The sequence below is a fragment of the Ammospiza nelsoni genome, chromosome 1, assembly GCF_027579445.1.
Source record: "Ammospiza nelsoni isolate bAmmNel1 chromosome 1, bAmmNel1.pri, whole genome shotgun sequence".
Classification (NCBI taxonomy): domain Eukaryota; kingdom Metazoa; phylum Chordata; class Aves; order Passeriformes; family Passerellidae; genus Ammospiza; species Ammospiza nelsoni.
Window position 1 is genome coordinate 138,127,238 of NC_080633.1, and position 72,089 is coordinate 138,199,326.

A 72,089-nucleotide genomic window follows, 5' to 3' on the forward strand; every position below is an offset into this window, starting at 1 on the left:
TCAACTTTTTCACCAGCCAGCATGAAATAGACCTGCCTCAAGACACCTGAGCAGACCTGAGCAGGTAGCCAGCTTTCCAACAGTCCCTTCTTTTAGCTGATTTAGTAAGGCAACATTTACATGCAAGCAGAAGCTCAGACAGCCTTAATTCTCACACCTGCATGTGCTTGGCCCTGCAGCCTAATTACTGCAGCTGGACCTGAGCTTGCTCCACCCATGCTCTGTGCTGATGGATGTAACTTGTCCCAGGAAGCCAAATGTTCGGCCTGCCCCAGGAGTTGTGCTGTAAGTTAAAATGTATGTCAAGCCCTGCTTACTGCCAGAGCCCAGGCAGCCTGTGCATCTGCCTTGTGTGTAGTGCTTGGAGCCTGTGGAGAGCAGGAAACATTAGTGGGAGTGCCACCACTGATGGGGCTGTGCAGCGTCTCAATGGAGCTGGCAAGGGCCCTGCTGCTCCTGCCGAATTCACAACCATAATATCAGTTCAGTTTAATGGTGTAACAGCCCTCCAGTCAGGATCATGCCTTCATACAAACCTGGCTGGTTGTTCTGCTGTTTCCTTTGGTTGGTTGCTTTTTTCAAACATATTTTCTGAGGAGCAAAGAGGAAGAACTCCCCTGTCTGCTTTGTTGGGATTCTCCAGTCCAGCCCTTAACAAGCATCACTGGGCAGGTCCAAGTGATTGAAAAGCACTTTGTGGTCTGAGCCAAAAAGTCATTATGGTCATCTTGAAACTTTACTAAAATCTTGTCACGCTTCTGTAGAGGATAATAGCCAAATTTTGTCCAAGGTTACATTGAATCAAACTGGCTGAAGATCCTGAACAAATGATTGTACTGCTGGAATTTAGGGTTTACTCTTTGGCCACTGTAAGCCTGCTCCTCACATAGGAGTTTTCCATTGAGTTCAGTGGAAGTTGGATCATATTAATACGTTTTCACAGAATTAATAAAAAGCAATCAAGATCTTGCAGTCTCCATTTGATGCATTTTCAGGCAAAACTGTCAGTGTAAATCAACCGAGAGGTTTACAAAAGGGAGAGCCATTGGAAATGTCCCATCCTGTGACACTATTTGTAGTGGCCATTTCTCACAGTATTTTCAATACTGATAATTTACTGTACAGAATTAGACTTCACTGCACAATTTCAAAACTTAGTTGTTCAGACATTGTATGAAGGGAAAGTTGGCACAAAGACTACAAGTTCAGATTGTCCAGATTTTATTTTAGTTTGTTGTTGTTGTTATGTTGTTTTTGTTTGTTTGTTTTAAGAAAACTGGTATTACTAATTTTTAAAGCAGAAAAGCCTAGAAATTTTATATAGAGTTCCATGTACCTTGTCTTTCACAGACTGTGGACCAGGTTTATTTTTAAATATGGAAGCTGATTTTTGTTAATCTTTTTGCTAGTTCCAGTGTTACCAGTTCATACCAATTTTTGGTGATTCTGATACCTCTTCCAAGGGTGTTTCCTATAATTTGGGGCTTTCCTGAGAGGTGCTGAGTGCAGCCAGTTTTGATTTGTTAACACATTGATATACTGATATTGTTCTGGCTTAAAACTAAAGAGAAAAAAGCACAAGGAGAGCTCTCTTTCTCAGCAAATGACAAAACTGTTTTTTACCTCACTCCAGCAGCAGCTGCTTCAGGTGTACACTTGCTGCTCTCAGGTCAGGGACATCACAATTTTGCAAGGAGAAGGTTGGTCCCTGGATTGGATAGGAGGACACATGATCTTTTGTGGCTTTGGCTGGAGATGGTTACTTACAGCAGGTCAGACTTTTGTAACCTTTCTGTGAGCAGTGGAAGGCTCTGAGGTCCCTCACATCACACTTCTGGAGTGCACACAAGTCAGGAGCACTCCTTCTTACCTGTTTGGGTGAATGAAGGATTTCCTCCTTGTATGCTTCACAGGAAAATGTCTGACATTGACTCCAGCTCATTAATAAAGAAGGTTGGGCCAGGAACATTGGTTACCTTTCTCACATCTCTGGGAAAGACAAAGTCAAATTTTACTCCAGTTTAAATCTCTTTACAACGACATGAGAAAATTTCCTGTTATTTGGATGCTGTACCTCGCAACAGTCATTTACTTCTCCTGTTCAAAGTCCCATAAAAAAAACAATGCTTGTGAATAAAATTCCCATAATAATATTGTGCAGCTAGGATAATACACAGTCAACTGGTGTTATTTTACATCTAAGGAGATAGAACAATATGTAGCTATTCTCACTTTTTCTGGAACTTTTCTCACTGAGAGAACTTTAGAAAAATCCATCTAATTTATAGGACTCCTTGGGCCTGAGGACCACACATTAAGCTGCAATATTTAACATATCATAGCAGCAGCACAATACCATATAAAAATAACACAATAAATGATTAATAGACTAACTCTCTCAAACTCATTCCCTCTGATTATTTCTTTACAATTAAAACAAGTTGCTAGGTTTTTTTTTCAAAAGAATAAGAGATTTCTCTCTGAAGTTACCCGCTGCTGGTATTTGTTTAAGTTTAGAAGAGCCTGAGCTCCTTTGGCTGTCTTCTTAGTGCTGTATTGTGCAGTACAGACTCCCCTTCTGGTTTCCAGACATACCTTCCTTGCTCACTGCTGGTTCCCACTGCCCCAGATGCAGGAAGCATGGACTGTGTATGCTGGGCTCTGGCAATGCCCTCGGGATGGTAGATGGCTGCTGTGACTTTCTAGCAGCATAAATGGGGCAGCCTTGGGGCAGCCTGCCCCAGGCTCTTGGACTGACATAATACCAAAGAGTTGGGAAGCTGCTTCAACTTAAAAAAGAGAGATGCACCTCAGCTTTCCAAAGGTTCAAGATAGCAAGATGTACTCTGGGTAATTCAAACATATTTATATTTTAGTGTTTTCTCACAGGATGTGTCATTGCCATTAGCTCTGAGTAGGGAAGATACATAGGTGACAACACTATGTATCTTTACCCTGGGCAAATTAACTGAAGTACTAAAAGACATGTACTTATCCCAGGGACTTTCATGGCAACAGCAGATGGATTACACTCTGGGACAGAGCATATTGCTTTATGGGAGGTACTGTTGCATGAGGGGTTTGTGAGTGCTCAGGGACAGCCCTGTCATTGTGTAATTTTTTCTGCCAGTTTGTCTCTTTAGTGTTCAGAACTGGATGTGACTGAGACATCCCAGTTGCCATTGCTTCTAGGTTCATGGAAATAGCATGGAACAGCTCAGAGCACATCTGACCTCCCAGGCCTGGGTGCAGCTGCCACTCTCTGCTGGCATGTGTGTTGCAGTGGGGACCTGCAAGGCACAGTCCCTCTCCTAGAAGGGGACACATCTGCTGAGAAAGGAAGGAAATGTGCTGTGCTCCAGCAGGTCTGCTGGTCTGGATAACTGGGATTGCAACAGAAAGTGGGGAAAACATCTGCCCTGCAATGAAGACACATGGATTATGATACACGGATGAAAAACTTCGTAATGATGAAAGCAACTTCTCTGGAAACACACAGCACTGCCGCTGCCACAAGCATGGGAGCAGATGCATTATCCCACAAGCTGGGGTGGCTCTGCTATGGAAATACTGACTCCATGGACTGTTGCTACTTTGTGGAAACCATATGAGGTCAGGAAGTCCAACAGCAGTCCAAGTCTTTGCATTCTGGGGAGAGATGGGTTTCTGAAAACCATGGCAGAAATACTGAAGAAGCTTGGGATAACCAATTTCCTAGAGTATGTGTAGGTATGGGAAACTGTCAGGACACATGCTCCAATTTTCCCCCTTGAAAAATCACTTAGAACATCAACTGTATAACAGAGGCACTGACAGACCACAAGCTGAGGAGCAACAACATGATTCACAGAGGGAGGTACTCAGAATCACACATTTGATAAAGTTTTTTAAGATGGTGTTATCAGGCTCTTTGCACCATATATGTAGGAAAGGAGTCTACTTTTAAATAAATCATTCTGTGACATTACTGAATAAGAAAAAAATCTAACATTAGAAATGAAAAAAACCCAAAACTTTTATCTGCCTTTTCCCCCACTACTCTCCACAAACTGGTTCTGAGCACAATATGAATTTTCTGCTTGAGCCCATCCCAGGTAAGGTGTCTGTCTTGCCTTTTTTAATCCCAGAAAGGTGCTTTCTCCTCTGTAGGAGGAGAGGTCCTGAAGGAGAGGTCCTCTGTAGAGGATGGTCTCAGACAGGAGGGATTTTTTGTGATGAGGACACATGACTGATGGATTTACTCATTCCCCTAAATCTTGCCAGTGTTACTCTGATAGAAATACCTGGACCTGGTTTCACCTTGCCTCACTCTTCTGAAGTTAACACTTCCTCCTGGTTCGGGTAGGGATTTATTCCTGTAGGCCCAGGCAGTGGGATTCACCCTGTCCCTAACCACTGAGGGTGTAAAAATGGTGCTTTTTGCTGATTCTGGGCAGGAACAAGGGTTTAATGCATTGTCTCTTTGGGGCAAGCTAAATATCCCTGTTCACATATGGAACCTGTCAGGAAAAGAATTTTTTCCAACATAAAATATTTTTTTTTAAACCTACAGGGGAAGTGGAACCAGTGATCAATTTAATCTCAGTGAACAGACTTTGAAATCAGGGCTACAGAGCCAGCTCACAGCACTGGGGGAATAGGCATTTGCTGAGCAAGTGTTGTAGGGAAGAGGGAGCAGAAGTGGCTCACGGTGCCCCAGTGCTGATGACCACAGGTACATGCAGCCTTTGATATCTTCTCCTACAACACACTTATGTGTGAACAGCACAAGCATACAAGAGGTCTGTGTCTGTAGCAGTAGGATTCACCCAATCCCTAATCCTGAAGGTGTAAGGACTGGCATTTCTCATTTCTTCCAGGCAGGAATGAGGGGTTAGTGAGTGTTTCTGGTTTTTTTCAAACTTTGTAAGCTAGAAGTATGTCATCATGTACAAAGCCTGGAAGAAAAATGAAACCTGTTGATGTGAGCTTGCCCTTGTTGCTGCTCTGTGCAGACTGAAGCTCCCTGGTGAATCTCTCTGAGCTAAAGAAAAAGCAGGTGATGATGGCAGCAGTGTGCCAAGCCTGAAATAACACACCCAAACTCAGCAGGGCTTTACCAGCACTGGCTGGTTCCGCACTAACGTGGTCACGCAGCTTTGCTGGCTCCAAATACCAGCAGAGCAGGCTTGTGTCTGCCCATAGTGCACTCTGTCAACAAGACTTTCTAGTGCACATCAAGCTTCAGATAAAATCTTGAAGGTGTTGGATGTCTTCCTAGGTTGTGCTGAATATCCTCTGCTCCCATTCACCTTGGTGGGAACTGAGCAGCATCTCAGCACCACTCACTCCCTGTGTTGCACCATGGAGGTTTGGGATGTTGACATGTGATATTTCTGTACACAATGAATAACACATTGTTCAGCTGCACAATAAGGTGTGGATGGGTTTGATTTCCTGGGCAGAATCAGCTCTGTTTCTGAGCTGGCCTGCACAGATTCTGTCAGTGGGGTAGAGAGATCACAGAATCACAGAATATGCTGAGTTATGTACTAGTGTGGATGCTTGTCAGCTCCCTGAGCTTTAAGCATGATACTGCAGGACTGTGGTCTCATCACAGCCACCAAACTTGGAGAGAAACATAATTCCTGTCTGAAATAGCCCCCTTCTTTCTCTACTATGATGCTGAACACAAGTAGATGTTTATTTTAATACAAAGTGAAAATGAAACACTGCAGTAGTCTAAATCTGCTTAGATTAATGCAGAATGACACAAGTGTTGCTGACTCTTCACTAGAAGGGTGTTGTGAGGACTCTTGTCAATGTTAATAAATTCCGAGAGGTTTTGTCATTTAGCTTGTGATAAGGAAACATTTCTCTCTATTAGCTATGCAGCATGAATAGACAAACTTGACAAGCTTTCATTGCCATTGTCTACAAAGGTACTGAAAACTTACAACATATGGGCACATACACACAAGCACACACCCAGACACACATGAACACATGCACACACCCAGACACACATGAACACATACACACACAAAACTCACAGCCAAATGAACAGACACAGATTATTCTGCCTGTTATGCTGTAGCTGTTGTATCTTGGCCTCCTTTTTCAGCAGGTGGAAAAACTGTAACTTATTGTTTTTCAAAGTTTAAAAAGCCTCAAGCAGTAATAGCACTTGCTATAGGTATCACCAGTCATTATCCCTGAGCATACAATTCTAGTTATTTCTAGATAAATACACAGGAAAAGGATCTACTCTCTGTATTAGTCTTATATTCTTGAACAGGCACAGGTACATAGTAGGGAAACCAGTGTGGCCTAGGAAACCAAGATTCAGGTGCCTACCTCTCCCCCTGGGACACAGATTATGTGCTCTATCTCAGATATGCCACCTCACAGCTCTTCCTTTTCCCATCTCAGCTGTCTCCTATATTTACAATCAACAGTGCAAGAGGCCATCCAGTAAATCTTTGCATGTGTCTTTTACAGACACATCAGTCAGACTGCAGATCTCAGCTCTCAAAGGTGGTGTTTATCCAGCCACCATCAGTTTCTCCAGGCCAGATGATGCCAAGGGAGAGAACTGGTTTTCACAACACAACACAGCTGCAGCTCCAGCCTCCAGGAAGAGCATGTTATAGACCTTGCTGCAGATGCTTTAAGCAAGTTAAGAGCCTTTGCCTCTCTCTTTACCTTTCAGGGAGAGTAGACCTATCCAAGATTTAAGCTGCCCACTGGAAGTGCCTTTCTCAGGTCTTATCTAAAGGAGTGTGGTAAGGCGCTGCCTGTGAACATCACATGCAACTGCCTGTCCCAGATGGCTAATATCACCCTAAATTTCCTAAACAGAGTTCCACTTAAATTTTTACCTCAGGCTCAGTGGCAGAATGCTTTAAAGTCTAAATCAAAACTCCATTGATAAGATTAAAACTAGAGTCTGCACCAAGCTTTTGGATAGCTGAGGAATAGAAAGCAATTACTTTTATGCTGCCTCACTGGAAAATGTCATCATTTATAGTGACACTACAGTGTTTTGCAATGAAGAAAGACGTGACATAAATCTGTTTCTAATTTTAGCTTGAATGAAGCAATTATTTTAAATAATTTGTGGTCAAGGTTGCTTGCTACTGCACTTTTATTCAAACTCATTTGAAGTAATGCTTTCTTAACCTCACTAAATAAAATTGGGAAAGCCAGAAAGCAATAGATCTTCATTAGGGTTGTATGTATAGGCATCAGCCAAATCATTATCATTAGCAAATCCATCAGGCATATCTAACCTTAGTCCAGCATTTAGATCTAATACGATCATTAACTGCTCCATTTACAGCGTTATTGAAGTTCTCTGTACCATCTTTTCTTGGCCCATTCTTTTGTCAATGAATTATATATTACTAGCTCAAGACTGAAGACTGTGCTCATGCCACTTGGATTTCTGAAAAGTCATATGCCAATCCTTATTAAAGGATGTTCCAGGTATCTACATTTTTATTTTAGACAATAGCCTCCTTTAGGGGAGAATTAATAATCTTTGTGATTGAATCAGAGAAACAGTGCTAAGCAAGCCTGAGCACACTCAGAAACTTGATAGATATGAACAATGAGAATCAAGAGAAAAAAGAATGGAACAGAAGAACTGGTATTTATTAAAGAAAGTAAACCTGTCCTCCAAATTCACTCAATGGAAGGAAAATATACCACTTCTAGAAACAGACCAGTCTGGCCAAGTCAGTAATTCTTTAGCAACTCCAAAAGTGGAAAAGAAACATACAAAAAGTGAAATCCATGTCAGGAAACTAAAAATGAGTATGAAAGAATCACACAAGTGCTGAGAGAAAATAAGAAAGGCCAATGCAAAAAAATAAGCTATAGAGATATAAAGGATAAAATGAAAACACTGTATAACCTCCTTGGCAGTAAGAGGAGGACCAGAGAAAGCATTGGCCAGCTAATAAATGGGACAGGAAAGCTAATAATAAAGCATGCCAGGAAGGCCAAATTGTTTAATGCCTTTTATTGCTTCAGTCTTCATTAAAAACCCTGACTGTAATCAGATGGCTGACACAGTTAACACCAGCCACAAAAGGGTAAGAACTCAGGCAAGAATAGCAAAAGAAATGTTTAGAAACTGCTCAGATAAATTAGATTTTCTCAGATCATTCAGGCCTGTAATTCACCCTAGGTTACTCAGGGAACTGGCTGAACAATCCTGAAGGCCATGGTAACTATCTTTGAGAATTTGGATGATGCTGGGCTAGGAAATGGCTGAAAGAGAGCCTATTATAAAAAAAAAAGGAAAAAAAGAGGACACAGAATCCCAGCTGATCTGACTTTCATTTCCCAGAAAGATCATCAGACAAGGGTTCAAATGATGTGCGAGAGAGTAAAGTGATAAGTAGTTATCAATGTGATTTGTCACGACCAGATCATATCAAACCAGCCTGTTCCTTTGTTTGTTTTTCCTATGACTGGGTAACAAGACGTGGATAGGCAAGAATTCAGTAAGGTTTTTTGCACTGCCTCAAATGGCATTTTCATAAGCACCCAGGGAATTGTGGTCTGAATCATGGGCCTCTAACTTTGCTGGGCTCAATGAACAATAATACTGGAAAACATGTTGCATTGCTTTCCATGTCAGCTTTGGTTTGAAGCTCTGCTGCCCAAAAGTCACGGCCTGGGGACCACTGACTCTTGACAAAGCTGCTGCAAAACAGCCACCGTGTTTATTGGTGAATGACAGCCAAGGATCTGCTGTCAGCATTCCAGTATTGTGATGAGTGGATTTAGCAGGTAAGGTTCTCTAAGGGGCTGTCTCAGGTCCAGGTCCACTGTTATCATTACAGTAACTTGAATGATGCACTAAAGAGCACATATTTTAAATCTGGGTTTGACTCTGAGCACTGACAAATGGCAAGCATCTTGAAGGAAAGGCCAGAGGAATTGAAGAAATACTCTAAAAGAACCAGGAAAGCCTTGAATATAAACTGGCATCTCGATAGGGCTAAATGCCTCCCCAAATACTTAATGGTAAATGAGAGGAGAGGTAGCAAAGATCTGGGAATTGTAGTGGATCATAAGCTCAGCATGAGTCAGTAATGGCATCCTGTTGTGAAAGAAGCAAATATTATTCTGGGATATATAAACAGCAGAATTGTACAAAAGACATATGAGGTAATCCTTCCATTGGTAAAGTCTCCAGTAGGGAGCCAATTCCAGTTTTGGGTACCAGACTTCAAGAAAAATTGTAGAAAGTCTAGGGGAGAGAAATGAGCCTGGTCAGAGGTCTAGAAAACATGCTCTGCAGGGGCAGGTGTCAAGAAATATGCTTGCTTAATTTATGCACAGAAGACTGGTGAGACTTGTGCCTGCCAGGCTTCAAATAAATAAAATTCTACTTCAATGAGATGGTAATAAACCTTTGTGTCTCTATTCATTGTGGTTAATATAATAAGTTATATGTTTAACAAAGATTTAAGTTGACTTTTTGAGAAGTCTTTTTTCTGGAATAGATTCTTTCAGAAACAGTAGCATCCCTCTGATGAGGGCCATTAAGACCAGACTTATGAACTATCTGCCAGGAATGCTGCAGGTAGAGCTAGTCTTGCCTTAGACATATTGATGAATTATTCCTATTTTCTTTGTTTCTATGATAATGGATTGGTTTTTAAAAAATTCTGGGTCCTGACAGGCACATATTTACCATAAGCAATCTCTGTGCTTGTCACAAATATGAGCTATGAAGATGTTGTGTGTGATATTAAACTTGTTGATGCATAAATCAATGTGTAAGTTAAGCATATGTTTAGCCTTAGTGCATTCACTTCTTTTGGTAAATTTCCACTGTCTTTCATTCAATAAGCCATTGCGAACAAAAGATGGCTGTGGATGCTGGATGTCCCTGTGCTTCTCTGTCCTGAGCCTCAGTCCTGGGTCCTCCTCATCCAGAGGATGGGGTGAGGAAATTGGTGTTAACATTGGTGGGACAATTTCTAATTATCTCTGTGGTTCTGGCTTCACAGATTGGCATCATGATTGGGCTGGGGAGGTGGAGAAGACTGCTCCTGCTCTTCCTTGCTGCACTTCAGAGACAGCAGGCAGCCTTTGCAGAAGCCTGTGTGATCACGAGTGGACACTAGCTAATGTTAGCCACCTAACAGTGGGTGCTGAGCACAGGCAGTGCATCTCACAGAGTGAGCCAGTCCAGCTCTGTCCCTCCTCAGTCTCACTCTCAGGCCACCAACCCTGGTCCCACCAACTGCAGCTGGTGTTGGGTTTCAAGGCTGCAAAGAGGGGGTCAGCACGCTTGAGTGATTCAGCCAAATGGAAGCCCACAGGAACAGGACTGACCTGGCCTGGGGATATGGCTGATCTCACCCATTACCTGCACTGGCATTCTGTCCAATGTGAAGAAAAGAGCAGAAACCTAAAGCCAGATGAAGACAAATGCATTGGGCTGCTTCATTAGGTGGCAGCCTGCAGTTAGATAAGGCTAGAGTGATGTGTGACAAGTGCCCTCATTTTGGCCAGCAGAAAAGACTTTGGTCTTGGCTAAAAAAATGTCAGCTAGGAGCCATAACACCCAGAGCTCTCTTGTTTTGCTCTTTATTCCAGTGAGTGATGCCAATGCTTCGTTGTTTATTTGGATTGTTTTTATCTTATCCAGCGTATTTTGCTCTGGGCAAAGACACAGGCATTAAGTCAACAGAAGGACCCAGGTGTTGCAACACTGAGTGTTGGAGTCTTAACTGTTGGGCACTGGGCCATGTAGTGGAATCCCAAGCCCCATATGAAATACTGGTCTCCCTAAACAAAGCACAGGGTTTAACACAATAATTTATCTCTAAGCATCACATGGGAATGTGTCTTTGCCACTCAACCATTTATTATTTCCCAGCCAGGAAAGTTAGAGAGGAGGAAACAGTGTCTCATGTGACTGGAGAACCTTACACCCACTGAATAACAAGCAGCAAAGGGGGAAGGGGCAGAGGGAAGACGAGCAGTTTGGAAACAGCCTAAAGGCAGAAATTTGACACAGAAACTCTTTGGCATAAATTCCTCAAGAACAGTGAGGCTGATAGAGGAGAAAAGAGGTCCCTAAATGATTTGTGAGCAGAAGGCAGGGTGCTAATGTATTTACATAATTTATTCATAACAGTTTGCTCAGCCAGCTCTACCAAGGACATGGGTACTGGATGCTTTAAATGCTCTCTAGGGGAGGAGTGAATCTGACTTTTTGAGCTGAGTCAATGGCTACTGACGTCTCTGCTGCCCTTTCTGTGTTCCTGTCTGAGCTGTGGATCGAGTGCTGGGTCTGATGCTGCTTGGTCCCATGTACAGATGTTCCACCACCTGTGCAAAGGGAAGCTGAGCACCCACATCCAAACCACTGCTGGATTTCTGTAATTTTTAAAAAAATTTGTACCCACCTTCTGTACTGTGGGGTAGTACCCCAAGCTCTCAGACAGGGCATGCTGTGGGAATCCACCATCAGCAGCTAGCAGTTACGAAACATCGTCAGATGCCTTTGACTGCCTGAGCCTATTCAGAGCAGCACTGTTCTGCACGCTCAGAGAAGAGATAAAACTGCCCTGCACAGCAAGTGAATCCCACATTGTGCTGGGAACAGGAAGGTCCCTCACTGCCCTGCTGCTCCCTCCCACTTCTCTTTTTGCTATGCAAAGTCAGATGAAAATGAATTAGATGCTTGTACTGAGCATTTCAATGGGACAGAAACTCAGCAATATTACCTGTCAGTGGGTCTCTGGGAAGCAAAATGTCCCTGCCAAGTCCTGCTGGATCTTGAGCAATCTGTGCGCAGCGTTGGCATGGCAACCCACAGATACAATTTCCATGCATCATTTGTCTGGGGACTAGCTTCTTTCCAGCCTTCAGCCTGGAGCTCGGCGCTGGCCAAGTGTCTAGTTAATCTGAGTCATTGAATTGCTGGAAGGGATTATAGGGTTAAACTGGGATAGCCTAAATAGGCTGATAAAAGACTATTCACTAAGAGATGCGAGTGCCCAGCATCTCCCAGGTTTTAGCCCTCATGCTCTCGAGTCCTGAGTTGAACTTATCTAAAAGAATAAAGGGTAGGCACTGGAAATTCCCCAGAAAACTTGGAAAGACACCCAGTGTGATCTTAGTCTCTGTGAGAGCTGGAAAGATTTATTTTAGAAAGAGGTTTGGATGGTTAAATATTATTTGGAACTGTGGTTTCATTTTGTATGTACAGTGGTTTTACTCTTAGTTCCTTTCCTGTTCTATAATCTCCTCTGTTTCTTCAGTGTAATTAGCCTGTTGTTTTCAAAAGGCTGCTGATTGTGTGTGAATTGAACTCATTATGCACTGCCTTGCTGTGTGTGTGTGTGTTATGTATGCTGCCTGTGCCTGCCGTCCCTGACCTGCACCAGAAGGAGCTTTGCAGCCTCAGATATTTGCATGTGGCAATGGGCTGAGGAGGAGGAGGAAACTCAGCAGGCTCTTGGCTCAGCAACTTCGAGCCCGAGAGTCTCAGCTGATGGTTCTGGAGATGGAGCCTCCTCTCCTGGAAGGGTAGGAGTCTGTGCTCCCTAAACAGGAGCAGATTTAATCACAGGGGCCTGTCAGGGGGTGTGTTTTGGATACTGTCTGAGGTCCCAGTGCTCAGCAGATGTATCCCAGTGTCTCTTGCAAGATCAACTAAAAGATGAGTCCTTGCAGAGGCCTGATGTTTCTAGGTTCTGCTCCACACCAAGACCTATAAGCACTGGGGAAAACCAGTTTCTGGCTTCTGCCAGCATGGCATAATTGTCCTGGAATAATGGTGCTTGAGAATCTGTATCAGGGCTTTTAGGCTGTGAGTTCTGCTATTGTGGATGCTCTATGGGAACAAGATAGAACTGGGCTTTTAAGAGTTTTTACAACTCCACATGTCTTCAGAAAGGCTGACATGGTTGGTTGCCTCAAAGCCGTAGGTTTTATAGTTGTGGGTTCCCAGACCTGCTTGCTGGCTTCCAGGTGACTTCAAGTCCAGCTTTGATCTTCTGAAACTTTTAGGTAATTTAGTTTCAGCAAATGACTGTTTTTGGCCAAACTTGGTTTTGCTCCCAAACTTTTGTCTAACACTACTCCAGCACTCAAGGAAAATAAAAGCTTCTCATTTGGATTCTCAGTTTGCTTTGAGCTAAGTTCTGAGGAAATTGCCTTATCAAAAGGGAACTTCCTTGTCCTTCCCACTCTGCACTGTGTGTGACTGGCTGCACTCTCACAGCTCCTGCTAGTTCTGACAAGGGTTGCCAAGTCACATATGTCCAACAGCATAAATTCACCAGAATGTACAGAAGATGCCATTCCTTCAAGTATCTTTGTGTACCTTTAAGTTCTTGAAGTGCAAAAGACTAGTAATTATAGATATGTATTGTAAAATACTTTCAAAAAACTCCCTAATTTTCCTCCTGTGAAGTGATCACCAGTGCAGCAATGCACAGAAAATAAACAAGTTTGAATCCAGGTTATGTTCAAGAGCAGGGAAGAAAGCAATGAAAACTGCTTCCCCTTTGCCTTCTCTTATACAGACGCTTACAGAAATTCCATTTAATTGGTCTCTGCCCAGGGTAATGTGAATTTTGTCCTTAAAGAATAAGTAGTCATTCATTTGGTGGAGAAAGTCAAAGTCAATGTTAATGAGATCACTCCCCCCATGCAGGGAGGTGCTGTAGCTGAAATGAATGTTATCAAATATAAATACCATTTATGGATGCCAGGCTCCCATTCTGGGTTGGCCTGACAACTTTGAAAGCGATGCTTGTTTTAGTGGCAAAGCAATCAGCCAAAGTGACAATTTCTTCTTGAAGACAGCTTGACAATCTAGCAACTTCTATTGCAGTGTTACTACCAAAATGCACAGTATGAATCATCACAGTCACTTTCTATTTTCAAAAGTGATAGTGATAAAGTATATCACTATGTAAATACAGGGGATAAATTCTTCTCAGTCCATCAGTAGCAAGAGGAGGATGGTGATGGACAGCCACAAAGGGAATATGTTTGTATCATAATTGTGCCTTTTTTCTTTTATGGAGCTCATTCATAACGCCTACAGAAATTATCAACATGGCAAAGGAAAGCGATGTGCACAGCAACTGCCATTCTTTCTACCATGTTGCCATATTAACCTTCAGTTTGATAATTAAGTAATTAGTTTCTATAAATCTGAATCACTCATCTTAGAAGGGAAAGGCTCTCATTGCTGGACTTGCAGTGTAATCTGTGGGCTCAGGACTGAATTATGCTTGATGTGCAATTAAAAGCCATTTTTGGAAGCAAATGTTTTTATATGAGTAGGAAAAAGCACTCAAATGTTTAGGTTTACATTGACATTTCTGCTAATAAATTGCGCATTTAATCTCAGACTCTCAGTGTTTAAGAATTTGCTCAGTAGAGGTGGAGCTGATAAGAACTCTGCAGCAGGTTGGATCAGACCTCTCTGTGACACCAGACACTCACTCCTGCCCTGCCTGACAGCATTCACACACTCACCACAGTGCTGGACTCTCCCTTCTGGCCTGGGATCTGTGCAGGCGCAGCGAGCTGGCTGGATCTGCTGACCGGGTTCTTAGGTGGGATGTGCCAAGGAAGAGGAGAAGAAATATGGCATTGCAATGAAAACCAGCTAAATCTTGCAGGGTCCTTGTGGGAAAGCGCCATCTTCAGCAGAGTCAAAGGCAGGGCCACTCCCTCAGCTCATGAGCGCACGCATGTGAGGACATGCCATGACTGCACATGAGAAGCGTTTCCATCATGTGAGCTCTTGTTCATTCCCAGTCTCATGGTCCAATATGAATCATCCAGAAAGCTCAGAGGCTTGGGAGGTGGCATAATCAAGCCTTTGGGGAAGTCTGGCCCAGCCAAAAGAGCATCAGAGGGGGACTTGGAGTGAGTGGCTACACACATTTTCCATTCTTTGCCATAATCATCTGCAGGGTGATTCAGCTCTCTGAATGTAATGCCCTTTGAAAGACTCCATGATATCCAAGCTATGCATGTGAAGCTGTCATGTCTGAGTCCCACAGCTTTTTTCTGGAGATCCAGTGTCTACCTCAGAGTATCTCAAATGCTGGGATTTGACACCTATGTATATTATCTGAATTACATCCTCAAATTAATCAAGTCCTATTTTTTTTTCAGGAATGTAGGAATTGCTCCCTACAGTAACAAGATGACTGGAGGTCTGTGGAATCCTCTGACTTCTCCTCCTCAGGGAAATCCCCAGGGTCTTGCCTTGGAAGAATATATCATAGAGTTTTCCCCACCTAGGCTGATAGAAAGGACTCTGCCCGTGGTGCTCTGCAGCACTACTGCCAATCTCCACTAGACTGCCTCCCCCATTGGCCAGTTGCCGCTGCCCACCCCAATTATTCGTCCCTCACCCCCCCACAGGTTGCTTTGCCTGCCCGTGTGCCCATGCATACGACATGGTTTTTGTCTTTTGTTTCTGGTCCCTTTGGCATGCTGGATGCAATAAATCCTTGCTGGAATATACCATGCAAGGACCCTTCCTGTCTTTCCTCTGCTGAGCTATCTGTGGTGTGTGTGTGTGCATGGACTGGAAGTGGCTGTTCCTGGGGCCTTACTCTGAGAGGCTTCTGAAGGAGATGTCTCAAAGAAGGTTGCAGCATTTCTGCCACCCTGCCACACTGCAACAGAGGTCTTAGTGGTTTAGCAACTGGAATATCTTCATAGCATTGGACACTGGCAAGTGGAGGGATGTAGGGCACACCAGTACCCATAATAGCCTCACAAATCCAGCCATTCCACTTCTGAGAGCACAGCTAGTTTAGCTATTTCTCCAGGCCCCTGCCTTGTCCTGCCAGTGCTTAGGCAAGTGTGCTATGTGGTGACACTGGCACTGTCTGGCTGTGCAGGGGAAAGCACAGAGCACAGCTCGTGGAGCAGCATCAGGCCAGCTGGTCTGGGGCCCTAAGGCCCCAGGTGTGAGCTAATGAAGTCTGCAGGAAGCTGGGAAGTTTAAGTTGTGCCCAGCACCTGGATAGAATGCTTGGACTATGGCTGGACTGATTAATTAGTCAGCCTGATCAGTTGTACCATGTAGGCTTACATTTGGAATGTCTGCTCATTCCTGCATCCTCCTGGCTTCCCAAAGTTCTCACAACTGTAGACTTCTAAGGAGCAGGCACAGGGCTCCATCTGGCTTGACAATGAGACTTAGACACAGAAGTCAGTCAGATCAGCAAAAACAACATGGCAAGCACTGTTACATATGTTTTGAAAGTGCTGTGGCTACAAAGTCATAGAGAAGTGTCATGACCACAGTTGTTCTCCTGCCACTGTGCTGCCTTAGTGACAATGTTACAGCATAACCTAATGCCTAGGGAAATGTCCAATGGCTCTGGAAAGCCTGTTCTCTAGATACTAAGCCTGTAGAGAAATTGCCCTTTTAACCTGTCCTAGCCACAAATCACACCACCTTGTTTGTTTGGCTGTGTGGAACCTCCTGGTCTGTCTGAGCTTTGTTTGCTGGTACAAATGAAGTATAAAAGTAATTCTGTTCTTCAGAGGTACAAAACAAGGATGTGAAAGGCCCTGAGATACTGAGAAATGGGAGTACTGAAGTTTTAAATTGAAACACTGGCCGAATGCATGAGTCACATTCAAAAGCTCACATCAGGACTTGAGATCATTTTCAGAAATTATTGTGTTGTATTCTCCCAATGGGAGTTACATTTCGTGGGACAGTGCCATTGTACTTGTCTTTCAGACAGGAAGGTAAAAGATCTGGTTTACTCTCATGGTTTAACTTCACCTGGAAACTGAGCACCATGGAGCCATTCAGTCACTCCTCCCTGGTGGGACAGGGGAGAGAGTTGGAAGGGTAAAAGTGAGAAAACTTGTGTGTTGAGATAAAGACAGTTTAGTAGATAAAGCAAGAGCTGTGCACACAAGCAATGCAAAACAGGAATTCATTCCGCTCTTCCCATGGGCAGGCAGGGGTTCAGCAACCCTCAGTAAGGCAGGGCACTGTCTCATGTAAGAGTGACTCGAGAAGACAAACACCATCACTCTGACTCTGTGTGCTGAGTGGGATGCCACATGTCAGGGAACATCCCTTGGGGCAGCTGGGATTGGCTGTCCTGCCTGTTCCCCCTCCCAAGTGCTGTGCGCCCCCAGCCTCCTCACTGGTGGGGAGGCAGCAAAGGCTTTGGCTCTATGTGAGCACTGCTCAGCAATAATGAAAATATCTCTGTATTATCAGCATTATTTCCAGCACCAATCCAAAGCATAGCCTCATACCTGCTATTGTGAAGAAAATTAATTTTATCCCAACCAAAACCAGCACATTTACTAATGAACCTTCTGAAGGCAATCCTCTCTATGAGGAAGACTATGGAAATCTGGCCAGAAGAAGTCTCTCAGAACTGGGCATGCCAGGGCTCCTGTCCTCAGAGAGTGTTGATGATATTCTGCATAAAGTCACAAACCTTCATGAGATGCAGATCATCTCCCAGTGGGACTGGAGGAGTTGAAGTCTTCTTAAGGAAGAAAATATTTAGAGTCAAATGAACATAAATCTCAGGCCTGAAATTATTCAGATTATAACCTGTGGAAGCTCAAAGGCAGGGACTATTATCAAAGGAAAGAACAAGGGATGAAAGATGGGATCTCTCTTGTGATGCAGCAAGCAAATACTTGCTCTATCTTGTTAGCAATGACGTTCAGAAACTTAGCTAATAATAGCCCAGCCTTGATACCAGAGAAATCAATCCCCATGTACTGAGCAATCAACAGATCTGATTTGGGTACGTGATGTTCAGAATTGCAAGGAGATGTGGTATGAGAAAAATTAAATGTAAAATGTGACAAACTGTTGGATATATCTTTTCCTATTCTCACACCCTGGTAAAGGAATGGCAACACTAAGCATCTATTTCAGTCACTTGAGTAGTCTCATGTACACTTATTTAAAAGGATACTTGATCAGTGCAAAAACCTTGAGTCAGAGAGCTGATGGTTGTCATAATATGATGTTATGTTGCTTAACACAGATGATGACAAGTGTTTTTTCTAAACTATCTGGCTTATACCTACATATGAGTAATCACTTGTGGAAATGTCAGGGAGGATAGAGGAATGTGGTAAGGAAAAGAAGTTAATTATCAATCACATTCAAAAGTCTGAGCCAAAACAAGTGAACAAACAAACTAACTAAAAACTCACAAGTGAGCTTTGAATATGAGCTGAGACAAGAACCCATCTGATAATGCTATTCAAGTGGTTTCTTCTGTACAGAGAGCTGAACTTCTCTGCAATGATCAGGACAGTTGAGAAAATACAAGAAGACAAAGACTAGCCCCTTCACAAACCCTCAGGGGCACATTGGTAAAATTTTAGGGGTCTATTTCTGAAAGGCTATGTCTGGCACTGAAGGACTGAAGCACCAGGATTGCCTTGATTCTGACTTTATAGCTCCCCAGATGGTAAGAACTGCTCTATTCTTGACAGAGCTGAGCAGCTTGGCACTGTGCTTGCATTAATCATGCTCATTGTGATCATTAAGCAGTGACTTGATGAAGTAGACAGAGATCAGAGTGGTGACCAGCACTGGTCCCCTGCTCTCCATCAACACCACACAGCTCTGTCCAGCTTGCTGCTACCTCTCCTCTCTCACCCCCAAATTTCTACCTGACAGTCTTGACCCCCACATAACCTCTATGCTAGTGCGTACTGCAAGCATACATAAATCAGCAGGCAAGAGGCTGAACATGCCTGGCTATGGCATAGGACTCTGTCTCCTGTTCTTGCATGCTGCAAATAGATAAGAGTGGGTTGGCTGCCTGTGTTTAGCATGATGCCCTGGTCTCTGCTGGTGAGCTAGAATCAGACCCCCATAGATTCTTTGCTCCTTAGAGATGTTTATCTCAGTTGCAGTTGTGCACCTGAATTAGAGGGAAAAGTGACATTTTGTATAGCAACTTGTGTTGGGATTGACTGACAAGGTCTGGGAGCAGGGGGGTTCAGGGCTGCTGTGGTTTAACCCCAGCCAGCAGCCAAGCCCCAGGCAGCTGCTCACTCAGCCCCCACCAGCAGGAGTGGGGAGAGAATCAGAAGGGTAAAAGCCAGAACACACGTGAGTTGAGATAAAGGCAGTTTAATAGGGAAAGCAAAAGCTGAGCATGCAGATAAAGAAAAAGCAGGAATTAATTCACTGCTTCCCAGGGGGAGGCAGGTGTTCAGTCATTTCCAAGAGAGCAGGGCCCCATCACACGTAGCAGTGACTTGGGAAGACAAACAACATCACTCCAAATGTCTTCCTCTTCCTGCTTCTTCTCCTCACTTTATGTCCTGAGCATGATATCTTATGGTTTGGAATTTCTCTTTAATTTGTTTGGGTCACCAATGCTGGCTGTGCCTCCTCCCAACCTCCCAGGCACCCCCAGTTTCCTTGCCACCACCATGACCATGTGAAAAGCAGAGGAGGCCTTGTCTCTGTGCAAGCCCTGCTCAGCAATAACAAAAACATCTCTATATTATCAACTTTGTGCCCAGCACAAATCCAAAACATAGTCCCACAGCACCCACTGTGGAGACAATTAACCCTACACCTGCTGAAAACAGCACAAGGGGCTTCACTGAGAAGCTGCCAGAAGCTTTCCTCACGTCCAACAGAGCCAAGGCCAGGGGCCTCCAAGGCAGACACAATGGCCAAGGCTGAGTCCATCAGTGATAACCTCTGGGACAAAGTGTTTTAGAATGGGAAAAATATTGCACAGGAACAACTGCAGTGAAAGAGAGGAGTGAGAATATGTGAGAGAAACATCTCTGCAGTCCCCAAGGTCAGTGAGGAAGGAGAGGCATGAGGTGCTGCAGGTGCCAGAGCAGAGATTCCCCTGCAGCCCGTGGAGGATCACAGGGATGCACAGATCCACCTGCAGCCCATGGAGGATCACAGGGATGCACAGATCCACCTGCAGCCCATGCAGGATCACAAGGATGCAGAGATCCATGGAGGAGCCCATGCTGGAGCAGGTGATGCCCAAGAAGGCTGTGACACCCTGGGAAGCTGCATGGAGCAGCCCCTGGCAGGACTGTGGACCCATGGAGAGGAGCCCACACTGAAGCAGGTTTGCTGGCAGGACTTGGGGCCCTGTGAGGAGCAGAGAGGCCTCTGCAGCCCTGTGGAAGGGATCCATGCTGGAGCAGTCCATGCATGGATCCCTTCTGCAGTCCATGGGAAGCACTCATGTTGGAGAAGTCTGTGGATGACTGTCCCTGTGGGAGGCACCTCACACTGGAGCAGGGGAGGAGTGTGAGGAGTCTTCCCACTGAGGAGGAAGAAGCAGCAGATATGAGTGATGAACTGACCACATTCCCTATTCCCTGTACTCCCAGAAGAGAAACTGGGAAGGAAGTTGAGCTTGGGAATAAAGGAGGTGTGAGGAGAACATGTTTTAAGATTTAGTTTTAATTTTTCATTACCCCATTCTGATTTGTTTGGCATTAAATTAATTTCCCCAAATCAAGTGTGTTTGCCTGTGAGGTTAACTGGGGAGTAATCCCTCCCTGCCTTTATCTCAGCCCATGAGACTTTCATATTCTGGCCAGGCATCTGTAGGGGTAGCACTTCCCATCATCCTGAACATGCTGCATTCAAAAGGGTGGTGGGGTTATTAAAAAATAAAATTCCTGAAAGACAACAAGCACAGGCTGGGAGCTTCCTGGTACATTTTCCCATTAATCTCTTTGTTTGTTTGATTGTTTGTTAAATAAAAATATAAATAAACATGCCAAAATCAACACACACATTTATTTTAATGTAATTTAGTAGGGAAAATCTTCTGAGCATGTTCAAAACTTGAAAACAGTCTGACCTCAGTCTTCTACTACAGATATGTCTAGACTAGAATTTGCTCTCCTGTTGCAACTTGTGTTTATTAGTTGTTTGCCAGCTAGCTAGTAGAGCTGGTGAAGACATTTGAAATTGTAAAAGATAATCTAAACATTCCAAGAAGATGTGTTGCAGCAGTCAGACATTTGTGGTTTACCTTCACTTGTGCACTGAGATAACTCACAAGTGTTTGCCTCATGGAATGAGCATTTATGGACTGTCTCAACTGTCATTTATAAGCATGTTAACCAAAAGGCAGTAACTGACAATCATTTAAGTCGGGTCACACATCAAAACCCATGTTACACCTGAGTATTCTAGTTTCAAACTGAATTAAAAACATTGGTTAGTATAGGCTTGGCTAAGAAGTCACAGCGCTGAAGGATGTGAGATACATGGAACACTTTGTCCAGAAAAATATGTCTGAAGAGTCCATGGGCAGAGGGAGGACAGCCTGCTGCATCAGCTCGCAAAGTGGGAAGCTGGCTGCTCACTGGAAAACTGTGAGGAGAGGAGCAGGATGCAAATCTTACCACAATGGATAAGAAATGCCTACTACAACATAGTGGTTTGAAGAAGTATATTCAAAAATGGTGGAATCTCTCTTCCTTAGAAAGAAAGCAGCTGGCCTCAGCAATCTCTTTCATTTGATGGAAAAAATCAGAAAATAAGCCAATGCCTTGAAGTAAGAGGCCCTGTAAGAATCACCTTTTTTTATTTTTTTTCTTTCTACAGAGAAGGTGGTGAACCATAGGGTTGGGTAGGGGGGGTTGTTTGGTGATGGTAGTGCACAGTCAACATGTCTTGAAATGGTACAACTTGATTACAAAATGAATTTTCATTGACAACAAAGAAGTATTTCAGAGTAAAACTAACAACCAAAAATAGCTGGCACAGATAATATTGAAATAAAATGGATCATAATGTACATACTATTCCAATAACATTTATATTACAACAAATTGAGCATCCTCCACCATTTGTTTTTATTCTATAGAAAACCATTAGAAGGTAAGATATTAAGACAGATATGCAAAGCAATAAATGTCTTTCATAGAAACCTTAAAAAAAAGGGAAGTGAAAATGTTTGATAACTAAAACTGTCATTTATAGAATCAAATAGTCCCTTTCTCCACTGTAGATACTGTCATTATTATACAACAAGTCACAAGATAATTTAGAAAATAAAAAAAAAGATGGAAAAATGGTTATTTTTTATCTGATGAAATATTTTAAGTCCCATGCCAAACCTGGCTCAGAGGCCAAACTGATTTTTTTTCTCAAGAATACAAATTCTGGAGTACCAAATGTGTGTTCTGGGAGATGGAGTGTCCAGTGAGAACCTGAGGAACTGAGGAAGGCAAGTGGGATTAGGGGTGGTGTTAAATTATGAAATTCAAATAGGATTAATGTCTCCCCTTGCACACTGATGCCCTGACCTCCCTGCATCCAGGGTGATAGGGTCCTGTGTGCAGAGGGAGAGACTCAACCTGTCCCTTGGGCCCCTGAGCCCTACAGCAATGGCATGGGGCCAAAGAGGAAACTTGGCATGCAGGTGCTTTCTCCTGGCTTCACTTCAGCTCTGGCTTGGCCACTGCCCCATGAGCTACAAGTTTTCCCTTTTCCTTCTGATAGCAGCTGGAGGAAAGAAAATTGTGATGGGATTCACAGGGGTCTTAGGATGAGGGAAGAGATGAGGATCTGACTCCATGTTTCAGAAGGCTTGATTTATTATTTTATGATATATATTACGCTAAAACTATACTAAAAGAATAGAAGAAAGGATTTCATCAGAAGGCTAGCTAAGAATAGAAAAGAAAGAATGATAACAAAAGCTTGTGTCTCAGACAGAGTCCAAGCCAGCTGACTGTGATTGGCAATTAATTAGAAACAACCACGTGAGACCAATCACAGATGCACCTGTTGCATTCCACAGCAGCAGGTAACCATTGTTAACATCTTTTTCCTGAGGCCTCTCAACTTCTCAGGAGAAAAAATCCTAAGGAAAGGATATTTCAGAAAATATCATGGCTACAGAAAATGAGGTTTTCTATGTTGGGAAAGTGAGGAACATCACTAGTTGGAAGAAAGCAAGGAAGAGGGAAGCAGTCAACCTCTCTTGTCCCTCCCTCTGCAGCAGGGAGACCACATGCAGGTAGCATCAAGGGGCAGTTTGACAGAGCAGCACAGCCCCTGGGCCAGCAGCAGCCCTAGGCAGCTGCTGGCATCCTAAACCTGCCCTATATCCCTGCTTTCTCAGAAATAATTACCTAAGGACAGATCTAAAATCAATTAGCTGATCAAGGGAGTGACCTGTGTGGAAACTCAGTGATGTATCTGAACTCAGACTGTGTCAATAAAAGCTTCAGTCATAGCACGAGCTGAGCCAAGAGTGAGGTACATTTTCCCATAACTTCATGCATGGCCAATTCCTTAGAATTGAACAGCCATGTTCAGCCCACTTTAGGGCGTAGTCTTTTCCACCCTGACTGCATATTTCTATGGCAACTACTCCTTCCACAGACACGTCTGTGTATATGTGTATATGTAAATAAACCATAGATAAGGTGCTGGTAAATAGTGCTAAACCTGTGCCAGTTGTGTGCAGACATCTCCCGCTGCACGTTGCCAGCCTGGTCTCCATGCAGGTCTGTGCAGCAAACACACAGAGCAGAGGGTTGGGTTCTTACTGAAGCCTGTGTTGTGGTTTAGCAGCAGCAGAGTGTTGCTGCAGTGGGCTGGCAGGGAGCAGTCTGCCCTCTGTTGTGATACCAACAGGGAAAAGTGGAGCTCCTCCGGTGCCTAATGCGAAAAGCAGGCAGCGGTTGCAGTTTTGGACAGACAGAGCGAGTCAGTCAACGTGGTCACTGTGTAAAGCAATAAGGAAGAACTGCTTCCTAATTTGTCAGCATTTGGAGCTAATATGTGAAGTTAGGCAGCTTTTCCATCCTTAATAATTAGAAAAATCATCAGGAAAAAAATTACATTTTCTCCTATATTTCCATATCACTTGAGTCCATGAATCCCCTTTCTTTTGACGAGGTGGGAGCTGAGTGGTGGAGCCAGGACATGTTTGACTGTATGGAATTTTTTCATTTCTTGGATAATTTTTTAAACTTTCTTTGCTTTCCTTCACTTAGTTTCACACTTTCCAAAGCATAATGGTCTGAGAAGTAACAGGCTCTGTCATGCCTTTAAGATGCTAGAAACTTTCCGCTTGCCTCAGAATTCTGTATCTTAAGGAAGAAGCCTTAGACAACAAGATCCAAAAAGCACAAAGTTGTATAACATTGAGATCACGAAGAATTTGGCATTTTGGTAAGGGCTTACACCTCACTGTGAAGTGTAAGCCCCTACACACTGTGTAATCCCACCTTCAGCAACCCACCTAACCTCTCCATCTTTCTGAGAATTAGAGACACTTTAAGTTAAGACTTTAAGTTAAGTTCTTTAGCTTCCTTAATTTCTGTTGCAGTTTTTGCCTGGAGGTTCCTTCCTCTTGGCTGAACTAAACATGTAGGTAACTGCTTTTCTGCCTGGGGCCATTTATAATTCATAAAATAAGTGTTCCTCTGCTGTGCTCCCTGAGGGGCATCCTATGAGCCGTGCTCCCAGACCACGCAGCTCTGCGGAATTCAGGAAAAAAGCACTCCAGTTTTGGCCCGTTAAATAAAACCTCTCCAAACCTACAGATGAAGAGTAGAAGTTCTTTGTTCTGTATATGGTTGTTTTAATAAAACAGACAAAAAAAAAAGTGGAAGGCCCAAGTTGGATTTTTGCTTCTTTTTTTGTGCCATAGTTCTCCAGATTTAAGAGCACAGGCACAGAGACATTAGTCTCCCCTTTTCAGCACATTAACCCCGCAATTATGCAGCCAGGACTAGGTTCCCTTCTTCTTGCTTCCTCCTGGATGCATGTCTGAAACATGAAGTTTTTGGTGGACCCTGGCTGCAGCAGGAAATCCCTCTCCAGCTCCTCCCTAATGTGGCTTCTCCTGGGCCTGGAATGTTGGGGTGTGAGCCACGTTCCCCCCAGCAGGGAGCAGCCAGCAGCCCAGTCCCCCTGCCACAGGATGGTCACTCAGCGGGTGGATCCCAGCCTCATGGGGATGGCAGCGAGGCCATGGCAGCAGGGGCTGAGCTTCGGCTGGAGGTGGCCATGGAGCATTCCCAGTGCAGGGACACCCAGGCTGTGACTCCCATCACTGTCAGGCAGCTCAGCCAAGGCGACGCTGCCTCTGGGTACACGGTAGCAGAGCTTAGAGATTTAAAGCAAATCTTCAGTGCCTACAGCCTCTCAGGTGCCTAAACAAGTCAGGCAAAGTTTTTTTTGGCTCTCTGTCCTCTATGTAGGCATCTTAATTGTGCATGAGTTGCACTTTAGGCACCTTGATGTTTTCTTTGGATTTTGCCCTCAGCTGTGAGCGGGAGCACAGGTTTGCTCTGGCACGTGCAGCAGAAGGACAATGTCACCCATTGACTACATCCCAGAAATCCACTCCCCATTGCCTCCTTTTCCCTTCCAGCTCTTAAACCTTGTGACAGTGATTACAAAACCCTACCTACCATTCTGTAACTGCTTCCTTACAACCACGCCTGTGAACTCAACTTCCCAGTTATTTGATCCAGTTTATATCCACATCTGCCAAAGGCATTCTCTTTCTGGTAAAATCTCCACTTTCTGCTCAGCTTTTCCACCTTTCCCATTTTTCCCATATATATGCTTTCTTTAGTCTGGATATTTGTTTGCTTTAATAATAAAAGTGCTGCTCTTCTTTTTGAGTATCCACCCCAGGCCGCTTCAGATCTGAGGACCAGCCAGGATAGAAAGCTGAAGGGATCTCTGAGCTCCAGGATTTGGGTCTGGACAGGCTACAAAACATGGGCTTGTATAATAATTTGTACTTGTTTAATGATGGCTCCTTTCCCCTATGGCAGAGGATCTCTGGAAGCTTTTTTTACCCTAATTAATTTTCCCTCCTCTCTGCTTTCATGGTTGACCTTTTCCATCAAGTGTCACAGAACAGATGAATTGTCTAGGAAATAGAAGTTGTTCAACCATTATTCCCTATAGCTCTGCTCCTTTCCTCTCCTCCAGGGAAGCAACTCTTGAAGCAAGTTGTCTAAGATATTTGCAAGAGTATTTGGCCTTGTTTTCATTTTAAATATGCTGGTGGACAGCACAGGCCAATTAAAGCCCCATTTTCGTGAAATATATTTTATGCAATCCTTGTATAGATGCACATACAATGTAAGTCATTGCTTGTTTTAGATATAAGGGATACACCATAATAATCACATATCATCACTAGTCAAAAATAATTCTAAGCAGACTCGGATTTTGTTTTCTGGGAGAAACATTACTTACCAAGGAAAGAGTACACAGAGGAGTCTGCCGCTTGGAAAATAGAGGCATTCAGTTCCAGCTGAAGTTATTGTTATTGTTATTTCTGCACAAGTCCTAGAATTTATGCAATAAATTGGAAATAATACAAGATCAAGAAGATTTTTAATGGACTTAAAATGAAGACAATTATTGTGGTATCAGCTGTCATTGACACATAACTGCAGCAAAGTGATACAACAGTGGCTTACCCGTAAAAACAGTATTTGGTGTGGGAACCTTCAGCAGGGGTGCTAAAGAGTCAGAGAAATTGTGAAAGAAATGATTGCAGAAAATGGCAGAACTGTCACAGAGGGGTACAGAAAACACTGGAGACTTAGTTCCTAACTGTCCTCACCTCTGGATGTACTGTTTCCTTACAAATTAATTTTATTCCTCAGGGTTCTTCTCTGGGGACTAGCTTTTAAAATTTGGTAGAGCCAAACCATGGTAGTCTTTGAATGACTTTTTTACAGATTATATTACCCTTGTGCCTTGCTGGTAAACACAGCAATTGCTTGTTATGATTTCTGTTTGTTCTTTGGGAATATAATGACATGTTTTTACAGATTGGTACAGATTTATATATAGTCTAAATTACTTAATTAAGAAAAGTAACTTCCTCTGCCCCAAATACCTCAGTATTGAAGGATTTATTCATGGAAGTAGGCAAAAAAAATTGTATTGGTAGACATGAGAGATTAAAAATTTTGTATATAATTTTTTTCATTGTGAAGAATGACTGGAGACATGAAATTATATACAGGTACGACTCCATCATCATTAGGAGGAAACCAGCCTCATTTAACATTGGGCAGGAGGGCATGAACACTTTATTCAGTCAGAAGAAGATTGTAGATAAATTACATCTCTCTGAATTTGATCAGGACAAGGAGCATGTTTCATCTTGTGAAAGACTGTGTAATATCTTTAACAACCACAGGAATGAAGGCTTTACTCATGTGTTTCACACAGAGCTTCACCTCCATGGGGAAAGGAGCGCTCAGAGCCAGCCCAGAGGGAAGAGGCACATCCTGATCAGCGTCGCTGCCGCCTTTCCCTCCGAGGCCGCGGCTGTGCGAGCAGCACTGGGATGAGAAACCAACAAAGGGCTCAGTGTCTCCCAGCAAAACCTCTATCATTACAGAAAGACTGCTCCTTGCAAGAGAAACGAGGCTTGCCAATAACTGTGGTGTTTTGTCAGGGCTGCTGCTGGCTGGGAGCGCCAGACAGGGATGCTGGCTCTTCACACCCACAGCAGCCGCCGCAGCGCTGGCACCGGGCTGCGCTCCGCTTGGCCTCTGCTGCTGAGCAGGACCAGGAATAGCACTGGGTGGTTCCTTGTGTGCAGGAGTGGAAAAAAAAAATTGTATTTAAATCCAGTGTTTTCCAAAAGTAGCTAAAACCAGGAGGTTATAAATTATTAACCTGCAAAGCAGAAGGTTTAGGAGGCTGCCACTTGTGTCTCCTGGAATAGTTTCTGCTACCTTTTTGGGATGGAGCAGAACCTTTCATTTAGTTATTGCTTTGCAGCTGAATTTGCAGCAGCTGCAGTTTATCTAATCCTTGCACTACATTTTCACTCTAGAAAAAAATCCAAACAACAAACAACAGAAAATTGAATTTTGCCTCATTATTTGACTTTGTTTTGTGTTACCAAGATTTTCATTACTTTTAGGTTGAGCCCATTAATTCTTTACCTGCTGTGTCCTGCCACTCTTCACAAGACCCCTTCTCATCAGAGAAGAGGAAGGGAGGAGAAAGATGTAATCTGTGGTTAGAAACAACCAAGAGTAAGAAGCAGAGAGTGCTTAATGATTTAACTAGCGCTTCCTTTTCCACTCTGAAGTAAATTTTTTCCACTATGCTTTAAAAAACCAAATATTTGTTGGAGAAATGTGTCTATTCACTATTTACTTATATTTGTTTTTGCTTTCTAAGTTTTTGATTTCTAATTTTTAAATTCAGGATGAACCAAACACTGGATGGTTCAAGTCATTTTCTGAAGCTTGGAACAGAAAACATAATATATTAGAAATACTGCTATATAGAATATTTGAGAAAATACAGAGTGAGGTCCAGGTATTGGTACATGCAGGTATATCAGTCTTTATCAGTCTTTATCAGCACATCCTGTTTGGGCTATCTTCCCAAAAACAGCTTAGGTGTTAGCCTCACAGAAGCAGTGTATCATTCTCTTCTGTTTATTTTTGGCAACTACAAATACCATAGAGGATATTTGTTTTTGTAACACTGTAATGAGGAAATAGATTTACTGGCTGCAGTCACAAGAATGCTAAGCAGATATTCGTTTGTTTAATCTCTGCAGCTTTGTTGAAAAATTTATAACTGTCTGGGACAAATTGTTAGGGAAAAAATTGGACATTTGAGTTTATGGTTATGCGATATTTTTATAGCACCCAAAAAGGTATGGGAGATAGTGTGGGCACTTACAGATACAGAACAACCAGCAGAGGAAAAGTTATTAGTGCCACAGGCTTCATGGGACAAACAGCCCAGAGTGCCCTCAGGGCTAGGAGGACAGGCTGGCTTCACACGCCGGGAGGAATTGGCCATCTGGGTCCTCAGTGGGAAGTGCAGGTGTTAGATAAGGTGCTGCATGCCAGATGAAAGCAATCATGGAGCAGATTTTACTTTTCATCACCTAAGATAGAACAATTAGTCCAGATCGAGAGGACACAGTCTCAAGCTGCATCAGGAGAAATATAGGTTGGACATTAGGAGGAAGTTTTTCACAGCAAGAGTGATAAAATATTGGAATGGCCTTCCTGGGGAGGTGATGGAGTCATCATCCCTGGATGTGTTAAAAAAAGACTGGATGTGGCACTTGGTGCCATTGTTAAGTTAAGGTGTTTAGGGCATGGGTTGGATTTGGTGATCTTGAAGGTCTCTTCCAACCTTGTGATTCTGTGATTCTGTGATTCTGTGATCTAGGGTTCAGCTATATGACCACTTTCTTCTATCAGGATGGTGATTTTTTGGCATATCCTTCCATAGTGGAAAGACACACCCAAATTGTGGCAAAGACAAAGAAAAATCACAATCCCACATCACCACTGATAACCATTATTTCTTTAATTTTGAGCCCAGAATCACCCTATACAACTTAGGCACTTCATGAAAGTGACTTCAAATCTGTACAGAACGAATTGAAAGTATAAATACCCTTCTGCAGAGAGACCTTCTCACCTGAGCTCGTCAAGTACAGCTCTTACAGTGGAGGGGACTGAAAGCAGGTTGCTCTTGCAAGTCAGCCCTGGGTAGCAGGTCAGAGCTTCTGAGAGATCTGCTTTATTCCTGCTTCCCTGAGCCAAGCAGGCTCATCCTGCACACAGCCAACCAAAAGCTGAAGACACAGAGAAACACAAGAAAAGAACAGCATGGTGCTCCATCTGCTTTGCTTGCAGTGCTACCACACTTTTTTTTCCCCTTCACTTTTGGAGTCTAACAAGCCCGAGAGCTGCTGGGTACTGCTCAGACTCAGACAAGCTGTTTTGATCGGTCACCTTCTGCTTGTCTGCAGCTCCAGGGCTGTTTCCACTCCTGCTTTGCCTGTAGTAGTGAGGTCAACCAGCTCCTGCTTCTAAAAGTGAATTCTCAGCCTTGTCTACCTGGCTTTCCTCTAAAGAAGCAAAACAAAAAAAAAAGGTAAAGAAGACAAATCTACAAACAAAGCCTGGCATAAGGAATAGGATTTATCTGCCTTTTTTTCCCTTTCTTTTTCAAACTTCAGTGTTACTGTTTTTATCCCAGTCTCAATATTTTGTGTGATATGTCTTGCAAGATAGTACAGAGGGCCCTGTTCCATCCATGATACTTATGGATTTACACCAAATTGAACAGAACACATTTTCTCTTGTTTCTGCTCCCTCCCTGAACATATTCATTGGTGGTTTTTATTTTCTTTAACCTTACTACTAGACACAGTATTGACGAGGAAAAAAGCAGGCAAGCATCTCCAGCTGCTATAGCCATGAAATAAGCTTCTTTTTCCAGTTTATTAACCCTGAAGGGCACTTGTTGCAGTTATCTCTTTGAAGGTAATAAGATATCTGTAAAAAGTATTTGTACTTCACAGTTTCTTTCTGCTTCTTCCCTTGAATATTATTTTAGAAACAATTAGGACTCTGCTAACAAAATAGGTCCTTTTTGCCTTTATATATAAAAAATCACCTCACCAACGCACTAATATTTTGCAGGAACGTGGGGTCTTTGACAGCATTTTCTTTGCTTCAGATTGGTGAGTTGGATCTACCCTGCAATCATGCTGCTATTGCCAGTCCTGACATGTCTGTTTCTTCCTTTTATTAGGTGAATAGTGTCAAAGAGCCTTGGCTTCAACTCACCAGGAAACTGGAAAATTTTCTGCAACCTTAACTTGCAGAGGAAATTCTTCTCCTCCTCAAAATTTATATTTATAAAATAAGTGTCAATGGTAACAGAGGAGTACATATTTCAGGTCAGTGCAGTGGAGAATATTTTCAAAAACTTTTATAAATTATTTTCAAAAACTTTTATAAATTGGACTTGCAAATTCACAGAAACATTGTTCTTTAGTTAGGGAATAATGATAGAGAGTTTTCACTGAAAAAAAAATGCTTCACTGTCTTAAGTAGTATGCTGAGAAATCAAAAAGGATGTCTCATTTTCATAGGGCTTGTGAAGAACATGGCATTTGAGAGATGATAGGACATTAGAGGTAAATGGGAATAAAATGGAAACAGTACTAATCAGCAGTTGTTATTTAGGAGATTTGAAAAGTGAAATAATAATTTTTGTCATCAAATTTGAGATATAATATAATGCAGTCTTTATTTTCCTCTCAGGTAATTTGTACATATATGTTTAGTTGCTGCTGAATAACATTTAGCATAGGTAAATCTTTGTTTATTTTGGGGAAAAAAGGATCTCAGTCATTTCAGAAGCAAGAGAAGTTGCCTTTTTTTTAATTGTACATTTGAATAATTTAGGATTTAATTGTTATTTATTTAATAATTACAGTATTAACATCATTCAGCAGCTATTCTATGTGCTATTGTCTGTGATCTCTAAGTGACAGTCTTGAAAGATCAGGCTGACTTTAGCAAGTGATCCCATCTTGCAATCATGTAGAAATTTTATGTTTTACATGTTTAGCTTTGCATCTTTCCAGTCACATGGATAAGTATCTGTGCTGTCAATGACTCAAGATTATTTTCTTCAGACAAGGAACAGCAGTTGCCCAGAAAAATTTATATGTGAATCCAGTATCATAATGCATTACCATTTTACTAGTGTTTATTTTCAATACAAAATTTGTTGGCACTGAAATAGTTGAAAGTAGGATTTTAAACACAAGTATAGATTATATCTACTCCAACAACTTTATCTCTACAATAAATATATACAAATTTACAAATTCATCACACTGTAATTTTCAGCTGATGCTTAAAGTAATTACACATTCTGTGCTGATAACACATTCAAGGTTTGTTGGTTTTTTATGATACCACAAGCTGGCGAGACACCTAGATCAGGCCTGCTAATGCTAATTGGCAGATAAAGCATAAATCTGAGGGAGTCTGGATTCCTGTCTTTTGCCAGTTTTTTTGTTGATTGGGAACTGAATTCTTTTTATCCTGGCTTTTGAAAAATGCCAGGCTATTCACTGTTGTCTTTCCTATGTGCATTTTAATCCATCAGTTCTGTTACTCCTTTAATGCCTTGTTGTTTGTTTTTAATCCAGTAGACTAAAAATGGTTTTCTTTTTAACTGCCTTTTAAAATCAATCATACAAGACTCCCTAATGCAAAAATTAATTGGTTCTGATGACTTAGCTATAACATTGATGAGGTGTTTGTTTCTTGTTTATTTATAGAGGTGTATGACCTAGTGATAATAGCAGTGATAAACTTTGAAATATACTAATTTACCTGCTTGTCAGGTGAACACACTTGGTCATTACATATATAGATTTTATACCAAATATATCAAGCTTTCTGGGAATTCATCTCCCTTCAAGGTTGTGAATCTTATTCCAAGACCTGATCCCTACATATCCTGTGGTCTGAGTATATTTACATGCTATTCTTTATTAACCTTACTTTTACTATACAAGTAAATATAGTCTTAAAACAGGATTCCAGAACCTGCTCATGCATGGCATAGATCTTCTTGAAAATAGTACAGTAATTTATCATAAAAGGAAAATACTGGAATCTTCTTTTTAAAGCCTCCTCCCATTTTTTGTGAACTTAGTCCTGATTCTCATTAAAAAAAATAACTCTGTAAGTGAAGGAGCATGGAATCCCACTAGATGTGGGTGTATGTGTGGAAGGCAAGGTCATAAAGTAATAGCAGATGACCACAGAAGATAAAATGACACAAAGATAATAGATAATTCTAAGCAATCAAGACAGAGTGCTTTCAAAAATTAATTTCTGCAAGAAAAGATGAAGATGTGCATTGATAGCTACTGAAAGTAGCTATAGATGGTATAGATACAACCATAAAATGGTGTAGGTCCAACCATACTTCAGGAAGGCCCTGCTGAGTAGTTCTCAGAAACCAGAAGAATACACTGGGGAAAAACACTCTAAATTTGCTTTATTTCTAATATTTGGCCAAGAAACATCCACTGATGGTTACAGGTGGACAGAGGCCAGTGAGCAGGGTAGATTTCTGAGCTGGCCAGTGTGGCTGCTCCTGTGCTTATGACCACCTGTGAGTGGAGGGGTATTAATTGACTTTGTGCACCTTTCCTTGCCATTAAAATGAGGAAAGAAAAATCACTAACTTGTGATTGAACAAACTTATTCTTGCCATAGCTCATAAAAACAATTATGTTTCCTCTCTTCAGAGCAGAAGCTGCCTTGAATATCTTGGTTCTCTTTTTCTGAAATACTGTCTCATAATGGTAGAGCTCACACAAAATAGTTGTATTTGGCTACCGGAAGTTTTCTTCAGATGATACACATTGAGATAAAAAAGAAAATTGAAAAAAGGGGTTTAAAGTTGCTGACAGACCTAGTGTGTGCCATTTGTATAATATGCAGACTTGCAGTAAGTCAGCAAAATCTGTGTTATCCTAATAACTAAATTTTTATTGTTAAGTCATTATGTATTATTTTCACTGTGTTTTAAGGCCCTCTGTAACCCATAGGTGGTAACATCAGACAGATCTACCAAATTATTTGTCTTAACTTGCAGATCTGTGTCTGCCAACACACAAATCTTCTCTCCATTTTTCCGGGAAATCAAATCTTCAGAAGGTGTGAAAGCACCTGCCAGAATTGCAGACTTTGGGTGGTGGCAAGGGGGCACAGACCAAGCTTTGCTCATCTTTGACACTGAAAACTTGTATGTGTTTGTACTGTAGAGCTACTGCTGTTCAATAAATTGAAGACTACATATCATTTGTAGATAAATGTACCCTCTGTGTCTATACAGATGAAATTAGCAAAGTGTCTTCTTCCAGAACAGCATCATATGATCTTGGTTATGCCTTCCGTGGTCTGAGGGGCTTCTCTGAGCCTGGGTTTGTGTCTTGCAGCACTTTGCTATAACTCAAATGTCCTTCCTGACCTTATATGCAAGAAAAAGACCATGACTTTGTGCTGCATCCCTGTGTGTTGCAGGTAAGACTGGATTTCCTGCAAGGGAGAGCTTACTTGTGTGTCTCAGCTCAGCGCAGACAAACTTATGTTACAGAAAAGTAAACAGAATTTTTAAGAAGTTTCATTTTGTCTGGATTTTGGATGTACAGTGATACTTGGATGCCTGTATTTGTAAGAAATACAGTTGAATCTTGATCTTTTATTCCTCAAGAAAATGGAAAAACATTTTGCTAAAATTAGGCAGACATCTTAATTCAGTTTGCTTTCAGTCTCTGCTTAATATGAGTTTTAACAAAAATATACCTCTGCTATAGAATTTTGCACATTTTATACATGCAATTAAATATTTTTATTGATACACTATTTTATTCATTATCTTTTCCTTATTAGCCAGCACTATATTGCCATTTTTGCCACTCCATTGGATGAACCTATACTTTCCTCCAGCCTGTTGGCACTTTGCTTGATACATGCTTCTAAATAATGCCTCGTGCTCTGTTCTCTGAGTGCAATATTTAAGCCTCATGTAGAGTAGGGTTAACTTACTGGAAATGTAGGAAGTGGTTAACTTACCAATACCTACAGTACATGGACACAATCAAATTTAAAAGATCTTATTAAAACTCAAATATTTTTGGTTTCTTAGGGAGCTGGGCTGTATCTTGACCCAAAGTTAGTAGTGAGATCTGTTCATCTTGCAGTGAAAGGGGATCATTGAATTGCAGAGTTGAAAAGGCCCAAAAGAGTCTAATCCAACCCTTTTAGTTCAGACAGACCAAAGTGGGTTTCACTAGATGGACATCTTGAACAAGAGTGTACACCACAGCTCTACACTCTGCTTTTACCTTGCTTTTTGCAAGCTGTGCTTCTATAAGGTAATTCAATATTTTATTATCCCACATGCTATATTGGGTTTTCTGGGCCCTATATTTCTTCAGACACTGTGATGAAACATCCTTGAAGACATGGTCTGTGTTCCTGCATTTCAGTCAGTGTATTGCTAAGGGGAAACATTCCTGAAAGGTGGGAATAAGTCCTGCCCATTGGAGGGATGTCAAAACCCAAGCACGGCTGCAGTGACAGAGAGGCAGTAAAGTCCATGAACAGCAGGTGGGGCAGTGACAGGTCCCACACTGAGAGCAACAGAGCCACCCATGGCAAACAGTGTTTGGAGCCCACTACAATTAGGCATGGACATTCCCCTCTTCAGGTAAACCGTGGACATCAGTTGGGCTCTGCAAGAGCTGGATATTGTGCGAACACATTCAGGAATGATTAGGAATATTAACAGACACCTATCTTGTATGTTAAACCATTCCTCAGAAAACTCCAGCACACTTTTTAGAGGCATCTGATGACATTTTTAGGTTGTGCGTTAGGAATCATTTCCATGTGGAGATTTGACTTTTAACCAGGTGCAGGAAACAGAAGAACAAGATGACTGTAAATATCAACACTTAGGTAACTAATATCTGGGCAATGAAATCTGTGAACCTAGTTTCTGGAATTATGACTATGCTGTGCCCCTTTGCTAGTCAGGATTCAACCTTTCTTGTAACTGAAGCAAGACTTTAAACTAAAGCTTCCCGTTTTTACAACGGGAAGCAACTAATATCACTGGTGCTCAACAGAAATCAGAAACTGATGTTGCACTGTTAGTTGAACAATTATATTGGTAATAAATGAACATTCTCCCTTGGATAACTATTTTCTTTCTGCTGTGGCAGACAGCTCCACTTGCTCTAGCTGTTGATTCCAACAAATGAGTTCTCAGGTACTTGGTATGTACCTGTTTTCTCTGGAAGATGCTTGGGGTTCTGTGGGAAGATTTGTGCATAATAAAGTGTGATCTGTGCATAACAAAGCATCCCCTTAAAATAGCTGTGTTTTAATGAGTTGAATTTATTTACTTTCAGTAGATGCTACTCAACTGTATTTCTCCTTCTGCCACAAGGGCATTGGACATGAAAGAATTCTTTAGGCTTTGGCTGATGTACTGGTGCTGCTTACCAGGAAGAAGAAATGTGTATTGCCTTTTGCACACTAAAATCTGGCATTTGTCTCTAGTTATTTTCAGCAGCAAGAATATTTTTATCAGGAATATCAGGTTAGGTGTAAGGATTAATTAGAGCAGAATAAGATGTGACAAACTTAACAAGAGACCTGTGGGAGTGCAAGGTTTTATTTATTTTAAAATGAATGGATTTCACTCCCAAACCTGTATTCTGTAATGTTTCAGTCATAGAGACTCCCAAGAACCAAGACAAGTCTGTCCAGCTGGGCTGATCAGGATCACTTGTAAGGGACATGGAGCATAAAAGACACCAGCCACTGAGTCTTCTTTACCTTCTGATTGGCAACAAAAAACTGGTTTTGGATAAGGTCTTTTATACTCTTCAGGAGTCAGTTGTTGTCATAGGGTGACCTCCCACCTCAGAGTCCTTCATACTTTGCCCATATATCTTGATTTTAACTTCTACTCTTTTTGTTCCCTAGTTTTAGGTACATTTATGGCTGCCTGGCTTCTTGGGACAGCAAGAAGAGGGATGGCAAAGATGAAAGGCTGTAACTTTGAGTCCTCTCTCTTGCACTCCTATTAGGTTTTCTGCTGTAAAAAGATGGCAAGCCCAACCTAGGCTGAAGAATCACAGGTTTTTATTGCTTATTTAAGTAATAAACCAAATTGTACCAGAATTTTTTTATTACACCAGTGTCTAGTAGACCTCTATTTTACAGGAGGAGTAAAAGGACTGAATTAATGGCCTCAGTGTCCCTGTAGTGTCTAAAAATTCAAGGTATGGCCTCTGTATTCACCTCTATGTGAATATATCACACAGGTGATGTGTTCAATACAGCAGTTATGGTAGCAATGTCATTTGACATTCAATTGGATGTAGCAAATAAATTGTGATGGCGACAAATACTGTGTACAATATACCTTCATACCCTAGTGAAATTAATTCCCCCATTTTGTTCTTTTTCATCAAATCATTCCCAATGAGTGGTTCCTTTGTGATCAGTGACACTGATGGAAGTGGTGCTTGGAACTGCTGCTCCTGAAAACCATCGGAATCAGAGGAAAAGTGCAGAACCCAGGGTCTTCTCCCTTAGTTTGTGTTCAGAGGATTTGTAGGGTTTCTTCTATGCCTTTATTTGGTATACAGAGGAAAAGAAAAACGTGATTCTGAAACTACGTTTGGACACTCATAGTAAATGCTCTTCATGGCCTACCAAGCCATGTTAAAGACTAAGTGTTGCAAGTTAATCAGTGCCTTGAGGTTTCACTTCTTATTAATGGAAAAAGTTTGTGTTGACTGTGGCTTAGTCACACAAAAGTATTTGAGTCCCCTAAGAAGCGAAAGATCTTTAGCCCTACATCTGAATTTGGCAAATGGAGATGGGGGGCAGGTACGCAGAAGATGTGGGTGAAAGTGAGACCACAAACGATGAATAAAGTCTGAAGGTTTAGACTGTCACAGGTTACATCTGAAATAAGTTCTGTCAGATCACTGCATCAGTTTACATCATGTGTTATTTTCCTTTTACTTGCCTTTGATGTGCAGCCCTTGGCTATGATGCTAATGCTACCTGCACAGAATGAAAAGGAAATTGTCCACCTGACTGTGACTGGGTTATATATCTAACTGTGAAGTGAAGTAAATCAAAACCAAGACTCAGAAGTAGTTGCTGTCCTGAAGAACCAAGTATTTTATTTTATATTGTGCACAGGACTATGGTCACTGTGTTCCTGTGTCACTGACTGAAAAGGAAAAGCAGTGTTTTGTAACCATGACATACCCTCTTATCTTCCTTGAGTAATGAGTTCATCCAGATTACTCCAAGGGGATGCTGACATTTTATCAGTGGTGCCTTGTTGCACAATTTCCAGTTTCTTTCTTGAAGATACAATAAAAGATTTATGTCTGAAGGACTATGATGTGGTTTTCATCTAAGAGCAAAACAATTCCTTCTAAAAAAATACCGTATCCCCAGATGATTTCATAATTGCAAACAGCGTTGATGAGCTCTGTGGCTTAAATGAGTTTATAACATATTTGCTGTGTATTCTAGTGAGTATTTTTGGATGCATTTAGTAAAATCCCCCTGCTTTTTTAAACTGACATTAAATAAGTGTGATCCATTAGTTGATGTCTACTGTAATAAGTAGTATTTTTCATTTAATTTCAAATTTTTAAAAAATATTTCTCTCTCATTGTGTATGTGTGTGTGTATGTTAAGTAGTTTCAAATCTGAAAGTCAGCCATGTTTCTCATTATCAGACATCAGAAAGGCTTTTTTCTCTTTGTGTTTTCATGCCACTTGAGGATAAGCAAGTTTCAGAATACTGCATGTTTTTGATGTATGGGTAAAATTCACATCTTCTGTTCTCGGTGCAGTAAGCTTATCTGCACTGCAGATCTCAATTGGATATTCTGTTCTCATCCCCTGCACTGGGCTCAGGTTGTTATCACCATGATTTCCACGTGCAGATAATTCACAATTCCTGCAGCATGGACAGGAGAATTGGCCTGTATCAGTAATGTCAACATGCAGAAAAATATTTTATAATACACCTTGCATGAAAAGAATTTCTGAGTCTGAGCTGCTATCAGGAAAGAAACATGAGACATTGATTTAAAAGACCAGTGACATGATTTTAGGTAAGACTGAATGTCTTTTTTCTAGATAGATCTCAGCTGTCTTGGGTCAAATTTGTGTTCCTTTTTATCCAGGATATCTATCATTTAAGAGTGGGTATTCTGAGGACTAAATTAAGGCAAAGCATGTATGTTGATGTTCTCAGTATTGCCATGAAGTGGGTAATTCTGTAGCCTAGTAAGAAAGGGCATTTCAGCTGCAAAGGTTGTGTCATGACATTAATATTCTCAGGATTAGTTTCAACCTTTGCATTCCCATGTTGCACACAAGTGACACAAGTTATTCTGGATCTGGATCAGGGTCTAAGTTTTGCAGAAGTTTCTGAACCTTTGCATTTGGCATTTTTCCTCTAGGACTTGCCCAAGTCCCCTTCATTTCCCCATTGTTAAATTTGTGCTGGTCTTAAGCCCTAGATATTAAATTAGAATATCACCATTAACTTCCGACATGATGAGCAAAAAATAATGGCTCTAATTTCAGAAGGGAGGACTTCAGCAAATAAGGCATGGATTGACTGTCCATACTAGTGATTACCTGTGAGCAGTTAGTGCAGCACCTGTGGGGCCCAGGCTTGGCAAGGAAATGACATCTCTGGGACACACCAGTTTCAGGTGAGACACTTCTGTTGGCTGTGTGATGTTTTGATCTGATAACATCTCTCTCACAGCTCAGATCTGGAGGGTGCTCTGTAGCTTACACAAAGACCCAGGAAAGCTATGGTCAAGGATAGGGTGGGAAAAGAACAGAGAATCTGGCTATAGGCTTTGGAAAAAACATCAAAGCATTTCAGCTTCTTATAAGTCCCAGAATATTGCATGCCTTTGCATTCAGATTCCTCATTCATTTAACCAGGATTGCAATGGGAATGGAAACAACAGAACATGAATCCACGGAAACAAAGGCGTTTGTATTATTCTGTGTGGCCCTCAGAAGCTGCAGTTTGGATATAATTATGACTCAAATGAAAGGACATTAACAAAGCAAATGAAATATTTTGTCTCTAATCTGTTCCAAAGAAAGCTTTTATGATTGCAAATTTCATAGAGAGTTTTGGCCTCTTTTTCATTACACTATTTAAAACAGGTTATTTACCCTTTCAAATGGATCTATCTTTACTGGCATCTGAAAAATTTGTTTAAAGATACTTATTTTACAGAGAATCTGTCAAATTCAAGTAGAAGAAAACTGAATTAGTTCTTAAAGGATAAATCTGTGGTGTGGGGAAAATCAGGAAAAAGTTGTACCACGAGGAGTTGCTTTATGGATTTAGTTAGCTCTTTTAGGGATTTTTGTGAAGAATAAGGCAGATGGACTTAAAGGCAAGATTTTCAAGGTAACCTCTGTTTTTAGGAGTTCACATAAAGGTCTTGGATAAATTCAAAATGAATTTTAGTACCTAAGATTAAACTAAACTAGTTTAGTCTTAGGTACTAAACTACCTATTTGCTTACTACCTACTTACTCTACTACTTCTGGTGGCCATAATTACCATCGTGTCCCATGGTAGCTCATGGAGAGAGACCCAGGTACCTGAACAAAGTTATTCAGAGCTGAACAGTGAATGTGTGATCAACAAACTCATTCTAGATTAAATAGTCTTTACGAGAGAATACATTTTACTGACTTCTTTTTTTACATCTTGTGTATCTTAATTGGAACTGAGGTCAATGCAGAGAAGCATCTTGAGTTTTCAGATTCCTTTCTTTGCTACAGAGCATCTATAATGTAAGGATTGGGTGCTGAGGGCTAGTTCCTGTCTGGAAGAATCTGTAATTCATCATCTAGACCGAATGTTAAATTGGACAACCAGAAAGAAAAACGAATTTAAAACTGAAAACTTAACTTTAAAGTGTTGAAAGTACCTTCAGTATATGGCAATAAATAGATGGGTGATACAAGGAAAATCTTCCATGGTTGTAGTGCTCAGGTCCTAGCTCTAGCACATACATTTTATACACTGTGTGACATGCCTGCTAACTGGTCATAGTCTGCTTGCTCAGCTAAATCCTGTATTTAAGTAACATTTTCAGTTCTGGTTTTGCCCCCCAGAATATTGAATTCTGGAATGTTCCTGCTAACTCTGCATTGAGATTGACAGGTGTGTGATGCTTAGCAAGGGCCATGGCTGCTCCGTCCTTTGCAGACGCATCTGTGCCCGTCCCCCTCCATACACAGCAACGTGGATGTCACCCATCCCTGCCTGTCAGGCAGTCACAGAAAATTCTGCAGAGAAACAGCCCAAAACCAATGAAGCTTTGCAGTTTTTGGACGCTTGCTTGCAACCAGCCCTCTTGAGGCAGGCATAGGTCTGACCTCAAAAGGTTGTGCAGATGTACCAAACCCTGCAGCCAGCGTTTCAAAACCTGCTTTGTTTACCACCTCCCACCAGTCTGGAGGGCAGCCTTGGAAAGCATTCATTGTTACTCAAGTGCTACAGTAATTGGCTGCACATAGCAATAGGTTCTGTATAGGAACACAGAGGATCTGTTATCATCTTAGCAGTGATTTTCTGAGGCAAAGCAAACAAGGTGTTTAACTTGTGCTGCAGTTTCCTCACCACAGTGATGGCAGGGACCCGCCCCTTATAAAATGCCCAGAGAGCAAGAAGTGGGAAGGATCACAAAAGTGGATAATGGGAAGTTTAATTGGGTTTTATCTATAAAGTGTTTTGGCATCCCGTGATAAAGCGTATTGACTTCAAATTATTATTAAAATATTATTAATTTACATTAAGAATTAAATTCATTAAATATTATGACTTCTAATTAGAATGATAATTTTTAGTATTTAACACTCAGTGTTATTCTGTTTTCCAGTACTCATACCAGCCAACCTCTGAAGCATGAAAGGTTTCCTCTCCAGAAGCTGCCCCAGTGTTACTGGGTGGAGAAGTGGAGGCTCCATGGCATGCCAGATGACATAAAGGGGTGTCAGAGTTGGACTGCTGTCATCCATGCTGATTTCAAACACAGAGCTGCCACTGGCATATTTGCAGTTAGTGCCAGGAGACCAGTCTGAGTTAGTAATCACTATTTGTCTTGTGCTTCAGACTGGATGTCCAGATGCTTCAGTCCATACATCACCAGGGTGACAGAGTGTTTGAGGTGACTGGCCAGAGGACCTTGCCGACTTGTAGAACCACAGATCTGAGAATCAGGCTCCCAATTTTTTATCTTACACAGTTCAGTGTGAGTAACTCCTCTAGGAGCCTTTGTCCAGTGGGACTCCAGACACTGACATTCAGCAGTGCAGAGTGCTGTCTGCTGGATAACAGCCACCTCTGGATGAGTCTTCAGAAGGAAAAGCTGCAGGAATGCCATTTCTCATCAGCTGGTGTCACTGCTTGGAGCCAGATGTTCGCAGCTGGGTGTGGTAGTACAAAATGGTCTAGGAAAGAAAGAAGAAAATGTTTAATAGGAAACATTAACATTCTGGCAAAGCTATGGGCAAATGCAGCAATCCCTTGTTTACAACAATAACTACTGGAAGCTGCAGAAATAGACCTCTGACATTTAAAGTAGTATGTTGACTCTTTTTGATCAGAGAGGAGATAATGTCATGTGCTTATTTTACCATAAACACTCCTAATAAAGACTCACCATTTCAGCTATTGGCAAGAAACAGAAGAACATGAAATATCTTTTGAATATTCAAACACCAGGGTGTTTGGAAATTTGCAGTTTCCTGTAATTGTACTTTGTATTTCTTAAACATTCTTTGCAGTAAATGTCTTGATTTGAATGAATAGGTGATAACCTGATTATTGGAAATCTCAGAAGTAAGACAATTTGCTTGTTCCATTCCTTTCTAAAATAACCCAGTCTCTGGGAATGGGGAATGTTTTTGGTGAACAATGAGGACTATATTAAAATATAAAAATATAAATAAGGAAGAGCTTAATGGCCTTGGGAAATGCAGCACAAAATGCACACACAGTTCTGTGTTTTAGGAGGATAGACATTCCCTTTTTCTGTGGATGTCTGATGATCTCACAGTGGCTGGTGAGTCACATGATGTGAAGCAGGGTGATTCTGGTAGGACCAGTTTGGAGAATGAGAAAGAAGTCACTGAGAGTGAAGCACCTAAATGTGCCCCAGACCCAGAGATGAAAGTGGCCATAAGAGGTTGTGAGCACTGCTGCATTCGACCCTGCACCTGCTCATTACGTGAACATACAGCTCCCAGTTAGAAACCCAAGCTGGTTATATAAATAAAAGAGAGTTGGGGCTTCAGAGATTGATCCCAAACAGCCACAGGGCCATTTTTCTAGCTGGCAAAAAAGGCTGAGGGCAGTTGAATATCATGAGTCCTGGGCTTGGGTTAAAAGTTTAAACTCCTACACAGTTCTTAGATTTCTGGAGCCTAAGAATATATATGCTTTGAAAAACAGAGCAGAGATCTTTCTCTCATTTAGAAGAGAGCTGCTGGGGGACAGTGCTCCTTTTCATTATTATTTATTATTCAGCTCAGTGGTTAGTACACTCATTCAGGATGTGGGTGACCCAAGTTCAGTTCCTTCCTCTGCCTGAGGGGCTGTAAAGTCACATCTCATACTTCCTTGGAGAGTGCCATTACCACCAGCCCCTGGACTATTCTTAGGGTGGGGAACATTAAGTCCATCCTCTTGAAGTGGTTCCTCTTTGCATCTATCCTTTTCCTCTGTCTCAAGAAATGGGTACATTTGTCAAGTGAAAAGTAGCAGCTTCAGCAGGAAGACCTCACAGAGCCCTAGAGCCCTTCTCTTGTTCATTCAAATTTAGGCCACAGCCTGGAGTTGAGACCAATTTCCTGAAAAGTGGAAGCTTTTGAGTTTGATTCCCCTAGGGCTGAGGGATAAAATATATTTTCCATATATTTTCCTGTGCTAGTGTTCTGACACTTAGCCATAGAGGGTGAGACTAAGGATGTGCAAACAACAACCCCTTTGGGGGATTGATCTCTAAATGACTTGCCCAGTTAGGGCAATTTGTGGTCAGAACCCCACTGGTAAAACTGTCCAAGTGAAAAGGTACAAATGTGTTTCAAGTAGCAATTTACCACTTGTAAAGGCACATATTTTAGCTTTGCCATCTAGGAAGATCTTACTTTAGGGCCAGCATTTTATACATTAAAAATCACTATGGTGGCTTAAACCAGAAACACATGTTTTTTCCTGCCTACTTCTCTGCTATATAAATCTATAGATGGGAAGTGCTGTATGATGACTTCTTTGTAAATCTTTCCCTATGTGATACTTCCTACATGACTTAGGAAGGAGCATTTCTAACCACCAAGTATGAAACAGGGGAATGGCAGACTGATTCCAAGTACAATTAAGGTAGCCTAGATAAGAGAATTTCAGTGTGGATAACCTGGGTTGGTTCAGTTAGTTATCTGCTGTCAGATGTATCTGACAGGAGAATGATTGCCTATCCCAAGAAACAAAATCAAAAGGATTTTAAGAAGTACTTGCTGGCTGGGATAAATCCAGAGTCCACACTGGTGTTGACTCAGACTCAGCAGTGATTTGAGGAAGAGAAAACTCAACTCTACCCAGGTCTGTGGTCACACTGCTGCTCCTCAGGAATCAGAGCACAGCCCAGCATGGGCAAGTGGGGGCAGCAGCCAAGAGCCCAAGTCTCTTCTTGCGATGGAATAGAGGCCAGAAGACATTGCACATGGGAGCAGCAGGAAGCAGCCTGCTGGAGTCCTCATGGCATCCTGCTGGAGCTTGGTCCAGAGCTTGGGAAACCAAAGACCCTGCTCTGCACTTGATCCACTGCCTGCAGCCCGTGTGGATGAGCCCCGTGCCCAGGGAGCTCAGGGCTGCCAGCTCATGAAAGCCTCTCTGTGTCTGGGGAGCCATGTGTGGGTCACACACAGGACACTCCAAACTCAGATTTTTCTTACAACCCTGAGCAACTACATTGAATCACTCTATCTCCAGCATATCTGCTGCTCTTAAACTACCCAGTGACCAGGCTTGGAGGAGATGGATTTTTTTATCATGTAAACAAGTGGAGCAGACAGGATTATGTGTCAGAGAGACCAGGCTGCTGCATTGTTTTTAAATACCATTTTCTTAGATGGCTTGCAGTTATCTGCAGACTTGCCCTAAAATAAGGGACACATCTAATTGATAGCTGATGTCCAGCATAGTTAGAATTGGTTGAAATGATGTTTTAATGAACCAGTGTGCAGCTGATAAGTTACTGGACAACTTGTATAGCTTGTTAAAACAGTGATAAATAGAGTATCACTTGTTGAGGCCAGAGAGACTGACAGGGTGGCTGAGACAAAGCCAAATGCAATCTAATCCAAGCCCTTATCTATATCTTATTTGAAAGACCTTATTTGAAGATCTCTGATTGTCAAAGTTTGATAAGGGTCCACATACTGTGAATTTATAGGCCTGTTGTTCCCACCATATTTATAACCTCATCAAGGTAGGGTCACTTTTTTCTTTTTCTCGCTTCATGAAGAAGTCTCCGGGGGATCATTTCCAAGCAATTGAATTTAGTTACTTCATACAATGGCAGGTGAAATTAGTGCAAAGTAACAGGAGCTAGATTAATGTGATTTCAGGAAATAATCCATAAAAATCTTATGAGGCCTTTAGCAGGTTGTAAATTGGATTTTAGGCACAGGGAGAGAGAAAGAAAACTTAAAATCCTGAGGAAAATAATCAGTCAGTAATGAGAAGTGCTAACATTTTAACACTTTATGCTGAAATAAAATGCTGGAGAAAAAACCATAAAAATGACTAACAGTGACTTTTTAAATGAGATGAATGCTTAAAATTGTGATTATAAATGTAAATATATGCCTCTTGCTTTTCTTACCAAACAACTGATCCATTTATCATCAAAGAGCTGCAAATCAATAAGAAAAAAATTGAGATGGAAAGAAAAGAAAAATGTGTCTCAAATAGTTGCCCGTCCCACGCCTGCAATGGGGAACTGATTTTTTCTTAGTCTAGTCATTAATTTTCATCATGTATTGATAAAGATTTGTGAGTGGGGAGCAACAGGTCTGATGCTGTCAGTTTGAGGAGTGGCCAGCTTGTCTTCTTTAAAAGGACTTATTTTAAAGTATTTTCCACATACTTTGTGACCCCTTTAGTCCTTCTTTCACTGGAAATGGGAAACAAAGTTTTGAAAAATTGTGTGCAATCCTGTTTTAGTTGTTTTAAAGCTAAGTCAGGACAGAATAAGAAATGTCTGGATATGCTTGTGATTTTGATCAAGGCACATCTTTTGTGATACACTCCAGACAGCTTTCTTATCTAGAAAAAGTCCTCAGTATCTTAGTGAAAGTATCTCAGCAGAGACGTAAGAGAATGGATGGCTGAATTCCTCCTCTGAGCACAGGCATTTAGGAAAGGAAAGGTCCTGCTATAAAATGTAGCCAAGCAGGGCCAGGACAGATCCCTGACAGTCACAGCATACACAGGAAAGCAAAGAGAGAAGGAGCTCTTCATCAGCAAATTAGACAGACCATGCGCTGCTGGCCAGCTTTTGGGTCATGCATGCAGCCATATGCCTAAATTATCTTTCTTCTTCTCCCTAAAAAACTGGCCTTATCCCTATTGCTTTTTGGGGCTGGTGCCTGAGCTGTGCTGTCTCCTGACAATGTGCTGGCATTGATGGTGGAGTGGTGGCAGCTACAGGTCAGAACCATGCAGGGTACACGTGAGCAGTGCTGCTGCTCTTGAACCACAGCTCTGGGATCTTTCACTTTGCTGCCATACATGACTGACACAACTACTCTGTCCTGGTTGTAGAATGTGAGCTGAGGCTCAGCACTTCACTGTAGAGGCCTTTTTATACAAAACTGCTGGTGATGAATCTCTTACATAGATGGGTAACTGAAAAAGATGAAAAGGACTATCCTTTCTCTCCTTTGACTATACAGAAGTCTAATATGCCTAACTTAGTTTAAGACATATAAATTTATCTGCCTTGCAATGCAGAAAAACCTCAGTATATCTGTCCTGAAATGCAATTTCTTGAAATTTCATGGGCCATGAAAACGAGATGAAACCCAAGGTTCTTTGTGGTTTGCAAAAATCAATGATTTTGTCATTCAAGAAGGTTGGTCTTTAGAAGGGAAAGCATTTGATACAGGCCCTGAGCTGCCTTTTTCAGCCCTGCAGGGGTTAGAGCTGGAACACAGAGAAGGAGCTTTAATTTGCTGTAGAAGCCATGCCAGGGAAGAGGAGCTGGTGGCACAGCCCTCAGGGTCTGGGGAGGCTCCTGAGCCCCTGCCCAGGGGAGGCTCTCAGCAGGGCTGTGCTGGGACCCTGGACCAGAATTCACATAAATCCCACCCTCTCCTGAGAACAGACTCCACCCACAGCAAACAGCAAACCTTTGGCTCGGTGGTGTCACAGAGTGTCAGGGAGGCTTACTTATTTCTCATTTGGCCTCTTTTTCTCACCAGGCCTTTAGTGGTGCAGGATTTGTCTGGGAAGGATGATTTTATTACATAGAGAGTCATACAGTAAACACCTTGGGGAGAATTTGATTGTGGGGCCATAAAATTGATTTCCTTTCCTACAGAGAAATAACTTCATAAGTATAAAGATATTAGATGTACATTTGATGTCAAAATAAGTATAGGCATACCAGAGGAGCAGAGGGGTAAAGCAGTTCATTTGCTAGGTTAGTATATCCTGAATGAAATTTCCCTTCATCTCCAGGTGTTTATGGATTTACCACTTACAAAGAATGATATTAATATTTGAATGTCTGTTGGAGATGAAAGAGAAGGAGCAGAGGAGGTGTGAAAGAGAGGGGCTGAGCCCTTGTGAGACCTGAACATTGCAGGAGTGACATTCTGCTAATGAGGGAAAAGTGCTCAGCACATCACTGAAAGTTTTTAGTAACCAAAAGCATCCCAGTCCAGGAAGGCAAATAAACTAGGTGTGGATTACAGTAATGGACATAAACTCTAGCTGGTTGTTTAATGGAGTTTTATGAAATTTTTAGAGTTATCCTTTCCTTTCTCCCCTCTGTATTTATTGGAGGAGATTGGCATTTAGCTAAAAGCTAGGAAACTGATTTTCTGAGTCCCTCTGCTGCTCTCCAATTTTCTGAATAAGGAATAGTTTTTTGGGGATCAAGGACACAGAAAACATCACTGGGCCAGAGCTGAGCCACAAAATCAGGATCTTGTCAAAATCCATGTCCCTGCCAGCCAGGTGGAGAATTGCATTGGGGACCATCTCCTGGAGGGTCCCTGCTGATTGCAAGGGCCCTGCTGAAGACCAAAAAGGGGATTTGGATGCATGTAAGAAAGGCAAGAGAGAGAAACAGAGTGTGATCTGACTAAAATGAGCCTAGGTAGGAGACACAAGTGAAGATGTCAAATGGACTGGTTGCTGGGAAAAGGTAACAAAATGTCATCCCAGCAGATTAAAGAAGGAAGGCTGCGGCAAACTTCATTAAAACAAGAAGAAAAGCGGCCACATTTTTCTGAGTCACAAGGATCTGGGATACAAAGCTGAAAACATTAAGACCAGCGCCATGGCCTCAGCTGGCTCTTCCATTTCTGATTTTATTTCAGAACTGCTAACTGTTCATGTAACTTATTTTCTTGAGAGGTAGAAGTTTAGCTTTCAAAAAAGCTGTTTAACTGCAAAACGTAGGAGACCAGATAATTGAATTTTCCAGTTTAGATTTGATCTAATTGTCTCAGATGTTTATAATGTGAAATGGAAGAAATTTCCAGAAGACAAAAAGAAACTTTTGTGCTAAAAGCAAACACTGAAGACTTTTGTGGGCATTGTTATTTTGAGGAAAGAAAAAAGACAATCTACAGGAATTTTTTTTTTTAGAATAAAAAGGTAGAGACTGCAGTGTACAAATAAAAGAAACTATGCAAGAACACTGGAGCCATAAGTCCATGAGTTATTGTATCTGGCATATTTTGTGATGCCCTTATTTTCCAAGGGGAAAAGGAGTAGCAGAGCTCTTCCTTTCATTTGTACCGCTCCAGTGAGGAACCTTAGCTGTGGGCTTTTTCAGAACAACACACATTTTCTACTGAGCAGACAGATTGCATGGGCAGAGCACTTCTGTCCATGTAGTTTATATGAGACTGGAATTTATTAGCACAGTGTTTTTAAAGTGCAATAAAATGCAGCACTCACATCTCTCTGGGGATCTGTATTATGTAGAGTGTTGTGACTTAAAAAGAAGAAGTGCTGTCATATTGTGCTCTACCACCCAACTTGCAGGAGCAGCCATGGTTAGGTATTTAGAGGAAATATGCTGGTATTTTCAGCAGGGCTGAAAGAGTTCTTCCACACCAGGGCAGTGATCCATCTGCCTGAAAAGCTTTGTTTTACATTCCCCAGCCAAGTGGCAAAAGTTCTCTTCTCTAAAAGTACAGGGGAGAAGGAAATAACACAGGCAACTGCTCTCTAGCAGCACTTCAGCTACCCAAAGGTAAATGTGTACAGTGCCATTAATGAGAACTGTCCTGAACTTTCCCTCCCACCTCAAGGGTTTATTATCTGGATGGCTTGCCCTGATCAGCTGCTAGGTGTGCTGCTAGAAGCCATATCACACCGCTGGCTTCTGTCAATCCCTGGGGCTCTGTGACAGGTTGGTAGCACATTCCTCCCCTCCCCACATCAGAAAAAAAAAAAAGTCCTTGCATGTAATCACCATGTGCAAAAAATGTAGTTGAGCTTTAAGAACCACTTTAGAATTCAGTGGTGTTGTGTCTACTGGAATAACATTCATGTGCTGGAGAATTCTTTAGGGCATGCACAATTTATCTGCCCTGGATGACTCAGTATTGGACTCAGGGCTGGGCTTTCAAAGTGTTGTGGTGACTTTGCCTTCAATTCCACCTTTCTGGTTTTAGCTTTACCTGAATAGAAGTAAACCATTATTAAGAAAGGAAAAATTGTGTTTAGAGAATTCTAGTCTAAAGAATTTCAATGAGTATAAAATATAGGGATGCTATTTGGAGAAAATCTATTTGTGAGCTAGTTCTTCCACTGTAACTGCCCTTAAATAGATTGAACTTACTACTGTGGCAGGTTCTGTTTGGAGATGAAAAATTGTATTTGGTCAGAAGTAGAACAGTTTCTTCCTTTTTTCATTTTTTTCTTTATAAATATTGAGGTAGTTAGCTCAACTGTTTCTCTTTGTGAAGATTGAATAGTTTCATTTTTTACAGTTTTACTACTGTGACATTCTAATATAAATACACACACACATACACACACACACACACACACACACACACACACACACACACACACATATGCACTTATATGTATTAGTGGCTGACTTTGATGAAATGAAGCTGAAGCCAAGAGATTATTCAGGTTTTCTTTGCTTCAGCTGTGTCTGCTTTGGTAGTTTTGGCTTTAGGTTTTGATGAAGATGCTAAAGAAATGAGATAATAGCTTATTTTGTTATTAAAGTTGTAGTAGAAGAAATGAACTTCTCATTTACCTCCTCCCTGAGAAAGCGAATGTTCCTATATAGATTTCTCAGCAGGAAGCATTTAGAAAACTCTGTCCTGGGCCCTTGTTTTTATTTGTTAAGGAACCCTGAAGATTTAATTTAGCTTCATGTTTGTCTTGCTTCCTACTCTTCCTCACCTGTTTCACTGAGTAGATACACCAAGTAGAGAGTATCTGCCAGAATGCAGTGTATATCCAGCATAGATTGTTGCCCTAATTAGTGTATTCTTGCTTTTTCCTTTAGCAAATATCTGTCAGAAAAAAGACACAAGTTTTCTTTCCTTGGTGACTCCATGATTGTTTTTGTGTCCCTACTGACTGTGATTCAGGATCCTTGGCAAATTTGGCTGTGGCAGCTGAAGAAAAGGTGTTCATTTGTGCCTACATCAGTTTGTCCTCTTGACCTGTTGAGCCCTAATAGCTGAAGTCAGAGGAGATCAAGGTGACCAGTGGTTTTAGTGGTGACCTAAGTTAGTGCACATCCATTGTAGGGGAATTCCAGAAATCCTTCTTTTGCAAGGATTTTTATTAGGATTCTAGTTTTGTTGCATGCAGTCATGATGGAGACAGTTGTTTCTCTGTGCTTACACTCTTGCGTGTCTTGGAGAGCACAGAACACCAAAGCAAAAGGGTGTTTATATTAATTATGTCTCCTGTTTCTGTCAGCTCCAGAAGAGGAGCAGGTATGAGGAAATTTTGCCCACTACACTGCAAGCCTGACCATCCAGTCAAGCTGTTGTCATTTATCAATCTCCTGTGAAGCGTTGAGTGCTGGGCATCGTAAGATTCTGGCTATGAAGGGGAATGGCTGTATAAGTTTTATCTTCTTAAATTCATCTTAGGTGTTCCTACTGAGGTAGAGTAGCCAAATAAATGAGTAATGTTACAGTGTCAGCACACCCAAGATTTTTGTGCTCAGTTGAACTGAGATTTTTTAATTGTCATCAACATGGTATATAATAACGCCTGTTCAAGAATGAATGAGTAGGTATCAGTAGTTTCAATTTTCTATTAATATATTAGACTATTAATTATATATTCAGAACACACACACACATCCACACAACACCCAAACCTATAACCGTAAAGACTGTAAGTTAAGATGTACACGTCAGGAAGCAAAAATAAAGATACGAATTCAGCTGTAGTGCAAAGCTCTCCATAAGGAAGCAAAATCTTAATACATGAAGCATCAGACAACCTTAATAGTATGTGGCTTCACCAGCTGTTCCTTTAATTATAGCGAGAAATTTAACATACATTAATTGTAAGGTTTTAATCATCTAACCAGAGAAATAGAAAATACTATGGACATGACTATATTTATACAGAATCAAAAATGAAATTGTCTCAAACTTATTTAACCTTCCCTTCTCTGCCAACAGCAACAATAACAGAAAATCATCTGTGTCCTGAGGTTAAATACTCAGTCTTTCAGCCTGAAATGTGAATGCTTTTTGCAGTGCTGAAAGTCTATTAATGGAGAAGTTTTGTTTGAGATTGTTTTGGAACCAAAGCTATTTGGAGCTCTATTAGACCCCGTTATAATGGAGGAGTGCGTGGGCAGATGTTCAAAAGCAACAAGGTTGCCACATCTTCACAGGGTGTTGCTCATCAGCTGAGCAGTGGTAACTGGCTAGTTGCACAAACTTACCCTCCCTGGTTGTAAAGTAAAACCTAATAGCTTAACTAATGAGTCATTAAACCAAAGTAACTCAGTGCTTTTGCTTGTATGCCCACAATCAGAGGCTGCATTGGAGCTAGACTTTAGTGCCAGACACTATGGGTAAGGTTGGAAGGGATTTTGGAGTTATTTAGCACCCGAAGCCACATTTTCACAGGTGGCGGGGTGGTTTCAGGAGCTCAGAGGCTCAGCTCCCCTGTTTCTCAGTGCCCACACCATATTTGAAGAGAGTCCTTCCCAAGAGGGAGCTCAAGTCACTCAGGCCAGGAGGAAAGTGGTGAAAAAAGCCCTGAGATTTCTTGCAGGGAAGGGAAGAAGTGGAGGAAATGACGCAGCTTGTGTGGTTGGTGAACTTTGTGGAAGGACCTGGGGAGTCTCTAGTTTCTTATTCAAGGGAGAAATTCACCCAACATTTCCCCTGCTTTGTTACACCACAGCTTGGTTTCTAAATCATTCAGACACTTTGGAAAATGCTGTCCTAAATGTCCACTCCTACTCATTAAAATCAGTGGGTATCAAAGATTTTTGGTGGGAATGGCAGAGAGGGCCCTTATGAAGTTGCACTCCCCTTGCTTGTGACATGAACAGAGTCTGTTGTGTGAATGTGGTGTTGTGTTCATTCCAGGCCCATCTATTATTCTCTGGGTAACAGCAAATACCATTTATTTCCATTTATGCAGACCATAAATCAACATGATATTAGCAGCATGTGATCTAATGCTGCACAGTGTGCATCAGCATGAGAAGAACAAATCTGTTCAAAGTTCTGGAACACTTAAATGTCCCTTTTTCACTCCCTTTTTCTCCTTCCCATTGTTTTAAAACCATTTAAATAAGACCTTCTACAATCATTACAGGGTGGGCTTTTTCTCTCTGGGGAAGAAGAAGCATTGCTGGAAACTGCTCTCTTCTAGTTTGCAGGGGAGGAAGCTTTTTAACATCTTTCTGGTTTTCTATTATCAGGAGAACAAACATGTTGCAAATCAACCTCCCAGATGTGGCAAAAAAGGGATGACATTTAACAACAAATCACTGCATCCAGACTGGGAGGGTTTCAGTTATATTCTGATTTTAATACTGTGAATCCATCTGTTGCAAAACAGGAGAGAATACTATCTCATCATTGGTGTCATTCATAGATTACTAGCTGCAGTTGCTTAAAGAGACACGTATTTGGATGCCAATGAGATAAAAGGAGCTAAAATGAACACCCTTGTGAGATGACATAGTGCCTGCTTCAGGCTGTACCTACCCAATGGCTCCAATGGGCCAGATTGCTACTGCCATCCCAAAATTAGCAGGCTTGGTGGAGGTGCAGGATGATTTGAAAGTTCACAGACTCCAAATGGGTGTGTGCTCAGATGCAGCATGTACTAGTAGGCCCTAGACCAGGTCAGTGTTCAGGACTGACCTTCTCCTTCCCTCAGTGCTCCTGGAGCCACACATGCCTTTCTGGCTTTATGGCTTTCTACCTGGTGGAGAGCTCTGAAAGGAAACAAAACTCACGTCTAAATGATGGAAATCTCATTAAGAGTTCTGAAGGAAATCTACTTAAAACATTAATTGAAGTATAAGGAGGTGATAGTGCGCTGCCAGTAGATGGGGGATTGTACAGCAGAAGGGCAACGGGGGGGGGGGGGGGGGGGAAAGAACAATGGAATCTTTTAGGTGTCTGCACAGGCAGAGTGTCATAGTGCATTAATTCTCTTTCCATGGCATGCAGAGGTAGGACAGTGCTATCAGTTGGCAAATTGCCCTACACAGTGGAAGTGTTGTGACACACTTAAGGGTTAACACAAAGACTCCATCTGAAGGGATGAACTGGAGGCTCCTCAGACCTCTCAGGGCAGCTTATCACTTGATCACTCTCCATTTCTAGATGATATGGGTAATGCTAGACTCTTTCCTTGCAGCATTCATGTACCTGACAGCATTATTTTGTCAAATGAGGTAAAGAAATGTTTTTTGACTGCTTTCAGGTGAATGATGATGCTGAAGAGGTTATGGAGTCTCCCTCACTGGGCATATTAAAAAACTATCTGAAAGCTGTTGTGGTTTAGGAGGGATATTCTCCAATTAAGTCTTCCCACTGAAACCACTCCAAGCCATGCACTTCTTGCTTGTGCCATACTTTCATTTCTTCTTCCCTGCAGTGGGATAAAAAGGAGAATTGGAGGCACAAAGGGTAAAGATGATGGGTTGAAATAAGAGCAATTTACTGGAAACGGCAATGAGATAAGAAAAACAGTAAGAGCACCAATAATGAGACAGGGTACAAGAAAAGAAACATCACTACTCACTGTGGAAACCCCCAGCAATAGAAAATGCCTGACCACTCCCTCTGCCATGCTACCCCACTGCTCCCAGCTCAGACCCAGCATTATCCAACCACTCCCTCTGGCTCAGAACTGGTGTCACCCAGCAGGTCTATCCAGCTGGGAGCCAGGGCCCACTCATCACTCCCTTTGCTGCTCTTGCTTGACTGGAAGGAACCCTTTCTCCTCAGAAGAGACTTCCTTCACCCCATCCCTGGAAAACAACATGAGGTGGTATAGAACAACCTCTGGGTTCTGGCTGTGCCCCTCCTGGCTTCTGCAAAAAAGTTGACCCTGTCCTGTCTGGAGTCAGGATAAATGCAAACCTGCCCAATGTGCTCTGCTTGAGCAGGGACATTGGACCAGATGACCCACTATGGTCTCTTAAACTATGGGTGATAGTTGGGTATTTCATCATGCATGAGAGTGGTTTTATTATTGATCTTTATGTGAGCTTGAAAGTGCCAGTTAATAAAAAGTCCTGATGTAGCAGGAGCTGCACACATGAGGAGGTATCTTACCAAATATACAAATGCATAAATTTATTGCAGTCCCTAAATACACTTCCTGAATCTCTCTGAAATGCAGTTTATCAAGACAAAGTAAAAAGACTTCTATTGTCCTCTAATTCTGTTTAAAAAATCCACTTTATTTCTCTAGTAGTGCTCTCTATTTCAGTCACCACCATTCTTTAATATTCACAGCAGGGTTAGGGGCTCCTGTCGTTGTTTCAGCTAATTGGTACTGCAATAAAAGAATATGAAACATAAAAAGATCCTGGAGGAGAATGTTATAAAAAGCGTCAGGGCAAAGTGTCTAAATGGGCATGTCTGGTATAGAACACCTGTAGCCTTTAATTTAGAGCCTCTCCAGTTCCTCTGGGGTGCTCCTAGGAGAGATTTAAAACATCCTCATCACACTTGGCTGTGGGCAACTTTTCCTCGTTGTGCATGGTGCACATCAAATGCAGCTTAACAGATATTCAATGATTTTATGAGACACGTGGTGAAGGAGGAGGTCCTGAGTTTGCACCTTGCTCTTCTTTACTGATTAGAAAAGATTTTCTCAACCAATCTCACAGGAAACAAAAGCACTGAAAATCTTGGTGCTAATTTTGTTTTGAATCTGGTTCCTGTGTGTTTCTGACAGGCACAGAAGAGGCTGCAACAGTAAGAGGGCTGACAAAAACCAGTCAGTTCTTCATGATTCTTTATCCTTGCTGATGTTTGGCTTCCAAATAGCCATAAGCCTTTTCCTGATATTTCCAAGCACAGAAATCTTTTCTGGCAAGAATTTGAGAATTCTGGAAATTTATCTGTAATTTTCTTGGGTACTGTTTGTCCATGCAAGTCATGCATGGTGAGTCTGACATGCACTGATCTCATGGCATTTGGTCACATACTTTTGTCTAGAAATTTTGTACGTAACCAGACTGGGGAGAGCACCAAATCATGACTCTTTTATCTTTTTTCTAGTGGTGTTTCCACAGTGACCTGAAGTACACTGGAAGCTGAGCTAATCATGGTAGGCTTCTTTGAGCTGGATGGCACAACTGAGGTCCACAAATAAAACAGAGCCTTTAACCCAGGCAGTCATGAACTGTCAAAAAACATCTAATCTAGATGTTCTCTATTATTGTTATAAACTGTGAAAATATTGGCAACATACAGAGAAAAGAAGTATCACCTTTCTCTGTGCTGAAAAATTTAAATCTTGTCTCTCAGTTCTATGTTTTTTTTTTTTTAAAGTAATTTGATCTTCCAGTTGGAAAAATAGGTGCTTTCTAATGGTAAATTTACTTGTAGCTTTTGAGAATTTCTAAATGCAAGTGATCCCAGCAAGCTTAACTACAGGTGGTACAACTATCTTTGTCTACTCATTTGCATCATTTGTTTCTCCCTCTTTTACTAGAAAGCAGATATGTTTTACCTGCACTGACAGGAAAAATAGTGAAAAAAAAAATTGGTCTGGATTCCTGAGATCTGTTTTCAGTTAATATTTTGAGGGATATCCAAACTGAAATAGGCACTAGTTTGCTGATTGGTTCTCTTGTAGTTTGGATATAGACATATATGTCTCATTTTCTTATCAGAGGAATGCAGATTAGAATATTTGAAGCATATATTACACAGTTGCAGTGTGTTTTGATCTGCATTTGTAATGAAGGGAATAGGAAGAGCAAATGGCAGCTGAATAATCACCTCAGAGTCTTGAGATGACTTGCACTGCTGCTTCTCTGCAGCTCTCCCCAAAGGACAGGAATGAATCAGCTCTGGGAGGATGTGAACCATGTTTTCTGCGACAAAGTCTGCATTTCCCATTGTGTTACCACACTGAAGCAAAATGACTTCTCAAAAGCTGCCTCAAATGCATTTTCACTCTTGACAGGTGCAAGCATAATAGGGCCTTTTTAGGAAATGGTGAGAGAAATAAGGTTGCTTGTGTTGGTGGTAAACAGCACAAGTAGCAACATGTTTTATGCATGTGGAGCTGGACTGTGCAACTTTCTTTTCTGAGATGTTTTTCAGGCTAAAGACTGAGCAAACTTAGGAATGACTGGATATTTATGATGAGCAGGTCATCCTGAGCTGCAGTAGAACCAGCAAGAAAAGGACACAGGCTGGAGGTAATTCACCAGATAAAGAAATTTATAATGGTATTAAGGTTTTAAATTTTTGGGAATTGAGTTTTCTGTGTGTGCCAGGGATTTTCTCACATCTTCCTGCAAAGCAGAGCACTGACTTCTGTTTCACATCATTGCACTAGACTGACAGTTGCTTCTTCGGTTTCATATCTTCAAATTTTGGGTGTTGAAGAAAGTAGTTTTACAGACATCCAAAAAGAGCTCAGATACTAAAGAGCTTTTGTGTAGACATGGCAAACCTGTGACTTAAATCATGTGGTTGAAATTTGCAATAGGCCTCAGATATCTGTTGTGATCTGGCAATTGCAGGGAAAGTGGGCAGAAGGAGGTGTGGAGCAACAGATGTGGAACAAAGAAGTTATTCCTGAGAGCAGTTTAACAGCTTTCCTGCTGAAGAAAATTGCTCATGTTAAAATCAAATGGGAAATCTTATAAAATGGTAACAGCTATGTCACCCTGTTGTCCATACAAAGATACATATATTGCTGTAATTAGTCACTTATCCTTTGTGTTCTTAAAACCTCAGACAAGCAGTGTATACCAATAGTAAATACTCCCATAATTTCTGATACAAGTTGCAATAAAATAATTACATCTTTTCTTGAAATAAGCAGATCATATAATAAGGAATAAACATGGTGGTTGAAACAAAACTCTGATTTTTACAGAATGATGAAAGAAAAACACTGCTTAAATAATGCAATCATTTGGGCTCTGTGAAGGAATACCTCTCACCATTTAGGAATTCATTGGTTAAATATTTTACTAAACATAACAGACTTTAAACAGGCAAAGAAACTGATATAGTGTAGAATCTGTTAATATTATAATGAGTGGGGTGGAGGTCTGGGAGGAAAAGAGAGTGGAAATGGGGTTGGTGCTCCTTGTCTTCAGAAGAGGCAGGAAGGTGAGGGTGAGGCAGCCCTTGGGCTAGCAGGGTGAGTCTAATGTGTGTTTATGCCTAGAGACAGAGAAGGGAGGCAGGCTCAACCCTGAAGAGTTGAAGGCTTGAACTTCAAGAAAATGCAGTCTTCTTAAAGGGAGTCTTAACAATCTGCCAGCCATAGTGAGACCCAAGGCACAGAGTTAGGTAGCAATGGAAAGTCTTTCAGCATGTAGAAGAGAGGGACACACACATCTTAACCTCTCTTTGGGGTGTCCAAGTACCAATGTAATGACCAGCCCATGCTTCATGCTGCTTGTTGCTACAGCTTCTCCAGACTCTCTGAAACTAATTTGTAAGCCTAAACTTCACACAATCTCCAAACCCTCAACTTTCCGTACCTGTCACACAAATTGAGCCGTGAGTATCTTGACTCCCATGGCTTGCCTTGCTGCACTGGCCCAGCGTGAAGCAGCTGTACACTGCTCCTTCCCACCATGTGTTTGCCAGTAAAAAAAACATCTCTTGAAGCTCAGGGTTCTCATTTGCTTCCCAATAATCAATAACCGCTGGGGAGCAGTGGGAAAAGATGTTTGGGATGGTTTAGTGACTGCAATAAAAGCACCTGTGAATTGCACTGGGACCATTAAAGACCCTTTGTCCAGAATTCCTGAAGATATTTCCAGATCTGAAAAACTACAAATGTGTGTTAAAGCCTCCTCTGTATTCTGTGGTACAAGTTTCTCTGGATGCAAGTAAGAATTCATTTCTTGGTATAACCTATGAAAAGGTGCTTTTAAAAGGCAAGGAAATACAATAATGCAGGAAACACCACAAGCTGTGATTGTAATCTAGTTTAATTTTGCCTTTATGCACAACTATTTCTCCTCCAGCTTAAAACTTTGGCATTTCCTAGTCATGGACTTTGGAGCCAAACTTTGCTAGTGTGAACCTATCTCTGGGTTGAGATATTTATGGTGATGTTGAAATCTTACTGTACTAGTGAATGAACGGTAGCGTATTTTGCAGGAATAATGAAATCTCAGCAACATGAGACCTCAATAAAGCACATTGTTGCTAAATCTTTGCTGACTGCTGTTTTTACATGTGAATTATAAGGTGTGTGGATAAGCAAAGTGCGAATTAATGAGGTTTTGCTGTGCTGAAATGAAACTGTGGTGGGACATGAGCTAAGAAATATGGTGTTACTTAGTATTTTGTATTCAAGAAATTATGTTTTCTGAGCAGCTGCCAGTCAGAGCATGGGTGGCTGCACTGAGGGCATCTTTACAAACATATTTTTGTGTGTATATTCCTATGGGAGATTTTTATCCATCAGTTTTATTTCCATTAACCAAAGAGAAGGTTGAACAAACTAAATCTCTATTAAGGCCTTAGAGGAATAGACCATGAGCAGGAAGCTTTCAAGAAACCCTTATCTGTGTACTCAACGAAAGAGACTGTAGAGAGGACCTACTCCCCTTTCCACTTTCCTTCTGTGGAGTGTCACCTCTGTTCCTCTCATTGCTCAGCCTGCTGCTGGCCAGCGGTGCTGCAGGGTGGGCAGGAATACCTCGTGTGAAGCCATCTGATCTGCAGTGTGCTCAGCACCTCCTGGGCTGTCACTGGGATGCACTGCATTAGTTGGGCTGGTAGCTGGTGGAAAAGCTCATGAACACAGAACTCCTGTCTGTGTGAGAGGTTGTGTGCAGGGCCCAGCCTCTGGATGGAAAAGCTCTTTCCAGGTGCACATAGAGGTTTATCAACAGGTAATGATGCTGCTGCACTCTTGTACAGCTTGGAGATGGGTTTGCAGGATAGCTGTTTCCCTGCCTTCTCCTCCAGGCTTTTAGTGTTGCTGGTGCTGACTGAGGTGTCTGACAGCTGCTGTGGTCACAGCCATCATCACACCAGCTTGCTCCTGTGGGTGGAGAATTCAGAGGAAATTGAGGGCCAGGTCGTGAACAGCTTTCTCATCCTACCTCAGTCCATCCTCTGTTCACTATTTTGCCTTTCTCATCCTCTCTTTGTCTGTGGCAAAGCAAGTCATCATGTTAGCCTGCCAACCCTCCATTGCTGTCCTTACCACTTCAGCACCTGGAGACATCTGCCTGGTGTGGAAGTTGTGGACTCATTTGGCACAGAAAACTCTGCATCCTATGAGCAATCTGCAGCTTCTTTCTTCCAGACTGTGTGTGAGGAGTGAAACAGAGCCAGGACCAGAGCAGCTGAAGTGCATCGGCGCTTGGTTAAATATGCTGGCTTAACTTTTATTTACTTATTTGCTTCTTTACAGTGGGACAACCTACCACAGCTAGAATTTTAGGTGGGACATGAAGCATGGGAGATGACATGAATGCTTTTGTAGAAGAACATGGGCTGAAGGAACATTCCTTTCCCAGAGCTCTTATGGAGGAACTGCTCTCTAGTTAGAAGTTTTCTGTCATCACATTTTGCATAATTTCTCACAATATAGTGAGCCTTTGTGCAGAACTGTATAGGTTAGGATTTAAAGGAGTCATATGATATTTTACATATGTATTTCTTTGGTTTGGACATGAGCTGTGGGACAGTGTGGCAAATGCCTGAGGAAGTGCTGACAACTCATCTATCCTGTACAAGCATCCCTGAGAAGATTAGAGACCATCAGCCCTGTAATTGCCATTTTGTGCTCTTCTCCCCTTTCCTCAAAATGCACATGCATGAACATGCTCTTCCATGATAAATCCTACAAACTTCATTTGGAAAGTAATTTCTCTGAGTGTTTCTGTCTGAGGGTTGTTGTTTTCTGTGGAAGCAAAAGGCTGGAGGAATCTTGGTTCTGGAGAGGGAATGGGACAGTGTGAATGCCCTGGCACCTGCATTGGTGTCAGTGGGTAGCTGCACAGCTCAGCTGGCATAGGTCTTTGCTGGAGTAAGCTTGCAACCAGATCAGCTTTTGCATAAGCTTTTACTGGAATAAATGCCAAAATGCCATCTTTGAATAAATGTGGTCTTCTTTTTTTTTTTTTTTTTTTTCCTTGCTTGTTTATATGAGCTTCTCGTTTGTTTCCTCAGCTGACCGGGGAGAACCAGTCCTCAGTTTCCTATCCAGTTTTCTGTTCAGCTGTGTAGACATGGTACTACCTTCTAGGCAAGGCTATCTGGCTTTCAGGTAAACACAGAAGACAAGGTACTTAGTTAAGCTGGGCACAACACAGTTTGTTTGTTGTATTTGTCACAACTTTTGAAGCTCAGCTGATTCTAGACAACATCCAAAACAATTCTTTACTTCAAAACTGAACTACATCTACTTCTATCAGAGTGTTCAGAGTGTGGCTTTTTCTCACTGCTCTGCTCTGTTGATACATTGGTGAGTCCCACTTACACTGTATTTGGATTTTAGGGGACACAGTGTTGCTTGAAAGCAGTTTCACAGTGAGTGTGACTGGGTCAAAGTGAGCTCTGCTGAAAGGGGATTTTCCTACCCTACTCCCACACCACATTCCCATCCTATCACATCCCGCTTCACGATGTGAGCACTCTTTTTTTCCCAAGCTGCTTCTGTGCACTAGATAGCTGACAGAGCATTTCATGCACACTTTGGCTGCCGTCGGTCTGTACCCTCAGAAGACTGGCCAGATGCTGTAGCAGACTGAGCCCAAGACCATTCCTATGCATTTCTGATCTGGACATCAAGCCAGTGCTTGAAGTACCAGAAACTCCTCAGGAAAGAACATTACTCTTTTCCTCCTTAAATTTCCTTCCCCAAACTATGAATGAGTTGTACGCAGCACATCACCCTTTTTGTCTTCCTTGACAGGTCTTTTTCCTCAGTGATACAAGTGCCCCTGTCACAGAGTGTTGTCACTATGGTACACTCATCCTGTAGTAGGTAGCACCCAAACAGGTAAAGATACATTTAACAGAGAAACAGACGTCGTCTCACAACATCCCAAAGCAATGAAAGTGCTGCAAACTTTACCAGCCTGCCAGCACTAAATTACTTCCAATTAATTGCACAGAGCTGCTGCAGAAACAGTGAACTCCTCATACACTTTTCCTTCTCAAAGACCTCAGCTGACATGCCTTAGACAACGCTAATCAGGCATCAAAAGGCATGAGCTAAAGGCATAGAGCTTTACCAGGACCAGCACTTTCAAACAAGCATGACTCACTTGTCAAGCATGGCTCTCAGCCTGTGGAAAATCCTTCTGAGGGAAGCAGCAGCAATGCCGCTTAGGAGACATTTAAAGTCTTCCCCAGAGACATTTAAAACTAGACTGGACAAAGCAGTAGAAAGTGTACTGCAGGAAACAATCCTGCACTGGCATGGGATTTTGGTCTAAATGACCTAATAGGTCTTTTCTGCCTCTAATTTCTATGATTTTATGGCTGGAAATAACTTCTAACTTAAGAGGATTTAGATGGCAGGCATGGGCGTGCATTATTTACAGCTGAACCAAAAGTAACTGTTATATTATGGAGTGCCTGAGCAGTAGTGGTGAGTGAGGATTGAGCAGGTAAATGTTGAGAGGAATTCATGGGATTAGGCAGCAGTGGTGGAGTTGGGATAATGAGAATAGATTTTTTTGCAAAAGGGGCACTTCTAATTGGAAGACGTGTAGGAGTCCTGAATACAACAGGTATCTTTCAATATATTTTACAGTAATTTGCTCAATTGTTGGCTTTTAAAATGTTTTTGGACACTGGCAGTGGTTGTTTTGAAGGCATATAGAAAAAAATATTTAATTTTACTTTCTTTGAGAGAATGTTGCAGGGCTTCCTCTGATAGAGGCTGAGGTCCACAACTCATAAGCTCATTTTGCATATTTGGGAGGAACTTCTACTCAAATAGAAATTGTTGTGCCAAATTGTGACCTACTGATCATGCTGTGGCCAAACCAGCTTGCAAATGCACACAGAGAATGGTTTCCTCCTCTGTGCTTGTCTTCTCAGTTATTATCAGCCATTCTTGACATTTACAAGCAATTTTCTCCCAGACACACTCATGGAGCAGGGTTATTTATGAATGTTTCTTTCCTTTGTGCACAGGAGTTGAGGACAGAGGGACTGCCACAATGAAGAAAATCTGTATGTGGCACAGATGCATGCATGGTCTGAGCTAAGGGATGCGCCCTGACTTTGTGATTATGGGGCCATAGCAATTACATAGCTTATTAAATCAAGTAGCATCCACTCTGGTGTCTTCATTTTCTTTATTAAAAAAGAAAAAAGACAGCTCTCATTATCAGCTAGACATGTGGAGCTAATTACTGTGACTTTGATGTTCTGTTCTTAACTTCCTTACTTTCATGTTATGCCTTTAAATCCTTCTGCTAAAAATGCACTTTTTATATATGTGTGGAACTGGGAAACTTTGTAATAGTTAATTGAAAAGGGAAGTATTTTGATTTCCTGTCTATTTGGGTGCACATCCACTGAGACACTCCAGCACAAGGATCCTGAAAATGTATCAGGATTAACTTGAAGTAATCTTCCTTAACTTCCCCCTTTTTCTTTGCAAGGGGAGGGAGTGTGGGATCAGGATTCATGAATGGGACTGGAACTCCAGGAGGGTAGAGTGTACCTTGGGCTCTACTGCAATCTTGGGTAAGTCATTTAACATCTATCTGCCTTATTTTCTGTTTTTGGGAAAAATATTGCAATCTCTTCTTCGGGTAATGGATGTGAGTTAATTTGTGTGTGTAGAAGGTCTTATAAATCTTTAATTTAGGAAAGGAACAGAAGAATAAGTAGCCATTAATACAGTCTTGCCAGAAGAGATGTGTTAGCTTGCTCCTAGAATTCCCTGAAATGTTGGATTTTCCATATGTTGCAGTTTTATTGAATGGCCAATCCTTCTCTCCTTTTCTTGAGCTTCATTAACCTGTTCTGAAAGAAGAGAACAAAGAATCAATTGAAATATGTAAGACTGGAAAGTTTAACATACTACAGCACTTAACTACAGTCTGCAGAATATTTAAAGTGTGGTTCCACTCTGAAGTTGGCAAGCTGAGGCAATACCTATGTGGAGCATTAAACCATTGGATGCTTCATTTATTCTGTGGAAATAAAATTTTCAATGCTCGATATTTTTTGCCTCTCCGTGATTTTTGTATGAAATTTAGTCAGCTGATAAATAAAAGGAGGTAAGTACCCAAATGTCAGCTACGTCAGCTTGTCCTGAGACTCCAAGCATGAGCTGAGTCTATTCTGTGTGTTGACAGCAGGGGTGGAAGTTCTGATATCTGTGTTCCTTCCTTTCCCAGAGATTCTGTACCTACCCATCTTCAAATGCAGTTCCTCTTCTGACTGCCTTCACTGGATCTGTGCAAGGGTAAATGAATATAGCATACGAGCAGCTGTGTGGATGAGACATAAGTGAAAGTTGTGTTAAAAATGCCCATTTCTGGTCAGACCAAACAGAAACCATGCCCTACCTATTACAACAGAAACATGCAATTTTTATTGTTACTTGCTTCACCCTGCAAGTTAAATGAAAATGTTGTGCTTCTGCTATTTTTTCTACTCAGCTCAATTTTATCTGACTTTTGTCCCATTCATCTGCAGAGCTGTTGCCTTTGTATTTTTACTGCTTGTAATTCATAATCCCTTCCAAAAGTTTTGCCCGCAAAGAAAGGACCAGACATACCTGCACTGGGGAAATACTGAGTTTCAGTCAGTCTTCCAATGTGCTTTCATTGTTCAGCTACTGTCAGCTATAGGCAACAACAGTGGAAGGGGCACATTCATAAAAGCTATTAGAATAATTCTCTTATTGCCTTTTCTTTCTTTTCTTCTTAGTTTGTACAGTTTGGAAATCATTATAAGCCACTCTACATGTTTATATACCTACACATTCACATTTTTTATTGGGTACATAAAACCTTTCTCTCCTGTGTGCATGAATCCATAAAAGCAGCATAAGGAGTGGAAAACATGACCGGTCTGGAGAATTTATGCATATAAGAATGCTGCAGCCTGGGAAAGGGAAAGAATATACAAATGCTCCTTTCTCAATACATTCCATCTATTCAGTGATCTTGATTATAGCACACACAAGAATTGGGTGACAGCTGCTTGTCCCCCATCATTCTTCAAATAGTTCACCCCATCCTCAGCCACATGGTGTATTTATCTTGGCCACCTACCTACATCTTCAGTATTATTAGCAGTGTGATAATTTATACTATAAACTGAAAACATTTCAATCAAAGGCAGGATCCAGTGCTATTGAAACATTTTGGCATCCATAGCCAGGTCAGCCCAAAATATATCTTCTATTTTTTCCTTGAAAATAATCTGGAACACTTTTTTTTTTTTCCCCCTGATTGACAATAACTTAGACAACACTGTTGTCTGTGGCTTAACAGCGTTACATTTCACTGAAAACCTGACATCATCTACTGCCAAACCTGTGATTTTCAGCAGATCGCAAATGTTTTTAAATCAAAAACTCATTTATTCTATGGTAAAAAGAAAAAAAAGAAAAAATAGCACATCTGTGTTGCTCATGATTGTTTGAACCTTAATATAGGCAGTAATGTTTCTATAGGTTACAGCAATTGAGAGAGGTACTGTTTAGTATTGAATAATTTCAAAATTATGTACTGCAGAAGACACCAAAACCACTTAGGATTTTGTTTACAGTGGTGGAAGTTATTGTGTTTGTAATCTCAGAGAAAGAAGAAGATGAGTTTGGAAGTTAGATGTCCCTCATTTCAGATTCCAGCTCTTGCCACTGAGGAGTTCTCTGGTAGGAAATATTGGATGAATCACTTTGCCTATGACTGGGCTGCCTTATGGCTGTTCAGCAGTGTAGAAAAATGGTACTTTGTGGGCTTGAAGAAGAGGCAAAGGTTAATTTTCAGAGTATGATAGTAGCCTTATACCAGGTTTGGATGTTTTACAGTTTCCTTCTTTGGTCTTATTTAGTATCCTTTGGTCCGTAGTCATTAAAAATTAACCAGTAAGCCTTACTGCTTTGAAATATTTTTTCCAGTGACAAAAGAAGAACAGCAATTATTGCCTAAATGTCTTTGAAATGCTCCTGCAATCCTGTCAAGGAGATAGTCACATTCAAAGTTGCATTATTGCTGCTGTAAATTCTGTGCAGATATGCCTCAATATTCAAGAATAAACATCTTTGATAGATTTAGGTTTAGTTATCTTGATTGACAAAGTGAAACAAGATCCACAGAGATGTGAAAATGCTGTGACTATGCTACAGGGTCTTGTGGGTAAATCCCTTCCTTAAAATGCTAATTGTTCTTCTGGTATGAGACTATACAAAGTAGCTTATCTTCTGATGGAAAAAACAGCTTTTGTATCAAATAAGGTCCCAGAAGCTGAATACAGAACCCTGGACAAACCTTTTGGCAAGGACTCACATGTTCCTATACTCTTCCTTAAGGAAGTCAAATTTTCTGGTTTCAATACTTTCTCCTTCCAAATTTCCAGACTCAATACATTTATGGTTCTGAACATTCCAGATCATCTGGAATGGGTTTAAAGAGTAGAGTGGGGAATGGAGCAGATTAGGACAAGTAGTCTTTTACCCACAGAACAACCTTTCAGCATTCTCTGTTTCTGAAGCCATTCAACACACAAAGAATTGCATCACTTTAACTGTTTTCAGCCGAACACAGCTGAAAAAGTTGTAATGTTGTGAAGTCCTTGGCAGGCAGATTCTAAGAGTTCCAAGAATGGTTCATATTAATATAAGTGATAGAAATAAAATCTGGTTGGTTTTGCTTACCTATTTAACAAAAAGAAATTAGGCACACAGTGTGTGTGTATGTGTGTGTCATTTGAAATTATTGCTGCTTTTGCTAAATTGCCTAAAAATAAAGTAGCTTAGTGGGTTTAGATGTTACATAAACAAACTAAAATTTTTAGGTAGACAAGTTTTCAAATAAGACAAATACAAACTCTTTAAGGAGTGCCCACACCATTTAAAAAGTTTTTTGCTTCCTCCGTATTGTTTTTCTACGTCTCTGCTTTTTACAGAATCTTAAATGTGAAAGGTACAATTTTTTGCAGTAATCTTTGCTGAATAAAGACATTATATTATTGGAAGAGTTTAATTGAAAGATGGTTTAATCGTAAGTTTTTCAAATTATTCATTCACGCTTTGTTCTATTGTCAGATGTTTGGAAAATTCCCACCTCTGCTTATGATATATTTCTGAACCAGAGGCAACCAACCAAACAACATAGGAAATTAAAATTAAATACAGTATTAATTTCATGCTTCTGAGAGATGGCTGGAGATTGGAAAGAAGAAAGTTTTCTTTTTGTGTTGCATCTGTTATAGTTCTATCAAGGATTTTGGTTTCAAAGGGAGGAATGGAAGGAGGAGCACATTTTTTTGCACTTTAACTCCCTTAATAATTATAATAATAGTAATGATAATATTAGTAATATTTGAGCTCCCTGTCGTTACATACCAGTGAAGGTGGAATTAAAGAGACAAGTATAAACACTGTGCTGTATGTATCTGATGCAGGTTTGCTGAGAGAACTGCTGAGTAGTTCTCCCTTGCTGGCATTGGCCAAGGTGGTACTGGCTGCAGGAGTATGGAACATGGTTTGATGGCTTTGGCCATATAAGAGCCCCATGTTTCCCTTCCTACACCATTTCTGAGTTCCTCATTTTGTATGGGATGGGTCTGCCTCAGCTCATCACTCACTGGTGGAGGAGCTGCCTTGCATCCCAGACCCTTCACTCTGTATATGGATTTTCATTCTGTGAGAGAACAGAGAGGAAAAAAAAATACATATGTGTGTTCAGGCCATGTTGATTGATTGTTCCTTAGCTATGAAACAATTTTCTGTACCAATTATGTCTTTACAGATGACAGAAGCCATTTACTCTAATGACCATAATAATTAATTTTCATTATAAATCAGATTAGTTAATGATGCTGAAGTCTACATTCTTCACAGAACTAAAGCACAGTATCTTATACGAGCTCTCTGAACATATAATTTGCTGTATAAGGCACCGCTTTAGAGATTTTTGAGTCAATAAGAGCAGCACTGACTGTCTTGACCTCCAGGATTCAGTAGGAACACCTACTGTTCCAATGTCAGGTCCTTGCTAATCGCTTTCCATTTCCAGCCACAGGCACAAAGCAACCAAGACTGAGGATTCACTGGTTTTATAGCATGTTCATGGTCAAAATTACTTAAACCATTGGTTTTTTTTCGTTCACTGTAAAAAGTTATGACAGAGCAAACAGTATTCTAGGAACAAGGTAGTGCTTTTTTGTTTTATTTCCAGAATAATATGCTTGCTGAATTTTTCTAAACTTTTGGTCCTGTGGTCACTTTAATACACAAAAAGACCATCTGTAAAATATCTAAGTGGATAGTGAGCAAACAATCAAAACATAGTATAAGTTATATTTGTATTTTTACCATTTATTCTTTTGCAGTAGACAACCTATGAACTTCAGAAAATTCACAGGCTTCTTCAATGAAGAAAGGTAAGAGACATTCTCTACCACAATTTTGCAGAAAAGCTCTCTTTATTATTTCAGGCCACAAAACTACTAAAACTGCTCAAATACCTCACCGATGTATTTATTTTTTCTCATTCTTAAATTTTGTGTGTTGAGATGAATTTACTGTTTTAATAATTATAAGTATGCAGTGAAGAATGTGGATAATCACTGTGCAGCTTGTGGCTTTTGATGATTTTAATTTAGGATGTTAAACCATCCATTATTTTTGGTGTGAAATGGGCCACCATCTCATATGGTGCTCTTCTCTAACTGAATGCTTCTAGTCATGCAAAGCATTGTCAAAGCACAGACTAACAAACTGCAGTTGGTGATGAATATACAGTGAATTATCCTGTTTGCACATAAGTGCAGGGGAAACAAAGCCCTGTTCATGCAGCCAAAGCCAGTGTGCCTTTCTGGTGGGCTCAATACACATGCTTCAGGGTGCCATTCTGTCCACGGGCTCCTCCAAAGGAATTGTATTGGGTCAAAATAAAATTAAACAAAAGCAAAAGAGTTAGAAAGCAGAGAGGGGGAACAGAAAGTGTAAGAAAGATAGACTGCAAGGATTGATATCTGTAAGAATTGATAGACTCACATTTTTGACTATATGTTACCAGAAAGGTAAAAAAAAGAGAGGAAGAAGTAGATACCCAAAATGGAAAACTAGACAAGGAAGAACAAGAAGGTAAAGTGAGGATTGCATAGCCAATATGAAGAGGAGTTAAGAATCATTTTTACTAGATAAAATGCAGCTATTCAGAGTATAGAGATGACCTGGCAAATCCATGTTTGACCAAGAAAAACTGGAAAGTATCATTTCATTAAATTGTGTCTCATTTCTATTCTTGTCATTAGCACATAACTGATTAAAATAATGTTATATGAGCTGGCACAGCCTTGTCAGTTCCTCTTTGTACAATATTGTTAAATGTGGTGCTCTTCTCCAGCAATAACCTAGTCACATCCAGCTCCTAGGTTAATTTATAGACTTAATTTTTAATCCATGTATTCCATTAAAATAGAATTTGTTAAAAGAACATCACTGTCAGGACGGAGGTATATTTTCTATATTATAGCACTGCATTTAGACTGAAAATATTGGACTACTTAAGTGTCCTATTGTCTCAGATATCTTCAAAAAGGGAGAAGAGTTAAAATAATACCACACTGCTGCTCTGTAAAGGTCGATGGTACTGTGCCATGAGAGAGCTGCAGGGAAAGCAAACATTTCCCAGGCTGGCACGATGTGACTGCAGCACTGCTGGCCCGGCTCCAGAGCTCTTGCGTCTCCTGGGGCACCAGGAGCAGCACTCGCCCCAGGGGAAGGGAGCAGAGGCTGCTGCAGGGGCAGCCAGCCCTGGGCACGGGGCAGGTATGTGTCTGCTCAGGCAATCTGGAAAACCTCCTCTTGTGTTTTAACGTAATTCCTTTTTTTATATTAAAAAAAATTGGTTTCGAGTTGTTAATTTTAGCCCCCAAATATTTTTTGCTGGCCTGCAGTTGGGAAGTGGTTTCTTAAATAAAATGAAAAAAAATAAAGCGACGAATGTGAGGACATAAAGTAAGCTTGATTGATTTTACCAATGTTTTGTTTCAAATACAGTAAGGGCCCTGCCATAGCTACTAAAGAAGATACAGCTTTTGAGAGATCTACTTTTAAATTTGTATCTGAAGGAACAACGTTGATTCGATAGTATCTCTCTATGTTCTAAATAAAGGACTTCTGGAGGGGATGCAGTGGAATAAGTGAATGCAAAATGCAAATTTTCACTGTAGGGGACAAGCAAAAATAGTAAAGTTTTATTTCTTCCATTTCAAAACTCTGAATCCCATTTCTGTGTCTGTTTGCTTCAAATACAAACTAAGGAGTTTTCAGTTTCCTCTCTCTTTCTTCAATAAGAAGTCAAATGTATTTTTTTGGTGTTTTTAAAGAAAAAAGTGCAGTTGTTCATAAAGAAAACTTACACAGCATTTGCAAATAGGAAGAAGGTCCTTAATTCTGAGCACCACAAAATCAAAGGCAGGCTGAAGCTCATGTCAGTGCATTCAGTATTTCGGGTTTATTTCATCTGTGGCCATTGAAGGGGTGAAATGTTCCCTTTTCCCCCAGGATTTCCCCCTCTCTGCTGCACTCATTGAGGAACGCTGTAGCCACTCAAACATCCTGTGCTGTGCTTTGGAAATGAGGCATACAGAAAAAGGATGTTTTAACTGAGAAGGTGGATTCAAATTCTACAGGAGCAAGTCACAGCTTGATCTGTCTGTAGCTTAGTTGCCCCCTCTGTAAAATACTCTTTTATATTAACTTTGTAGCACAGCCATTGCTACTGGAGCTGGATGTCTGCCAACTGTACGTTAAGTTATATGACTGTGCATCATTGGAATTATTTGGTTCTTTCATCCTTTTCTTATAGGGGAACATATGCATACAGTTTGGGGATTTGGGGTTGCCATTTGCCAAAGTTTCCAGTTGACCAGTCTGATTTTTGGTCTTCCTATTGCCATGAGCATTGCCAGGCCTGCTCAGATGGATCTGCAACACAAAGCACCCGCTGTGTGTTCAGAGATGGCATCACCACCTGAGTTTGATCAGGTTTTTAAGATGTAGGTTTTTTCAGATGGATATCTCTATATTTATGGGAGAGAAGGCAGGACAAAGACCTGAGACTTGCATTTGAGGAAGTGGTTAGACTTGTCACGGTCTTTATTTTATTGAAGGATTTATTTTTTTTCCAAGTTAACTTAAAAATATTAATTTCTTCTTAATTTTTTTAATGGTGGACCATTTCCATCCCCAGAAAGTCCTTGCTTGCCAAAAGAGTTGTATTGTCCTTTAGGGAAAGAACTGCATTGCTCCAGGGAGCAGGGAGTGACAATCTTGACCACACTTCACATCTTTGAGGTTTGGGCAGTAATTCTGAGCTGTTGGGCTCAGGATTGCATGCCCAGACCCACCTTGAGGCAATGCTGCAATGATAACATCCATTAGTGACTATAGGAGGTCCAGACACTGAAAAAATTGTCTGAGATGGACAGATGTGTTTTTATTTGAAATGAGTCTCCAAATACAAGCAACCTGTGATCAAACCATGCAGGAAAAGTTTGATGAAGTAGGCAAAGGAGAATCTAGGACTGAGGTGACAGCCAGAATAGCTTTGCTTTTACTCATATGTGTTTCAACATTAATGTTATTTTAATGTACACACACACATATACACATACACACACACACTCTCTCTGACTTACTCTTCCTGAATAAAAACTCTAGGCATTGCTCCAAACCGTTACACCACAGTCTACTCTCAGGCAAAATTGCCAATTTCTGCAACGGGTGCTTTTATGGAGCTGAATTTTAAGACTGAGCTGCTACACAGTATCTCCTTTTTGGTTTTTCTTCTGTAACGGAACATCCTTATTTGCCTATCTGGCATAGCTATTGTGAGTTATATTTACTGACTGGAAACTTGGCAAGTCCAATATTTGTTCTTGGTAACAAGATACTACCCACAGTTTTTACTTACCAGGCTCTGCAGCAGCCAGGTGGAACATACATCATTAGTTTACTGAATAATGAATATACTTTAAATCATGATTCAAAAATGCTCAGTTACAGTATATTAAATTAGTTTAAAAAAATTAAATTAATGTAAAACTGGATTTCCACAGTAGAATTAGCAAAATCAATATAGGCTTTTTATCAACTTTATTGAAACGAATTCAACTTTCCAAGAACTAAAAATTGGTTTCCTGTCTTGACTGTTTTGGAATTACTTACTGTCATCTGTTTCAGACGTTAAAGGATATGATTTAATATCAGCAATAAGGCCTCTGTTCCTACTTTGGCAGGTGTTAATTATTTAAACACTACTCATTTAAATTTGTTTCCAATCACTCTTTTGAGAGATTTGCTTTACGTGTTTCTTCGTGTGTATTTTCTGCACACACAAATAAATAAGGGGGGGGGAAGTCCCCCAATCAGTAACTCTAGTTCTTCTCTTTTCAGCCTTTCTTTAGATAGGGAGGTAGAAACAGAGGGATATTTCATGGGTGATGGTTTTCAATGATGAAACATAATATAT